The sequence below is a fragment of the Humulus lupulus genome, chromosome 6 (genome assembly GCF_963169125.1).
Source record: "Humulus lupulus chromosome 6, drHumLupu1.1, whole genome shotgun sequence".
In the NCBI taxonomy this organism is placed as follows: Eukaryota; Viridiplantae; Streptophyta; class Magnoliopsida; order Rosales; family Cannabaceae; genus Humulus; species Humulus lupulus.
The window spans coordinates 103707121-103779209 of record NC_084798.1 but is presented as its reverse complement, the minus strand read 5'-3'; the positions used below and the strand labels follow the sequence as shown (position 1 = coordinate 103779209).

Below are 72089 nucleotides of genomic sequence, written 5' to 3'. Positions count from 1 at the left end.
CACCCCCACCTATGAAGAAATTCCAGGAGTGCCAGAGGCACCCAATGTAGTGGAAGAACTAGTAGCTATTGTTGCTCGAGAAAATTTGGAAAGAGAAAATGCCTCTCTTAGGGCAGAGCTAAGGAGAAGGGAATAAGAGTTCCAAATAAATTCAGGGCAACAACAACAAGTGGCGCAACAAGTTATTCCTCTAGCACAATTATTACAGTTGGCAGAACCTTGCTATGAGGTAGTGTATGAACGCTTTAGGAAGCAGCTACCACTGAACTTTGATGGCGGGTCAGACCCAATAAAAGCAGAAGAATGGCTTCGATCAGTGGAGTCCATTCTAGAACATATGAGGCTGGGAAACGAAGATCGAGTCTCATGTGCTTCAAGCTTGCTAAAGAAGGGTGCCCGCATCTGGTGGGATATAGTGAAGCAGACTAGAGGTGTGAACATTATTACTTGGGATGAGTTTATCCAAGTATTCAATAAGAAGTACTACAGTCCTGCGATTCTAGCCACAAGGGTGGACGAATTCATAGCGCTTACTTAAGGGAATTCGTTTGTGAAAGAGTATGCCAAGAAGTTTGATAGGCTGGCTAAGTTCGCAGCGGACATGGTACCCACTGAGACACTAAGAATTCAAAGATTCGTGATGGGACTGAAACCTATGATAGACCGTGATGTAAAACTGATTCGGGGGATAACCACTTATGCGAAAACAATAGAGGAAGCCTTGGAAGTTGAGCAGGCAGAAGAAAGGATTTGGAAGGAAGGCGCAACTAGAAGGGACGCGAAAAGGAATAACAATGAATAGAATGACCACATACGAAAGCATGACGGTGGTCAAAATCAAAAGGCCAATAAGAAGAATAAGACTGCGTCAGAAAGTAATGGGAATAAGAAGCCACACGTGGAATATCCCCAGTGCCCTATCTGCAAGAGGAAGCATTAAGGAGAATGCAGATATAAGACGAAAGGCTGTTTCAACTGCGGAGAAAAAGGACACATTAAAAAGGATTGGCCAAAGTTGAAGGATCAAAAGAAAGATGACAAGCTTGTGCCAGCCAGAGTTTTTGCTCTTACTAGAGGTGAAGCAGAAACTAGTAATACTGTGGTAACAGGTCAGGTCACTATCTCTGGTAAACTATGCAATGTATTATTCGATTCAGGAGCCACACATTCTTTTGTCTCTATAAATATGATTGATAGCTTAGATAGACCTTGCGAACTTTTTAGAGATAAGTTTGTCACGGAGTTACCCTCGGGGGAAAGAATGCTATCTAGTCGAGGAGTGCGTAACGTTGTAGTTAGAATCAAAGGAAAAGAATTACCAATAGATTTGATCGAGTTAGACCTTAAGGATTATGATGTAATTTTAGGCATGGATTGGTTAGCACAACATGGGGCAATGATAGACTGTAAGGGTAAGACAGTCGACTTTCAACCAGAAGGCGGAGAGCAGTTCAATTTCAAAGGAGGAGTTTCTCAAACTCGCATACCGATAGTCTCTGCTCTCAAAGCTCAAAGATTAATCAATAGTAGTTGCCAAGCGTTTCCAGCCAGTGTGGTGGACAAAACACGAGAGACGCAACTCGAACCAAAGGATGTACATATAGTATGCGAATTTCTCGAGGTGTTTCCAGAAGATCTACTGGGATTACCTCCAATTGGGGAAATTGAGTTTGAAATAGAATTGGCACCTGAGACAGCACCAATCTTGAAAGCTCCCTATAGAATGGCGCCTACTAAGCTAAAGGAGTTAAAGATCCAACTGCAGGAGCTTTTAGAGAAAGGTTTCATCCGAACAAGCTATTCGCCTTGGGGAGCACCAGTGCTGTTTGCCAAATAAAAGGATGGGAGTATGAGGATGTGCATTGACTATCGAGAACTCAATAAAGTGATGATAAAGAACAAATACCCTTTACCTTGAATAGACGATCTTTTTGATCAATTACAAGGATCTACGATATTCTCGAAAATAGATTTGCGGTTGGAGTATCATCAACTAAGAGTACGAGAAGAAAATATCCCAAAGACGGCTTTTCAGACTAGATATGGACACTACGAGTTTCTAATGATGTCTTTTGGATTAACAAACGCACCAGCAATGTTCATGGATCTTATGAATCGAGTATTTATGGGCTACCTGGATAAGTTTGTTGTGGTGTTTATAGATGATATATTGATCTACTCAAGGGTGAAAGCCGAGCATGAAGAGCACCCGTGAGTGACGTTGGGACGACTCAAAAGTCATTAGTTATACGCTAAGTTTAAGAAATGTGAATTATGGTTAAAGAAGGTGGCATTTCTAGGACACATTGTGTTTAAAAATGACGTGGAAGTAGATCCAGCCAAGATCAAAGCAGTGAAGGACTAGCCCAAACCCAAGGCTGCCACGGAGGTGAGATGTTTTCTGGGATTGGCAGAATACTATAGACAATTTGTTGAAGGGTTCTCCAGAATAGCTACACCCTTAACAAATTTGACGCGAAAGCAACATAAATTTGTATGGACGGAGAAATGCGAAGAAAGCTTCCAAAGGTTAAAAGACAAGCTCATATCAGCCCCAGTTCTATGCGTTCCAAACGATAAGGGCAAGTTTGTAGTGTATTGCGAAGTGTCGAAGCAAGGACTTGGATGCGTTTTGATGCAAGACGAAAGAGTGGTCGCATATACCTCGAGACAGCTAAAGGAGTACGAACAGCGGTATCCGACCCATGACTTAGAATTGGCAGTGGTGGTTTTTGCTCTAAAGATTTGGAGGCACTATCTGTATGGAGAAAAGTACGAAATCTATATGGACCACAAAAGTCTAAAGTACTTCTTTATGTAGAAGGAGCTCAATATGAGGCAACAGAGGTGGCTGGAGTTCGTAAAGGACTGTGATTGTGAGATCTTATATCATCCGGGAAAGGCTAACATTGTGGTAAACACACTTAGTAGGCGAAGTTACGGAAGCTTGTTATCACTTAAGGGGATAGCTCAACACTTACAAGATGATATTAAGAGGTCCGGAATAGAGCTAATAACTAGACAACTAGCGGACCTCACGATAAAGTCAACTCTAATGGAGGAAATAAAGGAGAAACAACAAGAGGACGAGTTTCTTCTTAAGATGAAGGCAACACTACAAAGCTCAGAGAATGTTGACTTCTCCTTGACAAAATAAGGCATGCTACGATATAGAAACCGAGTATGTGTGCTCAAAAGTGGAGGATTAAGAGAAAGTATTATGAAGGAAGCGCACATTACTCCATATTCACTTCACCCAGGATCAACCAAGATGTATAACAATTTCAAGGCTATGCACTGGTGGCCGGGAATGAAGAAGGACATTGCAGAATTTGTAGCAAAATGCCTTACATGTCAACAAGTTAAGGCTGAACATCAACGACCCGCTAGAACCTTGCAACAATTGGAGATTCCCGAATGGAAATGGGAAGATATAGCTGTGGACTTTGTGATGGGATTACCAAGGACCACAAACCAGCATGACTTTGTTTGGGTGATAGTAGATAGACTCACAAAATCTGTTCACTTCTTGCCAGTAAAAACAGTTTATAGTGCTGAGCAGTACGCAGAGCTTTATGTGGTGGAGATAGTGATATTACAAGGAGTTCCAAAGACAATAGTTTCTGATAGAGGATTGGTTTTCACATCAAAATTCTGGGAAGGTCTACAGCGTGCAATGGGCACTAAGTTAAAACTAAGTACGACATTTTGCCCTCGAACTGATGGTCAGTCAGAGCGCACCATACAAATATTAGAAGATATGTTGAGGGCATGTGCATTAGACTTCTCAGGATCATCGAGCAAGTATATTCCATTGATAGAATTCTCTTACAACAATAGTTATCAAGCGACGATAGGTATGGAACCTTATGAGATGCTCTTGGAAGGAAGTGTCGATCACCACTTCATTAGGATGAGGTTGGTGAAAGATGATATTTAGGACCTGAGGCTGTAAGAGAAGCAACTGAGCTAGTATCAAAGATAAGAGAATGAATGATTGCCGCTCAAAGTCGCCAGAAGAGCTATGCCGACACTAAGAGACGGACTGTTGAGTTTTCAGTAGGCGATCAAGTCTTTCTCAAAGTTTCTCCGATGAAGGGGATTGCGCGTTTCGGGAAGAAAGGAAAGTTAAGCCCGAGGTTTATAGGTCCTTTTGAGATATTGGAAAAAGTAAGGCATGTAGCATATCGGTTGGCTTTACTGCCATCATTAGCTGAAACGCATAACGTTTTTCATGTACTGATGTTGAGAAAGTATATATCAGATCCATCCCATGTGCTCGATTACCAGGCTCTAGAGTTAAAACAAGATTTCAGTTACGAAGAATGACCCGTACGCGTTCTAGAATGGGGAACTAAGGAGTTACGATCCAAAAGTGTCCCTATGGTAAAAATCTTGTGGAGCAATAGCACTGAAAGAGAGGCCACATGGGAATTGGAGGAATATATAAGGGAGCGGTATCCCGAGATGTTTGGTAAGTAAATTTTGAGGATGAAATTCTTTTAAGTAGGGGAGAATTGTAGCATCTTAGAATTTTACTTAATTAGATAGTAGTAGTAGTAGTAGATAGTAATAGCGTATAGTATGTTAGATTTAGCGGATATTGGTTCAAAGCCGGGACTTAGTTGGATACTCATTGCAATAGTTATGAATTTTATAAGTTTAACCTATAGTTTAGAAATATTAATTATAACATAAGGTTTGATTAATATTATTGGACATAGAATATTATTTATTATAACCTAAGGTTTATATAGAATTATTAAGAGCATGACACTTGTCACAATCTTGTTTATTTGAGGATTTAAGCATTTTAAATGAATAGTTTAATAATAGAATAATCTAGAAGCTCTAGAACCGTACAGAAATTGCTAGAATCACGTATTACTCAGTGAAAGCTGTTTAATCAATTTGAATTATGCTAAATTAGTGCAAAAACGCATTTAAAATATCTACATATGCATACATATCGCAGCTATAGGGGCGATATATCGCCTACGGGAGATACAAAAAAACGTCGACTTTGCGCGAACGAAACCACGAACCTTTGATATGCTGGTAGGGGCGATATATCGCCTACCCTAGGTGATATATCGGCTCCAGTGGCCTATTTTGAATCTTCGTAGAATCCGAGCTTGAAACGACCCTTAGCCTCTTGACTTGCATCTGAACGTTTTTGACCGAGTTTTAAGCATCTGTTGAACAGATAATTCAAATATATTCAATTTTAAATCATTTATTTATTCAATCTAAAAGGAGATAGTTTCACTCTTTGAACTCTATAAATAGGACCCTTCACTGAGCCATTTTATTCATTCTTCAAGCACAGTTCAAAGCCTCCAAGCTGCTTAGATTATTCTTGAGAGAAACACTAGGGTTTTGGGATAAAAACTTTATCATCTTAAGCTTTATAAACACTTGGGTAGTGAGATATAGTGTATCAAGGTGTAGAACGGTTTTAGTTTATCCAAGGTAATACTATTCATAAGTTCTATTCTTTATGATTCCTTAGTTTTCCTTAAGTTTCTTTCAGATCCTAATTTCTGTTTATGGTTTTGATGGTTAGGTGTTTAAATTCTTTAATTTAAGGTTTTTCTCGGTAAGTTTCTTCTTTGATGGTTTAGTTTTCTTTTCATCTCTTTTCTTTAGAAACTCACCATTCTTTATGTTTGGTTTAGGAGTTCCAATCTCGCTCTTGTCTCCAATATTCTCATTTTTGGTAAGGAAAATTAGGTAGTTTAGTATTATGATATAGTTTATGTAGTTTATGATATAGTTTATGTTTGTATGATCTAACATTTCAGGTACAATAAAGGGGTAAGTGTGTCTGGACCTATGGTGTCCAATGATGTATGACAGACTATGTCCGGTAGGCTCGGTTGCCAAAACTTTATGACGGACCTATGTCCGGTGTATGACGGACTTTTGTCCGGGGCTTAATTGCCACCCCTGTATAAACATTTGTCTTTTTATTATATTTGACTTGTTACTATAGTTATGATTATGATTTATGACCTATGATTTATGATCTATGACCTATGACTTATGACTTAGAGTATGACCTATGATTTATGACTTAGATTATGATTTAGAATTATGACTTAAGCTATGATATGACCTAGAGTTTTGTGTTTGTATAACTCTTGTGAATTTATGTAATGTTTGATTATATGGCTAACTTTTGTATGTATTTTCCTTACTGGGCTTAGAAGCTCACTCCTTATGATGTTGTTATTTCAGGTTATTAAGGATAGAAAGGCCAGTGGCGAGTGGAACCTAAGAGCTTCGTGATGTACTCATGGGGACCATATATTCGAGGAAGATCATGAGGGCCTATTTTTATTAAAGAATGTTTTTTTTATTTAAATGTTGCTCATTTTTTTATGTTAATGACAATTATTTTATTTTTATAAAACTATGGATCCATCTATTTATTTTCAAGTTTTTATTCAATAAAAGAGCAATATTTATGATTATGACCCAATGTTGTGTTCTTGGTAATCTATGAGAAATTAGGGCGTTACAAAATAGAACGGTGAGGGCGACCAGAAAGACATAAAGAAAAACAAGTCTGGGGAAAAATTCAATCCCATTTATGCCACCTACACTTACCTGACGGATACACGGGAACATATTTTCTTGGCAAACTCTAATCGCCTTCCGTGGAAGAAACCACAACCATTAAGGCATCAGAGGGTGAAGAGAGATCCCTCAAAGTTTTGCCGATACCACAATGAAAATGGTCATAATACCGATGATTGTTGACAATTGAAGGATGAGACTGAAACTATCATTCGCGTTGGATCGTTAGCCCAGTACGCCCGAAATTGAATTGCTTCCAATCAATATACTGGGCAGAGTTCTCATCTATCTCCAGAAACTTAGACATGTCAGCTTAGAACTCAGATGGATCAGATGGATGAAAACCGAGTTGACCCTCCCCCAATAGTAGGAGGAGATATAACTACTATTGCTGAAGGACCTCATTTGGTGGGAATGAGCAATGGAGCCCAAAAGAGGTATATATAGGAGCTGAAAACTCATAATGGTATTGTATTTTTCTTAGAGCAAGGGTTATCAAAACAACAGTGGTTGGAAAAACAACCAATCAATTTCACGGAGGAGGATGCTAGACACGTCCAGTTCCCACATAATGACCTGCTGATGGTAATCGTTCAACTTGCTAATCAAAGGGTACGAAGGATTTTGGTAGATAATGGAAGCTTAGTAAATGTGCTTTTCAGGTCCACCCTAGATTAGATGGGATTATCCGTAACCGATCTAAAGGTGACCTCAATGACACTATACAAATTTTTAGGTGAAGGGATGGTGGACACAGGGACAATCAGACTGGTGGTTACGCTAGGGGATGATGCACCAACTGTTACTAAAATACTTGAGTTCGTGGTAATCAATTTTCCGACTACTATAATGCAATTTTGGAACGACCAACACTGATGGTTTTTAAAGCCATTACCTCGATCCAACACCTAGAAATGAAGTTCCCCTCAGCTTTGGGGATATGCACAGTAAGAGGAGACCAACTTGCCGCCCGAGAATTCTACAACATAGCCATGAAGGGAAAATCACAACCTGGGCAACAGGCAATGTTCATAGCCGAAGAAGGTGAGGAGTCCCGGATAATGGAAATTACCCATGGCATGGAAGAACCTTGAGAAGGAGATAATCAGGTCACCTAACAGAACGACATTGACTCGCGGATCGGAAAAGATAGATTTGAGCTCAAATCTATGGAGGAGCTCGAGGAAATCAGTATCGACCCAGAAACACCTTCAAGAGTTGTAAAAGTTGGGAAACATCTTGGAGCTGAAAGGAAGAAGGAGCTAGTCGAATTCTTGAGGAATAACTTGGACGTTTTCACCTGGTCGCATGAATATATGGTGGGAATTAATCTGAGTATAATAATGCATACTTTGAACTTGGACAAGAATGTGCCTACAAAGCCCCAAAAACGAAGGCTTTTGGGGAGAGTACAGTCGAAAGCATTTGAAGAGGAAGTAGCTCGCCTACTTAAATGCGGATTTATCAGGGAGACAAAATAACCGATATAGGTTGCTTACCCCGTTCTGGTCCCAAAGCCAAACAGGAAGTGAAGAACTTGCATTGATTTCTCTGATCTCAACAAGGTCTGTCCTAAGAACTATTTCCCATTACCTAGAATTGAGTAGTTGGTAGACGTCACTGTCGGTCACAAGCTCATATCTTTCATGGACGCGTATTCTGGATATAAACAGATCGTGATAAACCCTGCAGACCAACAACGTACCTGCTTCATGACTGAGCATAATGTATATTGCTACAAAGTTATGCCATTCGGGCTAAAGAATGTCGGTGCTACGTACCAACGATTAGTCAACAAAATGTTTGCTAACCAGATCGGGAAAAACATGGAGGTGTATGTGGATGATATCTCATTAAATCAAACACTGACAGTAACTATGTATCCGACCTGAAAGAGTGTTTTAGCATACTAAGGAGGTACAACATAAAGTTAAATCCTCAGAAGTGCACTTTCAAAGTTTCGTTGCAAAAGTTTCTGGGGTTTATAATTAACACAAGGGGGATAGAGGCAAATAAAGAGAAAATAAGATTTTTGTTAGAAATTCCTTCGCCTAGGTTGCGCAAGGAAGTACAAAGTTTAACTAGAATGGTGGCAGCTCTAAACCTCTTCGTTTCAAAATCCACTGACAAGTGTCTCCTATTTTACAACTTGCTCAGAGAAAACAAGAAGTTTTAGTGGACTGAAGAATGCGAACAGGCATTTCATGATCTGTAATCTCACCTGGCTGAACCTCCTGTACTATCAAAACCAACATCTGGAGAATTTTTGTTTCTGTATCTGGCCGTAACGAAAAATACGGTCAGCACTGGTTAGTTTGAGAGGAAAATTGGGCGCAGAAACCAGTCTATTATGTAAGTAAAAGACTTCTCGGAGCTGGGTCCCGATATACATTAATAGAAAAGCTCACGTTCTATCTTATTTTGGCTTCAAGGAAGCTCAGACCATGTTTTCAGCCCCACACTATCTACGTCTTAACCAACCAACCTTTAAGGCAGATTTTGCAAAAACCTTAAACATCGGGACGTCTACTAAAGGGGGCCATCGAACTCAGCCAGTTTGAGATATTATATATGCCATGCACAACAATGAAGAGTCAAGCCCTCGCTGACTTTGTGGCAGCGTGCACAGGTTTTCAGGATGAGCTGATTAGAGAATCGGTGCAGCAGTTGTGGAAAATCTTTGTTGACGGATCCTCTAATGAAAACAGATCAGGAGCTGGGATAATTTTAATCTCACTTGAAGGGCATCAATTCCATGCAGCTCTCAGGTTTGGATTCGAAGCATCCAACAATGATGCCGAATATGAGGCCTTATTGGCAGGGCTAAGGATGTCAAAAGAGCTAAAAGCAAAGTCGATCCAATGTTATAGTGATTCCCAACTCGTATTCAATTAGATATTGGGAGAATATGGAACTCGCAGTATCAAGATTGTAGCCAACTTAGCTAAGGTTAAAGGAGAGTTGTCTGAATTTGAGTTTAGCTCCATTGAACAAGTACCCCGTGAGCATAATTCTAATGCTGATGCTTTGGCTCGACTTTCTACCACTAAAGAGGCAGATACACAGAACATAGTTCTGGTGGAGTTCTTGGAATGCCCGAGCATAATAGCAGAAACAGTTGACGTCAAAATCATTGACATAAAACTTTCCTGGATGACACCCATAGTGGAGTATCTCACAAACAGAAAGTTACATGATGATCGAAAGGGCACAATAAAGCTGCTATATCAAGCTCTGCCATATGTTATGGTTGAAGGGATTCTATATCGACAAGGGCATTCAGTTCCCTCCTACGGTGTGTTCTGCTTGAGGAAGCACAGACTATCTTGCAAGAAATACATGAAGGCTTCTGCGGAGACCATACTAGGGGCAAAAAACCTTGCTCTAAAGGTACTGAGACAAGGCTATTTTTGGCCTATGCTGACAAAGGACTCGATCTCGTACCTGCAGAAATGTGAAAAATGCCAACGCTTCGCTATAATTTCCCAAGCAACTCCCTTTGAGCTAACTGTGATCTCATCCCCTTGGCTGTTTGCAGTTTGGGGAATTGACTTGATTGGTTCTTTGCCAACGGGAAAAGAAGGAGTTCGTCATGCTGTTGTCGTCATCGATTACTTCACGAAGTGGGTGGAGGCCAAATCTCTGGCAACCATCACCTCAAAGAGAGTCCTAGATTTTGTCGTAAGAGATACTGTATGTCGATTTGGGCTCCCAAAAAGATCGTGTCTGACAACGGAACTCAGTTCGATAGCGATCTCTTCACAAACTATTGTGAAAAATATGGTATAACCAAGAGTTTTTCATCGGTAGCATACCCAGAGGCTAATGGGAAAGTGAGACCATAAACAAGACCCAAAAGGTGAGTTTAAAGAAGCGATTAGATGAAGCCAAGGGACTATGGCCTGAGCAGCTCGTGCAAGTAATCTAGGCCTATAGAACCTCACATCGAACCTCCACAAGACATATCCCTCTTTCTGTGACCTTTGGAAGTGAGGCTGTGCTCCCGATTGAGGTGCTGGTGACGACCCATAGATAAAAAACCATTGATCTAGATTAGAACCATGAGTTGCTTTGTGCGTCCCTTGGTCTAATCGATGAAAAAGGAGAAAAGTCACAATTGCTGTTCACCCATTATCAGCATAAAATCACTCGTTACTTCAACTCAAAGGTAAAATGACGCAGACTAGGACTAGGTGATTTGGTTCTCTGGAGGGTGTTTTTGGAAAGTAAAGATCCCAAGGACGGTGTGTTAGGGATGAACTGGGAAGGACCATACCAGATCGTGGAGATCCTATGCGAAGGGACCTTTAAGCTAGCCCGGTTAAGTGGAGAAATAGTTCCACAGAGCTGGAACGCCCTGCACCTCAAAAAGTTCTATCAATAATTTTGTTATCTTCAATGTTTTTGCTGTTCACATAAGGCTTATCTATAAATGCAATTTCATTTTAATAACAATTGGATTATTACGTAATCAATTTCATCGTTTATTATCACATGCTCCTTATGTAAAAGCAACCTAGAACATTTTTGGTCGCTTGGGGGGCACATAACCGAAGAGATCTTTTAAAAGAGTTCAATGTATATGGAAAAAGCTTGAAAAGAGTTCAACATATTTGGGTAAAGATTTAAACTTAGAGTTTGAAAAAATTAATTATTCATCGGCTTTTTAAAGCTCTAATTCTCAAAATAATTCTGAATACGAACTAAGTTGAGGAGTTTCTAAAGAAAAACCCCTGGATATAACCAAGTTTGAGGCCTGATTCTTAACAGGAACAATGTTATTAAGCAGACTAAAAAATCCTGGATACGACCAAGTTTGAGGCCTGGTTCCTAAACTTAGGTAGAAAAAATCTTGAACATAACTAAGATATTGACTAAAATTAACTAGTCAAGCTATAAAAAACTTATTGCGATCAAAAGACAACCCCTAAGATTTCAAGTGTACAAGAATTCAGAATTCACAAACATGAGAAAAAAATAGACTAAGGTCAACATGAATAGATCACAAATTAAATATGTATTAAAAAACATATAGTTATCTCAAGGAGAAAAAAAAAACCTCGATCTGAGCCCGAAGGTGATTATTTTAATCCTTAGGGACTTAGTTACAAAATACAAAATAAAGAAAAGGAATCATTGAGCTTCGTCGACTTGCTCGGAAGATGTCCCTTCCTCACCATCCCTTTCAACAACATCGGAAGCCTCGATAGTCTCAGAGGGTTCCTGTGAGAATCGAATCTTGAATTTGGCAAGATAAGGTTCCCAAAACCCTAACTGCATGAAAGTGAAATTCCCATCCCGGTTGAAAGCCCAGCATCGGTAAAGAATCTACTCCATTGAGTTCGATGACTCAGCAATCTACAACCTTGCCCTCTAGGCCTCCTCCTTGGCCTTGGCCTTGACCTCACCAAGCTTCTGTTTGGGGCTATCATTCTCGACTTGCAGCTGGTCTAGTCGATGACTCACTTCCATGACCTGATTCTTTGCAATCCACTAGCTCTCCTGGGAGGAAACCAGGGCAGTTTTTGGAACGCCCTGGTTACACCAAGACCGTTACTGTGAACTTTAAACCATGCTTAACTTTCTAAACGAGTCATTTGGTTATAAACATGCATCCAGGTGTCATTAATAGGCTAAGGTAAAAATCTCGATCAAAAGGAAAGGATATATTTTATTTAAACATAAAACTGTACATGGGCCAATAAAAGCGTTTACAAGTTATTTACAATCCAAAATGGTCATTACAGTGTAAAAATTACAACCCTCCGACCTACGCGGAAAAATATAGGGTTAACCCCTAGTTCCTCTGAGAAACACCTTGGCCGTGGTGGTCAAGCAGCCGTATATGTACACATCGCCACCTAAGCTCTCCACTCACGCCTGGGTGAGCTTTTATTTCCCTTTACCTGCACCACATAGCACCCGTGAGCCGAGGCTCAACAAGAAAACTCATTACTGCATGTATACAATATCAATTGATGATCATGATAATCATACAGGGCTTGTAGCCTAATAAAATAATATCGAGATTCTAATAATCATGCTGGGGCGTGTAGCCCTAATAAGATGGTATCGAGATTCTAATAATCATGCTGGGGCGTATAGCCTTAATTAGAAAGTATCGAGATTCTAATAATCATGCCGGGGTGTGTAGCCCTAATCAGATAAATGACTGATGAGTAAGTCACAAACTTAAACCAGATGAGTGACTATGGAGTCACAAACTTGAATTAGATAAGTGAATGATGAGTAAGTCACAAACTTGGGCTCCACACCCTTAGCCATGTGACGATGCAGTCATCTGAGCCTTCTAGCCCTGGCTCTAAGTAACTAGCCTTTAGACTAGACAAGCGCTTTTGTTTTCATCAAACTTAAGGTCGGTCAAGCATTTCATGCTTATGACAATAATGCCTTTGTCGATTAGATCTAATATTTTCGGCTTGCGTTAAACATGCTAATACCGTTCTTGACTCATAAGCCAATACCATACGACCAATGCTTAGTACTACTGCTGAACTTGACTAATGAGTCATAGCTTCACAGTCAATACTGACACCATTGCCAATTCTGACTAATAGGTCAGTGCCACTCACAAGTAAGAAAGATTGCTAAGCGTTTAATATGCAATCAATGTCAACATTTAGAGCACTTAACATGCTTCATTAATAACCATGCATGTCACATACTAGGTGCAATATTCTTACCTCTGGTTCGAGCGGGAAATATTAAAAGAACAACCCTTTAGAACGATCAATCCTTAGATCCCTTAGCAGTCACCTAGTCATAAACAAATATGGAACTCCATCAATAAAATCAACAATAAAAAGTTCTTGACCTAAACCTCACTCCTGCGACCTCGAATCGTACTCAAACAGTTAGTATATTCAATCTCGAGCCTTAGGAATTGAACCCCCGAGCCCAAAACCCTCAAAAGTACCCAAAATAGGACCCTGGAAAAATAGGGCAGCGCTACAACACTGCCCCCCTGGTGCCTAGGCGCTACAAGCAAGGCTGACTTGCCCTGGATAGCGCTGTAGCGCCCTCCCTTGGGCGCTATAGCGCTAGAACCAAGGTGATTCAGCCCTGGTATTTCCCCTTCAACTTCTCCACTTTCCAAGCTTCATGAACTGAGTCCAAACCTCAATCAAACTCACAAATGAACCCAAATTCCCATTCTACAAGTCCTAGGCATCAAAACCCTATCAATCTTTACCAAAAACTCCCTTAAATTCTCAACTATCAACTTCAAAATTCCAACTGAAAATCAAAAGAAAAACAGAGCATAACTAGCGTTTTCATGGATAGACTCTTACATCAAGCTCAAGATGGAACCCTCTTCAATGGTTGAACACAATCCTAGACCCTCAAGGCTTACTTCCCTAGCTTGAATCCTCAATTGGAGCTTCATAAATTCAAAGGAAGAAGAAGGAGAAATGATGATCGATAAGAAGAAGAAGATGCTCTGTTTTGGTTTATTTCTCTACAACCTTCTATGGTTGATATATAACCCTAGGTCAAAAGACTGAAATTCCCCTAGGTCATTAAATTCCCTCTTAAGGCTAACAAGGGTAAAACGGTCATTTCCCGCCTATCTCGTTAATTATAATTAACATCCTCCGGTTCCTGTTTGTTCCAATATTCTCAAATGCTAATAAATCATATCCCACTACCCTTTAATTCCTGATAATGTACTAACCCTCAAATTACCCCGACACTCACCCCAAGCCCAAAAATTAACCCCATTATGACCAAACTGCTAATTTGCATTCAAAGATCGTCTCATGCCGAATAGCTTGAAAAAATCCACATTATAATGTGGCCTCATCAATAATTCACCAACATGCATGAAAATATACAAATATGCCCTCAACGGGCCAAATTACCAAAATACCTTTATAATAAAAAGTGGACCCACATCAATGTATTTATCATCATATAATAATATAATTCACATAAACATGCATATAATCATTTAATGGCATAATAAATCAATTATGGCCTTCCCGACCTTCTAATCCAACCATTAAACCTCATTAGGGATGGGGCATTACAACTATCCCCTCCTTGCAAAAATTTCGTCCTCAAAATTTACCTAAATAGCTTGGGATACTGATTCTGCATATCTGACTCTAGCTCCCAGGTCACTTCCTCGACCTTGCTGTTCCTCCATAATACCTTAACCAAAGGTATCATTTTATTCCCGAGGACCTTGTCCTTTCTGTCAAGTATCTAGACTGGCTGTTCCTTATAGGAGAGATCTGCCTCAAGCTCTGGATCTTCATAACTTAAGACATGAGTCACATCAGATACATACCTCCGAAGAGCTAAAACATGAAAAACGTTATGTACGACCAAAAATGCCGGTGGTAAGGCCAACTGTAGGCCACCTAACCAATCCTCTCCAGGATCTCAAATGGACCGACATATCTAGGGCTTAACTTGCCCTTCTTCCCAAATCTTCTCACCCCTTTTCATGGCGAGACTCTAAGGAAGACATAATCTCCCACTTGAAACTCCACGTTCCTGCGTTTGGGATTTGCATAATTTTTCTGTCTGCTTTGAGAAGCGAGCATCCGAGCTCTAATCTTCTCAATAGCCTCACTGGTCCTCTGAACTGCATCAGGATTCAAGTATCTCCTTTCTCCTGTCTCATCCTAATGAATGGGAGATCTGCATTTCCTACCATACAACATCTCATAAGGTGCCACCCTAATGGTAGACTGATAATTGTTGTTGTAGAAAAACTCTATCAAAGGTAGATACTTACTCCAGGATCCACCAACGTCCAGCACACATGCTCATAGCATGTCCTCTAATATCTGAATTGTCCTCTTAGATTTTCCATCTGTCTGAGGTTGATAAGAAGTATTGAACTTTAATTGTGTTCCCATGGCCTTTTGTAAACTCCCCCAGAACTTGGAAGTGAAAGTGGGGTCCCAATCTAACATGTTCGACCTCGGTGCTCCATGGAGGCGCACGATCTCTCTCACATGGAGATCTGCATACTGATCAACTGTATATGTAGTCCTCACTGGTAATAAGTGAGCTGACTTGGTGTAGCGATCCATAATAACCCATACTGAATCATGTTGACCAACAGTCCTGGGTAACCCCACAATGAAATCCATCGTGATGTCTTCCCATTTCCACTCTGGGATATCTATAGGCTGCAATAACCTTGCTGGCCTCTGATGCTCAGCCTTGACCTGTTGACATGTTAAGCACTTAGCCACATACTCCACTACATCCTTCTTCACCCCAGGCCACCAATACAATTATCTCACATCCTGGTACATCTTCATGGTGCCTGGATGCAAAGAATAAGGAGTGGTATGAGATTCATCCAGAATCTCCCGTCTCAAAGCAGTGTCTAAGGGAACACATATCCGACCCTTGTATGTCAACAAACCCATCTCAGACACTGTATAATCTCTGGATACTCCAGCCAAAACATCCTCTCTGATCTTGATTAGCTGAGGATCACCCAACTGACCTTCCTTTATTTTCTCCAACAGTGTAGACTGTAGCATAATATTGGCCAACTGGCCCAGCAGTAACTCTATACCAACTCTGGTCATATCTTCTGCCAACTCTCTGGCTATCAACCTCGCACTATAAATCTATCCCGGACCCTTCTAGCTTAAAGCATCAACTACCACGTTGGCTCTTTTCCTAGATGATACAAGATCTCACAATCATAATCGTTTACTAACTCCAACCAACGCCTTTGTCTCATTTTCAAGTCTTTCTGTGTGAAGAAGTACTTCAGGCTCTTATGGTCAATGTAGATCTCACACTTTTCCCCATAAAGGTAATGCCTCCATACCTTTAAAGAAAATACCACAACCGCCAACTCTAAATCATGAATGGGATATCTCTGCTCATACTCCTTCAGCTGACGTGAGTCATAAGTAATCACCTTTCCTACCTGCATCAAAACACAACCCAAACCTTGATGTGAGGCATCGCAGTATATCACAAACTTCTCTTGATATGTTGGAAGACTCAGACCTGGAGCTGTAATCAATCTCTGTTTCAGTTCTTGGAAGCTGTTCTCACACTTGTCTGACCACACAAACTTCTGATTCTTGCGTGTCAACTCAGTCAACGAAGTAGCAATCTTAGAAAACCCTTCCACGAAATGTCTGTAATAACCTACCAATCCAAGGAAACTTCTAACTTCAGAACAATTCTTTGGCCTTGGCCAATCTTTGATTGCCTCAATCTTGGTTGGATCTACTTTAATCCCCTCCTTACTGACAATGTGCCCAAGGAAAGATACCTGAGATAACCATAACTCACATTTATTGAACTTTGCAAACAATCTGTGCTCCCTCAGTCTCTGTAGAACCAACCTCAAATGTTGCTCATGTTCTGACAGAATAAACCAGAATATCATCGATGAAGACGATCAGAAACTGGTCCAAATAATCCTTGAACACTCTGTTCATCAAATCCATAAAAGCAGCTGGGGCATTAGTCAATCCAAAGGACATGACTAAGAACTCAAAATTCCTATATCTAGTATGAAAAGCAGTCTTTGGTATGTCTCCCTCCTTGATCCTCAACTAATGATAACCAGAACGAAGGTCTATCTTTGAGAATACCCTTTTACCTTGCAACTGATCAAACAAATTATCTATCCTTGGAAGAGGATACTTGTTCTTAATTTTTAACTTATTTAGTTCTTTGTAATCAATACACATCCTCAAAGAACCATCTTTCTTTTTCATAAACAGAACTGGCGCACCCCAAGGTGAGAAACCAGGTCTGATAAAACCCAAATCCAATAGCTCTTGCAACTGTACTTTCAATACTTTTAACTCAGCTGGGGTCATTCTACAAGGTGATCTAGACACTGGCTCTGTCCCTGGTGCCAGTTTTATCGCAAACTCAATCTTTTTGTGTGGTTGCAACCCTGGTCTGGAAACACATCCAGAAACTCACAGACTAGTTTGGTCTCTTCTGGTCTCACTGGCATGCCTTGAGTGGTGTCCACAACACTGGCTAAGAATCCAATGAAACCTCCTTGCAATAGATCTCTAGCCCTCAAAATAGAAATCATAGGTAAGCGAGGTCCATGCACCATACCAACAAACACAAAAAGATCCTCACCTTTAGGCTCAAAGGTGACCATTTTCCTTCTGCAATCTATGGTTACCCCATACTTCGCTAACCAATTCATACCCAGAATCATATCAAAGTCAGTCATAACTAACCCTATCAAATCCACTTACAACTCTCTGCCCTCCACTGTCACTAGCAAAGATTTGACCCATCTCCTAGATACTACTAACTCCTTAGTAGGTAATAAGGTCCCGAACCCCACAGCAGAATAATCACATGGTCTACATAGTCTATCAATAATTCTAATAGCAACAAAATAATATGTAGCACTAGAATCAATCAAAATAGTATAAGGGGTTCCAGCACTAAGAAGCTAACCTGTAACTACTGAGGATGAAGCCTCAGCTTCTACTTGAGTCAATGCAAACACTCGAGCTGGGGCCGAGCGGTCTTCCTTTCTAGGTTCTTCCTTTCTTGCTTTAGGGAAATCTTTCTTGAAATGACCCATTGCTCCACATAAGAAGTAGGCCTTTGCCCTACACTCTCCCAAATGGCGCCTCTTTCACCTGGGGCACTCAGGATAAGTCCTCCACGCCTCACTGCCACCCTGGCGGCCCATTGTAATACCACGTGGTTGCTTGTCAGGACTTGGAGTTGGGAAGGTGTCAGGAACCTTCCTCTTCTGATCACTGGGGCTTCCACCCCTACTTGAACCCACAAATGGAGGACCTGTCCTCCTCAACTCTCTTCTGGCTACATTGTCCCACCAGATCTTGTTTTCTGTGCTCTCAGCTGTGAGCGCCTTCTCCACCACCTATGCATAAGTAGTAACTCCAGCCACATTGGTGATATGAACATCCCGGGCTAATCTAGGCTATAGCCCCTGGAGAAACCTCTCCCTTCTAGTCCCATCAGTGGGCACCAGCTCTATGGAAAACTTTGCCAATCTATCAAACTTCAGAGCATATTCAGTCACTAATAGACTCCCCTGAAGTAATCTGATAAACTCTTAAGATTTTGTAGCCCTGATGGCATCATTATAGTACTTCTCATTAAACAGAGTTTGAAACTCTTCCCAACTCATGGCATTGATATTTTTGGTCTAGGATATAACTTCCCACCAAATTCGAGCATCCTCCCAAAACATGTATGTGGCACAAGCCACCCTCTCATTACTAGACACCCTCATGAAGTCAAGGATGGTGGTAATCATACTCATCCATTACTCAGCCTTAGCAGGATCTGCACTACCCTCAAATACTGGAGGTTGCTGTTTCTTGAACCTTTCATAAAGAGGTTCCCATTTGCTTCCAACCTCTGGCCATTGCTCAATTGTTGGCACCGATACAGGTAGTGCCTCTGGAAAAACGTTCCCTGCAGGAGCTTATTGTTGTCTCAGGAGGCAAATTTCTTCTTCCTGCCTCAATACTCTAGCCTGTATATCATTAAACAACTACTGCGAGTTATCAGGAGCTGGCTGTGGAATCTGACTCTAGTCATTCTCTTGACCCTTTCTGTTATTCTGGCCTTGATCTTCCTGGCCAGCTGATGAATCTGTCTGTCTTGGAATCATTTTTATAACTAAAACCTTCCTGAAACAATCAATACGGCCAGTTAGGGAGTGATAACTAAACCTCTTGCTGCCTCATGGTCCAAGATCAACAGATATTCACCCATATTCCACAATTATATAGATATACAAATGGATACATGATAATAGCATCTATCATTTAACACGTCTCAATTAATAATTCACAATGAACGATACTAATAAGTATGTTCTAGCAATATTAGTACTATTAAGCACGTTCTTGCTCATGATGCAGTAGTCAAGGCCCAGCCTTATCAATATATTACATGTAGACAAGTAAAGCATTTATACTTTATTTAAGCAGTTAAATATATAACCACATAAATAGTTACCAAACCATGAGTCGAGCTTGTCTTCAGTGGTGAGTGTACATGCCCAGCCAGTACAGGAACCCTAAACCTTGGCACGCTTTGATACCAAGTTGTAACGCCTTGGTTACTCCAAGACCGTTAATGTGAACTTTAAACCATGCTTAACTCGCTAAACGAGTCATTTGGTTATAAACGTGCATCTAGGTGTCATTCATAGACTAAGGTGAAAATCCCGATCAAAAGGAAAGGATATATTTTATATCAAAAGGAAATGATATATTTTATTTAAAAGATACAACTGTACATGGGCCCATAAAAGCATTTACAAGTTATTTACAATCCAAAATGGTCATTACAGTGTAAAAATTATAACCCGTCGACCTAAGCGGCAAAATATAGGGTTAACCCCTAGTTCCTCTGAGAAACACCTTGGCCGTGGTGGTCAAGCGGCCGCATATGTACACATCGCCACCTAAGCTCTCCACTCATGGCTGGGTGAGCTTTTATTTCCCTTTACCTGCACCATATAGCACCCGTGAGCCAAGGCTCAATAAGAAAACTCATTACTGCATGTATACAATATCAATTGATGATCATGATAATCATACTGGGCTTGTAGCCCTAATCAGATAATATCGAGATTCTAATAATCATGCTGGGGCGTGTAGCCCTAATAAGATGGTATCAAGATTCTAATAATCATGCGGGGGCGTATAACCCTAATAAGATGGTATTGAGATTTTAATAATCATGCTGGGGTGTGTAGCCCTAATTAGATAAGTGACTGATGAGTAAGTCACAAACGTAAACCAGATGAGTGACTATGGAGTCAAAAAATTGAATGAGATAAGTGACTAATGAGTGAGTCACGATCTTGGGATCCGCACCCTTAGCCATGTGACGATGCAGACTTGGGCCTTCTGACCCTAGCTCTAAGTAACTAGACTTTAGATTAGATAAGCGCTTTTGTTTTCATCGAATTTAAGGTTGGTCAAGCATTTCATGCTTGTGACAATAATGCTTATTTCGATTAGATCTAATCTTTTCGGCTTGCGTTAAACAACTAATGATGTTCTTGACTCATAAGCCAATACCATACGACCAATGCTTAGTACTACTACTGAACTTGACTAATGAGTAACAACTTCACAGTCAATACTGACACCATTGTTGATTCTGAATAATAAGTTAGTGCCACTCACAAGTAAGCAAGATTTCCAAGCATTTAATATGCAATCAATGTCCACATTTAGAGCACTCAACCTGCCTCATTAATAACCATGCATGTCACATATTGGGTGTAGTTTTCTTACCACTAGTTCAAGCGTGAAATATTAAAAGAGCGACACTTGAGAATGACCGATCCTTAGATCCCTTAGTAGTCACCTAGTCATAACCAAATATGGAACTCCATCTATAAAATCAACAATAAAAGGTTCTTGACCTAAGCATCACTCCTGGGACCTCGAATTGTACTCAAACAGTTAGTAGATTCGATTCTGAGCCTTAGGAATTGAACCCCGAGCCAAAAACCCTCAAAAGTACCCAAAATAGGACCCTGGGAAAATAGGGTAGTGCTACAGCACTGCCCCCTGGCACCTAGGTGCTACAAGCAGGGTTGACTTGCCCTGGACAGTGTTGTAGCGCTAGAACCAAGGTGATTCAGCCCTGGTTTTTCCCCTTCGACTTCTCCACTTTCGAAACTTCATGAACTGACTCCAAACCTTAATCAAACTCACAAATGAACCCAAATACCCATTCTACAAGTCCTAGGCATCAAGACCCTATCAATCTTTGCTAAAATATCCCTTGAATTCTCAACTATCAACTTCAAAATTCCAGTTGAAAATCAAAAGAAAAATAGAGCATTACCAGAGTTTTCATGGATAGAATCTTACCTCAAGCTCAATATGGGACCCTCTTCAATGGTAGAACATAATCCTAGACCCTTAAGACTTACTTCCCTAGCTTGAATCCTCAATTGGAACTTCAAAAATTCAAAGGAAGAGGATGGAGAAATGATGATCGGGAGAAGAAGAAGAAGCTCTGTTTTGGTTTAATTCTCTAGAACCTTCTATGGTTGATATATAACCTTAGGTCAAAATACCAAAATGCCCCTAGGTCATTAAATTCCCTCTTAAGGCTAACAAGGGTAAAACCATCATTTCCTGCCTACCTCGTTAAAATAATTAACGTCCTCCAATTCCCATTATTCCCAATATTCTCAAATGCTAATAAATCATATCCCATTACCCTTTAATTACCGATAAAGTACTAACCCTTAAATTACCACGAGACTCACCCCGAGCTCGGAAATTAACCCCATTATGACCAAACCGCTAATTTGCATTCAAAGATCGTCTCATGCCGAATAACTCAAAAAAATCTACATTATAATGTGGCCTCATTAATAATTCACCAACATGCATGAAAATATACAAATATGCCCTCAACGGTCCAAATTACCAAAATACCCTTATAATAAAAAGTGGACCCGCATGCATGCATTTATCATCATATAATAATATAATTCACATAAACATGCATATAATAATTTAATGGCATAATAAATCAATTATGGACTTCTCGGTCTTCTAATCCAACCATTAAACCACATTAGGGATTTTGGGGCATTACAGCTTTGGTGGACCACTCGCTCTCTTGGGTGGCAATCAGGGTGGTTTGGAGCTTATCTCTCCTAGCCCGAAATTGAGAAATACCACGGAGTTGTACCAGGACAGACTGCGAAAGGAAAAGGCAAGTCAAGGTTAGTAAAAAAAAAAAAAGAATAGAAAAAGAAATGTTAGAGGAATGAAAGGGGCTCATAGTGAGGTTCATTCCCATAGCGGACTCAAGAACGTCTTCAGGAGTATGCTCCTCCATGGCCCTTAGAACCTTGACATTGGCTCTATATGCATGGCCCACCATATGGCTTGCCATCTCATATACAATCCCTCGAAACGCTTCGGGGATCCTTACCAACTCGAGTGGCTTCACTGGGATCTGAAAACTTGGGACCTGGGTGGAGGGAGCATCGCTTTGGATCACTTGAGGAACTGAAGGAGGTACATGTCGAGGGAGAGGAGGAACCTCAAGATCTGTTACCACTATTATCGGGTCTGAGGGTTGAGTCTGATGTTTCTGCCACAAGGTGGAGCTGACACCTTTGTCTTTGATAGGAGACACGGTGGAAGTTTCAGTCTTGGAAACATGTTTCTTTGGCACCCTCGATCTTTTCACCACGGGCCCAGCTCTAGCTCCGCCAGCCTTGAAGGTACCCCTTAAACCCGAGGCATCTGGCAAATCCATCTCTTCACCTTAATCTAACTAGGATTCATCAACAATTAACCAAAATTAATTTAAATCTCATTTATTAAAAAAATATTTTATTAATCGGTTTGCAAAACGTGATATTTTTAAAAATTTAACCAGTTTTAAATTTTTTAAAACAAATATCATTAGTTGTTTTTGAAAAAAAAAATATCTTAAACAGTTAAACAAATTCAAATATCCATAAAATATGTGATAACTTAATTCTAATATTCTAATATATTAAAATATTGAAATTAATTAGTTAACCTATTTTTAAATTTGAATTTGAATCTTTGTAGAAAATATCTATTTTCTAAAAGATCAAACAACAAAAATATCGTATTTCAAAAAATATATGTTTAAATGATAGAAAAAATATGATATTTTTGTATTAACCCATTAAAAAATACATTCAAAATTCAAAATTTAAGAAAAAATTTATTGCTGGCCAAGACCAGTGAATGTTGGTGGCCGCGGCAACGGGACCTTTCTGGGAAAAATTTACGTTTTGGCCGCGGCTAGAGGTTAATGGTGGTCGTAGCCACTAGTTGATAATACCAAGGCTACGACCACAACCCGATTTTTTTTAAAAAAAAGTTGTGTAATTTTTCAACCCAAAAATGTTTTCTAAATAATTTATACCATGTTTTACATCCAATAAAGAATTTATAAAAATTAATTGCATAAAAAACACAACAAAATAACAAAAATTTGCTAATAATCACATAAAAATCAGTATGCTTCATAAAAAATATGAAATTCATCCAATTACTCAACACATAAAATAATTCAATTTTACCATGTTCATGCATGAAAATAAAGATTACCAAAGGTTGTGAGGCCAGTTGTTGGGAAAACTTATACAGGATCTTATTTATTTTCATGTCACTACAAGAAAAAATACTTTCAATAAGACCGAAAAAGTATTATCAATTATATACCATAACACTTTTTGATGTGTTAAGGAAAGAGGTGTTATAGTAGGTCAGAGCACTTTGCATAACACTTTTCCATAGTTATAGACATGTGTTATGGTATAGTCTACGATAACACTTTTGTTGTGTTATTTTAATAATTAGATAAGTATTTCATTATGCTATTTATAAATAGATTATATAACTTTTTTTTGTACTTATAAAGTAGTGTTATGATACACTTTATAATAACACGCTTTCTGCATTATAGAAAATAGTTTGCATAACATAATTTTATGCTTATAAACCATTGTTATTGTAAAAGATAGAATAACACATTTTTGTATTATTCTAATATTTGGATAAGCTTGAATTATTATTATATGAACATGTACATTATAATAATTTCTTATTGCTTTAATTCAAACCCACTTCATTTAATATACTTAAGACACCCTTAACATTGTACAAATATATTTTTGAGTACCAATTATATGGTTTGATAATACATATAACCAAATAATTGTGTCAAAATACATTCAAGATTATCTTAAAAACAATCCAAAAGTCTTGAGATATTCACCACTGCCTAATTAACATAAACAAAATATTCTCACAATAGTCAACAAAATAGTCTTAAGCAGTTGCATATTCAAAAGTAAAGGTAGGAATTAATGATCTTCCAAATGTCAGCACACCAAAGCCTTCCAAATAAGATTTTCTTTTGCACTTCACTTGTTGAATCTGGTAAATAAAACATAAAAGAAAAACTAATGAGATCATGAAATATCATATCATTCATCTAAAATAGTCAATAATATCATGACACATAACCAAATTTACAATAATTGAGTTTGAATAATAAACAACATATTATATTACACACATTACTACAACTATCTATACTCAAGTGACCTTAGAACTTTAATTAAATGGTGCATAATATTATTGGTTCTAGAACTATTGATGATGTTTTGATTATGATATTATTGAAGTAAGTTTTGTTGTGTGATTAAATGTAAAATAATTTTTGTTTTCAATTAAGTTGATAAATTTTGGATTTGAAAAATTTAATTTTCCAGTGTTTCTTGAGTGATTAAATGTCAATTAGATATGCACTTAATTTGATATTTTTGATCTGTTGACTACATGATAAAACACATAATATATATTGAGTAAATGACATATTTTTTGTATTCAATCTGATTTTTTTTTTTCAGTTCAGGTCTCCAATAATTTTCCAAATGGGGTATCTCTAGAAGAACTTGAATATGATATATTTTGGGTTTGAAGAAGTTGATTTTCAAGTGTTTTAGTCATAACCTCTTGTTGTTATAAAACAAGGGAAGATAATAGATTTTTGGCCTTTGAAGTTAAATGTTGGGAATTCGAATGATGCATATGATAATCCTTTCTTGGTTGCACATAATATGTTTGTTGAATACTCATGAATATTCTCTTCTTCTATATGATTTTCTCACTTTCATTTTGGAATTTAATTGTTTGTTTTGTGGAAAAATATTACTACTTATCTTTTTTTTTTTTAATATACAGGCTGATAGGACCTAGATTGTTCTTGCATTGGAATATCTAATGGCAGCCATAAAACAAAGGTTTTGGCCAAACTTCTATCCTTGTTTAATTACTATTGATGTGGGTTCCCTTCTCAAATTATTTTTTAAAAGAAAGGAAATGATAAAAGAGTTTCTAATTGTTGTTTATTCTGTAGTGGGCATGTGGAAGCAGCTGTTAAGAACTATAGACAGGTTCTGGTTCTTCAATCTTACTTTCTGGAGACAACTTGTAACCTGCTCCATACATTACAGATTGGTAGTTTTTAATTTATTTATAATTTGACTCTATTTAATTACTTGTTAATTTGTAATGTTATGTTAGTTATATTTCTCCACTGAAATCTATGCAATTTTTGGTTTAGAAATAATGTACTTTTGAGTTCATCTGCACTTCTTAGCTCTATAATTTATTTTATTACAAATTTAATTTGTTTGATATTCTCCCAATCCAAACTTTTTTTAACTCCCAATCCAACATTGAATGCACTTTAATTTTGAAGAACATATCCAATATTCTTATTATTTTATGTTATGTATGTTATTGCTTCACACCTTCGCATTTACTCTAAATGATGCTAATTATGACGTGATTTTGGATTCACTGTTAGAAGAAAGTGAGCTGTAAATCAAGTAAAGAGATCTCAAACTGTATAGAATTAAGGAGAATAGATTGTTGGTACACAGTCAAATAGTCAACGTTTTGAAGTGAGGGTCAGATGAAGCTATGTAATAATAAATATCATTATTACAGCAACACCAATAAAATAATGTTAATTATAATGTTAATGTCGTAATAATTGTTATTATCATATTAAAGAAAAGAAATGGAGGCAGAAACATGTTTCTAAGCACATTCATTTTTCCAATTTTTCCTCCCTCTTTTCAGTGCCCAACTTTCCCATCCATAATGCAATGGGATTTGGGATTTGATTCATTGAGATGGAGATTGGGTTTTCTTGCTCATCCACATTAGAAAGCTTTATATTGAAACTTGTTTGTTTATTGTCATATATATATATGTGTGTTTTATATATAAATGTGTATATTTGTTTCTCAATATGGGTTAAGTAAGAGGTGCATTAAATGGTCAAAACGCACATTATGATCATCAACATAAACTAGCCTATCGATATACTCAACCATTATATCCACACAACATGCAAACTTCTGTACAAATAAAAATTATAATACTAATTTTGTGAATTAAATTTATTATTATTTGTTTTTTCCAAGTCAGCTTAGACTTGGAAGTTGGAACTAATACATGAACACCATAAGTTCATTTAAGAACCCTAGTAGCTAGTGAAGAAGCCATGATTTACAAATAGGGGGAGCCAAAAAAAAATTCAATAAAAATGATATAATATAATCTATGTTTTCATACTCTATAATTTATAGTTTTTCATCTTGAAAATTCAAGTACACATAATCTAATATATATGTTGGGGTTTTAGACACTTAACGAACTCTTTTATCTAGTACTAACAGAATCAACAGACAACTCAGCAGATACTTATGTTTTATAAATAGATGAAGTTAGTGAAGGCTAATGCATGAGATGTTTTAGAAGAGTTTTAGTTTTACTGTCTGTAAAGAAGAGAGTCTAGAAGTCAAATTTTTCTCTCTGTATTTTTGTTTGAGTTCTGGAGCAAGACTCCTGTGAAGAGTGTGTAATCATTTGTGATGTATTGATGTAATAGTTCAGAATCAATAAAAAGAAGCTAAGCCTATTGGGGCTGTTCTCTCCCGTGGAGTAGGTATCTTTGTGATACTGAACCACGTAAATCATTGTCTCTCCTCTACTCACTGTTTGTATAATTCTTCTCATATATATCTTGTGTTTATCTTGTGTTTGTTTTTTGTTACATATTCTTGAATATATTAGCTGTTACATATATATTACTAATTGTTTCTTGTCTAGACCGTTTTACAACAATATATTTGTACGAAAGTAAAATGTAAAAATATAATGAACATAAATTCATATACCTCGAAATATCAATTTTTTTTCATAAATGTAAGAAATGTATCTTACAACAACTTAGCATGTCTCATGTATGTTATTAGGATTTTCTTTGTTTATTTCACAAATTTTTCTTACCATTAATTGATATTACTTGTACTTTTTTTTTTATTTAACTCATCTTTACAAACTGGGGTTGCAGATTATATAATTGGGCAAGCCAAAGCCATAATAGAAAGAAGAGTATAATGAATCATGGAATAGATGGGAGCTATCTTCAAACTTTTACATGTTTTGATTATGTTTTGTTGTTCACTTTTTAAGTAAAATATGTGGAGGATTAGTAGTTTGATGTGACTTATGTTAATTGTAAAACTTCACCTAATAATTTTATTTAGTGGTGATAGTTATGGTTTAAATTGAATATTATATTAGATTTGAATTAGTAGATGTTCAATGTTATAATTTTCATAGTTTTCCAAGTATGATTAATTTTACATTTGTTGATCAATTAATATAAAGGTTACCTAACCATCTAAAGGTTACCTAATCATCTATCAATACCAAGTAAAAAAATTCAAACACACAATAAGTTTTCTTCCTTATATCACCGCAACACACAAACATATTTTCCAGAACCTACTTCTCTAAGACACACAAGTTTTCAACCTTCCGTTATCACCGCAGCACACAATTTTAATCTCAGAACCTACTTCTCTACGAATGAATATTTAAGATATTAAAACTCCTCTAACATTTGTATGATATTAATAAAAGAGTTAAGAGAACATATTTCCGTACCTCTTGCAATTAATAATCAAGTTAATTAACTTTGCAATCCTCCTTGCCAATTCTATCCACAACCTAAAGAATATAATCAATACCTAAAAGATTAATACAAAATTAAAATTAAATGACACATTAAGTAAAAAAATTATTTATATATTAAATCTTGAGTATATATGGTCAAGATTGAAGGTGGGAAAATACGTCAAAAATTCATTTAATTATTTAAGTAAAAATAAATATCATGTTAGTAGTATAGTGTTTGTTTCAATTTTAACTAGAGTTGATTTTGTATGAGAATATACTTATTTTCTATCATGTGCCTTAAAAAAATATAACTCTAATACTTATGTTCTCGATAATAATTCCGGATGCCAATCAAATTATATTCTCTATCAATTTTATACGTACATTAATTTTATTAATCTCTTGAGTACTTAACCAAGGATCTGTGTGAAGCCTATTAGGGGACAAAAATCAATGGCTAAGTCTCATTTGCTTGTCAAGCACTATATAAAATGACTTTGTTACCTAACACCAAACCAAACCTTCATGTTTGCAGGATATAATCACAGGAAATTTGAACACAAATTAGATTAGAATCAACAATGAACTGTTTTCAGTTATGTTATTGACAAACAAGCGGGCTAGGCGCATACCCTCTATATAGCTTACTAACCGTTCAAGTAAGCTATCCTTTATTAGAATTGGCTCTCTCTCTATAGCCTCGTACTAATATTTACAAGCATTGATTATGCTGCTATAAAAGCTACCAAAGGTGCAATCAGTGAGTCAGGTTCTCATGTCAATGAACTATATAATTTGATTTTGATTTTCTATTATTATTATTATTGGGAATTTCTTAATTATTAATATTATGTCAAAAGAATTTCTAATGAACATACTATAAGAGGCCCATGTACCTTGGTAATATGTTAATTTATATATGACTTAGACTTGAACACAAAACAATCCAAAACTAAGCAAAAATCAAACTTTGTTGGACCCTCTCTGTTTGTGTCTGGGGTGCCAAAAAAAAAAAAAAGAAAGAAAGCAATTTTATTTACCTCACTGCATCTAGCAACTGAGTGGCTATTCGTTTTCTTCTGTTGACAGGAGACGCCCAAATTGCTCTAATGCCACAGACAGCAGGCACTGCTAGCTCCTCACAAACAACTGCGCTACCAAGGTCTCAATCCAACAGGTTAGTATTTCCAGCAGAATGAGATCTTTTCACTGTCTCCCTCTGAAAAACTAATATCCCCAAATTGGAGGATGGTTGGTTTGGTTCTTTGTTCTTTTGTGTTAATAGCATCATTGTCTGCTGAATTTGAGATGACTTTGAATGCCTTCTCTATTGGTTCGGAAATTAGGCATCCAGCTACCCTATTGGATAGATAGAACAGTAAGACCTGCAAGAACAGTAAAACAAGTCTAATTTCATGTTTAAACAAAACAACTCTAATTGCACATATCCCTGACATTGAAGATTTCTTTTTAAAAAATCAGAGAGAATCCGAGTGCATTATCATGAACTTCATGAAATAACTTCTAGACATCTTTATGATTTATGGATAAGGAGTGAAAAGTGCAAATTAGAAGCAGTTTGATAAAACATAGAGGAGAACTGTAACTAAGGGCATCTCCAATGGTAGCAACACCATTGGTTACCAAAAGTAGACAATTTATTTTAAAATATTAGCTTTTTTAAAAAATAAAAAATAAATAAAGGGTTGGCAAGGTTGCCCAGCAGAGGCGATGTTGGTAGGAAATCTTCATATAAATATTATTTATGGACCCACTTAAACCTTACAACTGCAGTGGTTCTAGCTCTGCATTTGTTCTAAGAATCCAAGTGCATTTGACATAAAAATAAAGTAAAAAGACTATTCTAAACAAATAGTAAAAGTGGGAGGATATCACCTTACAAAACTTAAGAAAAATAAATTACTTCCAAGCTCAATCCCCATCATATTCATAGCTTCCACAACCTACAAGCCATAATGTTTCATTCAGAAAATGTCACTTTTTATTAAACGAATTAAATACCCCTTAAACTCACTATTCCCTATAATTACATAAACATTTATTTGACCTGAATGAAAAAATAGATATTCAATCTAGACCTTCTTCTTTTGGGCAGTAGAATCACTATCCAACACCATAACAATCCGACCACCTTCAATGGTAGGCATCTGAATAACCCTTTCACTAAACCAACCCTGCAAAATTAAATATCAATAATATTGATATAAGCAATAATCAAATCACCACAACAAGCGCATTTCAAAATAAATTTCAAAGATTTATACCTTAAACTAAATTCCATGGGTATAGTTCTTATGAAATTCCTTATGAGCCTTCTCATCACTTTCATCCCCAGTTGAATACTTAAAACCACAAGTGGAACAACTATGAAAGTTAAATCAGACTGACCCAAATCTAAATAGTTTTCTTGTTTTTCACCATTGTTTTCCTTGATGTAAACTATTCAGACTTCGAAGTGATACTACCAGAAACAGTTTTTTCCAGCCATTGGCCATCTTTGGCTTTTTCCTTTTCCCCACTTCATATCAATGAAAAAAAAATGTCAGTGGTGAAACACCAATGTTTAACTTACAGAATTCCCAAAAGCTCAAACCTAAAATGCAAATCAACAATTCCAATTTCACTTTCTGCAGCTTTACCTATATATACATCCATATATATATATATAAACACAAAACAATGCCTGTTTGGGTCACAACTTCTACTAACAATGCAGCACCCCTGATATGAAATAAGAGAGAGAAGATAAATAATCAAAAGCATATAGTGATTTAGAGAAAATAATAACAACCGCCAATTAATTCAAATATAAAGAAAAAATTATGAGCATATACAATTAATCAACAATTGAGAGAGAGAGAGTAATAAATTGGTGGCCATATCAACTTGAATTTTTGAAAATTTTCTTTCTTGATCATTTTACATTCTAGAGAAAAAGAAACCATTTCTGTAACTATTTCCAAAATTTTCTATTTTTTAATAACATAGAGAGGGCTGCTTCACCAAAATATTGAATTTTATCTTAAACAGATTTAACATCTCTAGTCAAGAAATTAACATGGCCATATCCTTACATACCCAAAACTAGACTATCATATTTTTACCCTTTTATTGATAGAGAGTCCATATATTTTTCTTCTCCAAAGTTGAATTTTGAAACATTAAAATAGTGATGATATCTCTTAAATTGAGTACAGATCATCACCAACATCAGAAAAGGTATGCTGATAAACAAAATGGCCAATTATAAAATTCTCCTTACACTGCTTTACATGCTCCAGGAACATGATATTTCATATGCAATCTGGACAACCAATATCTGGCATGGGTGTTTGAGTTGTCTGCCTCTAGAGCCAACTCAAAATTTTCCTTTGCTGTCTGATACTCATAAAATTTAAAACATGCATATTGTTAGATAAAGCAAAAAAAAGGAAGCTAAATTAACAAGAAAACGATACATTTAAGATTGATTCCAAAATAAAAGAAGAGATAACTAATCAATTACTTCAAAAATAAAATAAAATTGACAGCAAAATCATACCCTGAGGAGAGGAATAAGATGTTTATCATGGAGAATCAACAGAGCATTGTCTATCAAAGATAGTTAGAGTACATGTTTAGACTCTTCATAAGAAATATCACAACTGAAATTGAAGATGTTTGTAATTTTTGTACATTAAAGCTGAAATCTATTATCAAGTATATTGATTCAAGGCAAGAGATTCGAGAGAGAGAGGAACCTGTTCCTTTGAAACATCCTTTTTCCACTGACTCCGATACTTCTAGAATAAAAGCAAAAGCATTTGCTGAAGATCAATGGACAAATCAGGCGGAACAAGCTTAAGAAGATCATCGCCACTGAAGTTTTCATAGGCGCATTTTCTAATCATCGAACGAAGGCATGCCAAAACCTGTTTAAGCACCACAAAAATCAAAACTTTCTTCACAAGAACACTAAGCAACAAAAACCCACCAAGAAAAAAACTCCATTTAAGAAGAAAAGAGAAGTTGTTCTATACAGGGTCGAGGTCGGAGAGAGAAGGGAGATTGAGGAGGGTCTGGAATGGGACTTGTCATGGTGACCACGGAGACCAGTCATCCTGGTTTGCCAGAGAGCAGAAATCAATTGGTCAAGAGCTTCTTCGGACTTCACCCCTGATAGCTTATGAAGTTGCTGGTACAGTGTGTTTTCTCCAACCTCCATTTTGGAGTAGCTCTTGTGGCAGAACAGAGAGGAATCAGATGGAAATAATGACATTGCCTTTTACATTTGCTAAAAAAAAGTGTTTTACATTAATTAAGCGGGCTACCCAAAAGTACCCAGCCATTTTCCCCTCAATTTTAAAATTTAGTTTACCGCTTTCTAATTTTTAGCTTACCTATTATAATACTTTTCCAATTAGCTTATAATTATGTATTATAAAAAGAGGTATTTGGTGTAGTGTGTAAATCATATATTAAACAAATCAATATAAGAAAACCTAGAACATGTTTCTATAATTGAATTTAAATAGAGATAGCGATAAGTGCACTTACATTATACACAACGGAATATATTAGTCCTTCCTTCAGTTTCTGTAACCCTTGAATCATTTCTATCGCAGGGTATCACCAAGAAACTGATCTTCAAATTTCTTCACAATCTTCCAAAGTATCCTTAGAATCACCTACACTAGAGTGGGGAATTCTCAACACATGAGATAAATACATAGAGAAGAACAGAAGAGAATATTGAGGCTTAGAAAATGACTTTTGTTGTAGAGAGAGTTTAAAACCCTAAAGAATTAAAACTGGATCTTCTGATCTTTTGTTATTCTCCAGATCTTCTCAATAATATCTTTTCAACTCTCACTTAGCATTCCTTTTATTGGTTCAATTTGGTCATTTATTTTAATTAAAAAATCAATAAAATAATAGATAATATCATCCATTAGGTCAAAATTATCATGGGATTTAGGCCCATGAAATTTCTCATTTAATTATTAGTCAGTTGGACTTAAAATCAAGGCATGTATTATTTTCTATTGATTAATTAATTAAATAATTATTTAAATCCTTTATCAAATTAATTATTTATAATTTTAACCTTGATTTAAACTTATTCATTAATCTAGACACCAATTTGTCTCAATTAATAAATATGCACTAATATCAAAAATTGACCTGGTCACCTTTGATAATTCTAATTGATAATTAAATAAATTAATTGAGACTATCTAGATGATGTTATCCAAGGTATAGTGGGGACCATATGCCTATGAATCAACCTCCAAAAAGTTATCATAAATTTAACAAATAAATTTACTAACTTATTAATTCCTCGTGACTTCACAAAAGACTCAGAATTGTACTCTTGAATTCATAGAATGCTCTATAAGAAATATAGATACATTATCAGTTATCCATTCTTACAACCATAATTATCACTCAATCCTCTATAGACAGCCTACAATGAGATGGGACCAAAATATCATTTTACCTCTCATTGTATTTTATCTTCAAAACTCTTAGTACTGTGAAAATGATATTTCAGTAAACTATTGTTAATTATTGAAATGAGATCTCCATCATTTAGCACCTTGAACTAAACTAAAAAGAAACCATCATTTTACTTCTATGATTAACACTCCTACTCAATTATACTACCGGGTTCCCAAGATTTAAGTATGGGCTAGTCCGTAGGGTAATCTTGTAACGAACAAGCAAAGAGCTCAAATAATATAATTAGTTAGAATACTAACCACTCATGATTGAGATTGAATTGACCTGTGGTCAACTATATGATATGACTAAAATAGATAATAACTGTATGTTTACTTATCTACTATCAATATCAGTCCATTCCGATGTAACAAATACATCTGATCTTATGTACTTTGCTAATGTTCTAGAAAGAACATAAAATTGCAATGTGTAAGTAGATCATATCGTAGATTGGCAAGTCAGTGTAAATCCTGTGCACTGACTAATCTTAGGACTAACTTATGTTTGAACATATAATCATATTTATATTCCATTGTGATTACGTCACTACAAATATGATTAGCTTTATGCTCGGGATTTAATAGAAGTTTATATTAAACAAATAATCATGAAAATAAAACATGTGAGCAAAGTGTTTGACCAAGTCAAAAATTTATTTCTATTATTTTATTGATAATAAAATGAGATTACAAAGAAATTGGGTTTTAATTAGGGCATAAAACCCCAACAATTACGACTTATGCTCAGGTAGTGGAGAAGTCCCTTACTGTTGAGGGCCTAAAGGACAAGATTTGGCATGAGAGCGCTGCTAGGTGAGATACAAGGAGGGTGGTTGTAACGCCCTGGATAGCCAAGACCATTACACTGTGTGTTTACAAATGTGCGAGACTTGCTAATCAAGTCATTAAGTTGAAAACGTGTTATAATAATTAAAGTTGTACTAGGGTTAAAAGATTTCGGTCTCAAAAGTTTCATTTCTTATGATCAAACATTTTTACATGGGATCCCAAAAGTAGTAAAGATAAAAGACAGTTTACAAAATTAAGAACAAATATACTGCTACTAGCCACTCTAAGGGAAAAATAGACATTTAGGTTCTCCCCGTCCTATATCACTCCTCGGCCGTGGCGACCAATCAGCTGACTATGTATATTTAACCCCAAAACTCTCCAACTCAGGACTGGTCCACTTTGCTCTTGCTTTTACCTGCACCACGTAGCACCCGTGAGCCAAGGCCCAGCAAGAAAACACAAAAACAGAGCGTAATCATCAAATAAACAACCAGATAACTCATACAATATACTCATTGTTTACCGAGTTTTTCGAAAACGAATACAAACAGAATAATAAAAAGATAAGAACTGTAGAAGTGCTGAAATGTAGCTAAACAAACAGTGTTTTTACGTGGTTCAGGCGTTAACAAGCCCTAGTCCACGAGTCGATGTTATTATACTTGGAAAGGATTACAGTAAGATGGATGGTGTACAAGAACTTCACACACTCACAGTGTTTCTCTCGGGTTCTCTTGAAGAAGATGAAGCTAGAGAGATTTTTGTAGAGTTCTTGCTATGTGATCTGTTGGTTGTCCCCCTTATTGTAAAATGAGGGGGTCTTTATAGCTAGGGTTTTGGATTAGGGTTTTTCTCTACGTCCATGAGTCTTAATTACACCAGCCATAAATAGGGGATACAATTACTGTAGTAGCATGGCCACAAGACTCTATGTGGGTATATTTACGTGAAAGTATGGGGAATACACAAAGTCAGTTGTCTTTTCCAAGTTGTCAGCGGAACAGTAGGCGAAAAGGTACCCTTAGGCGTGCTGGGATGTGTGCGGCTTTGACCTGTCGGGCGTGTCAGGCGGGATCCTGTGTCAGATGGATATCATTCCAAATATGCCTCCTCCATGACTCGACCGCTTGGTCTTGTTCCGTGCGAGGCACGGAACTGTTTCCGCGAAGACCACTTGAAGAGCTTCTCCTGGAAGGAGCTTCCCCGAAGGATACCCCTTCGGAAGTCCGAGAGAGTTGACGAGTTTCCGTGTCGTGTTTTCTTTGAAAGAGTAATCCGGACACTAAACGGGAGAGGCGAAGCCTTTCTGTCCATCCGCGAGCTCTGGTCACCTACCGTGAGAGACATTGGTAATTCTGCTTCCCCGAGGATATCGATCTAAACGCTATCCGGAAATCTGGATAACATTTACCCCCCAAGGTCACGGAGCTTTGAGAGATCCGGGAGCTTGTACAGTCCTCCGGGTATTTCGGTTTCTTAGATTAGGCGAGGGGCCACCTTCTGTGTTCCCGGATGGGTTCCTTTTTCCCGCCTGAGTGTTAGTATGAAAAAGAAAGGGAATTTCTTCTGTTTGAACTCAAGTACTCAAGTGCGGCAAGGACCACGCGTCATGCTGGGAATGGTTCTGCGACCAAGACGTGTGCGTGAGGCGACTGGTTGAGTATGCGTGCGTTAGTCATCTGAGTAATGATTTGACGGTTTTTAATGGTACTCCGGGCCCGAGGTGGTATAATGATGGGAAATAAATACTTTATTCCCATCCGAGGAGTCATAAATAGGATCGTCGCTTCATCTCCAGCCGTTGGATCTGATGCACACGGAATGGGAAGATCGGGACCGTCTATTTGAGGAATTCGAAACGACTTCTTCCCTGCTATAAAAACGAGGGAACGGACCTTTCTTCCTCTTTACGCTTTCAAATTCTCTATCTTTCGGATTTTCATATTTCCAAACCTTCGAACTCTCAGGCTTCCAAGCTTTCATTCCTTCGAACTTGCCACTTCTTTTGGTAAGGGATCTAGAAACTTTTCTTTTGGTTTGGCAGTGGGCTTATTCGCCGAAGTTCAGGGTTTGAATTGCCGTTCGTCTTTGCAGCTTTTACTTCTCGCGATCGTGCTGTGCAGTGATCCGGTTACTCCTTCAACCTCCAACTACCCGAATACCAGTAAGTATTTCTACTTTGCTCTTTCCTCCCAAACCTTAGGTTGTTGGTAATTGTTAGAGTTGAGGTTTCTGCCATTATCGCCTATGTGCATGCATGAATAGGGCTTTGGTAGGCATGTGATTGATGTGAGTCGATAAGTAGTCTCTTTTGCATGCTTTGACGATTTGCGTTTGGAAAGTCGTTCCTTGTTTTGCTTGCGTTGTTCTGGTTTGCTGTTTTAGGGCATAAGCATGAACGCCTTTAGGGTGTCTTTCTCTGGAAAAACACTTCTTTTGGTGGGCTTAGGCTCGGAGTCTGAGTCTGGTTCCTTGCTGCCCTTCAGGTGGCATGGTGCCAACCCCTCGGCAAGCTCGGTGGGAGCCTCTCCAAGCAGTTTTCGGGGAGGGTCTCCCCGACGCCTTTGATACCACTAGGGTATGACAAGGGTGCTGACTGCTTAGAGTGTTTTCTTCTTTCTTTCTTTTGTTCAGTGATGAACATCTCAAAGGAACAACTCCTTGCTGTGGTGGAGGCTGATTTTGCCCAAGAGAAGGGTTCCCCTGTCGCTGGTGCAAAGGGGAAAGGAAAGGCAAAAGTGGTCGCGGCTAGCCCGCCGACTTCCAACAGTTCAATCTGGGAGATGGACCAGAAGCCGAACCTGTTTAGGAATTACGGCATGCTGGAGCTGTACTCCTCCGAGGCAGGCCTGAAGAACATCCCAGGTCTGATGTGGCACCATCTGTCGGTGCTGGGCGAGTCGGCTAGCCAGAGTCACGAGGGCTTTGGTGCCTGGAGCTGGGCACACATAGTGTGTGGGGCGCACTTGCCCCTAAGAAGTTACTTTGCCAATTTCTGTGTGAAGGCGGGGATTGCCCCCTTCCAGTTGATTCCCCCCAGCTACAAGCTCCTAGCGGGGTGGTTCATCTTTTGCAAGTCCCGGAAACTGGAAGCTCCTACCCCGGAGGAAGTGCTGTACTTCTACGGGTTGAAGTCTCAGCCTATGAGGGGTCATTCAGACAAGGTGGGATTTTACAGGCTGGAAAGGCACCCGGACGTGATGTGTCCCACTTGTCATACCGCGAGGGTTCCAGACCTCCGGGAGTACTGGTTCCTGACGACTGGCTTCCCACTGAAGAGGGTGCCAGCTCTATCTTTGGACTTCAAAATCCCTGGTAAGTGCTCCTTCCTCTCCTTTTCAACATTGTTTCTTTGCGTTTGATTTGCCTTTCGGGAGGATCTCTAATGCTTGTATTTGAATTTTGCAGAAGTCGCTCCGCGGACACCTCGCTGTGCGGAGATGATAAGGAGGTCCAAGTTCTACGAAGGGCTTTCGGAGGAAGAGTTGAAAGTGGAGGGACTTGTGACCTCCGAATCTTTGAGGGAGTATGGGCTACTGGCCTCTTTCCAAAACATTGAGCCAGTGAGTGGCAGGGGGCAAAGTCAGGTGTCAGCTGACATCCGGGAGCAAATTGCCCTGGAGCTGTCCAAGGTGATCACCCAAGCAGCCCGGGACGAGAATACTTTATCTCCTAGTTGGGCGGAGAGGTTCCCCGACCCCCAACTGGAGGAAGAGGAGATCGAGGCTCGCCACGCCGCGGCTTACCCTAACGAAGGGGCTCCGGGGGCTATTACCTCCGGGAGAGGTAAGACTAGTTTTCGATTGATCCATACCCCCAGCCTGTTTGAGGTTTCCCGGACCTCTCAGATGGGGTTCGATCCCCGCTTTCTTAGGCTAGATCCGCGTAGGATACCCTTTGACAGATATTGCGATAGGGTAGATGAGCTCCTCGGGTGTCTGAGTGACGGTAGTCTGCCAGAAGGCGTCATCATGGTTGACCCTTCTTCCCTCAGCATGTCATTCCCGGACTTCAAGGAGTACGGGAGCTTCCTGGAGCAGGAAGCGGTGTTTTGTTTTGTTCGGGGAAGGCCATCCACGTTTCTCGTGCATGGTTGTCCCTTTCAAACTTTTCTTTTTCTTGTTTCTTGTTCCCTGCTGGCGAACTTGCTTGTGCTTTTATGTTGTTGATTGTCTTGTCTTCTGCTTATCTTCTTTCTCATTGCTTGTTGGTTCGTTAACCTTGCTTCGTATGTTTCTTGCAGAGTACCCAGAAGCCAAGATGTTGGGGAGAGTTACCTTGCTCATTAAGAAGGCTGCCACCAGCCAAGACCCGTCCAAGGGGAAAGGACGGAAGGCCAAGGATGGTAGGGGAGGTAAAGTTGCCACCCCCAAGAGGACAAGTGGCGAGGCGCAAGCGTCTCCGGGGGTAGAGAAGTCTCCTGCCGACGGGCCTTCCGAGGCTATGATGGTCTCGAGTAGCAGTAGCGATGGGGAAGGCCTTGTGTTCCCCGTGAAAACAACTGGGGTGAGCAAGCGTCCCAGAGAAGATGCTGAGGGCGCGAAGAAGAAACGCCTTAGACACTCTTCTCCTGGTCGAAGGCAACAACAACAGCAACGACAGCAACCACAACTACAACAACAGCAGCAACAAGAACAACAGAGACAATCACCAATGCCACAGCGGCAGCAACAACAACATCCAAACCAGCAGCAACAACAAGGGCAATTACTTCCGCTGCCACAGCAGCAAAAGCAACAACAACAACAAAGGCAGTCACCTCCGCCACCGCAGCAGCAGAAACAACAGACCGGGGCCTTAATACCCCGTCTGCCTCCTCCTCCAGCCCAAAGGGAGTCCACCCTTTCGGGGTCTCCTTCTCAGCAAACAAACCTTCCTCTGCCTGGCCTGAAGTTCCACTTCCCGCAGAAACCAACCCGTTTCCCCGCTGCCCTCTTGGAGGGTGTAAGACGGGCCGATAGTTTTTTGAAGAGACGGTTGGAGGCTGAGAAGGCCATTACTCAGGGAAGGACAGACAACTTGTCTGCCGTGAAGAGAGCTGAGCTGGCCAAGGGGGTGAGGTCTCTTCACCCGGCTGGAGCGGTTTTGGATGGCCCAGCCTTGGAGAAGAGGCTGGTGCCTAGGCTTGGACGTGCATTGGCGCCGTTCGGAGCGGAGATGATGGAGGACATGGCCCTGAGCTTGTGCAAGCTCAATTCTGAGAAATGGGCCATCAGTAGCAGTAAGGATCCGCTGTTGCTGACACATGCCGTGAAGCAGCAATTGTCCGGGGTAAGCTGTCAGTTGTTGTGTTTTTGGGATCATCTGTCTTTTGGTCCGGCTTAACTCATTCTGTTCTCTTTCCTTGCAGGCCTCTATGATCGCGGAACGATCGTTCCGGGAGGTGGGTGCAGTTCTTGTTCAACTGGAGGAGAGCCAGCTGGCTCGCCAGGCCTTGGAGGCGGAGAAGCAGAAACTGACCCAACAGGCCTTGGAGGCTTCGGAGAAGATTGATCAGGCCCGGCGCACGGCTGAGGAAGAGGCGGACAAGAAATATCTTGCCAAATATCGAGAGTACCAGGCCAACGCGGAGAATGAGTTCAGACAGCGGTCGGATGAGATGAAGGCCAAAAACTCCCAGCTCCGGGAAGAGCTGTCCCAATCCAGGGTGGAGAAGGAAACCTTGGAAGCCCGCTTGCAATCAAAAAATGATCTCCTCCTTAAACAGCAAGGGGAATATTCCATTCTTCAGAGTAAGCTGCACGAGGAGGAGCAATTTCATAAGAGGAGCAAGGATCTCGTGTCTATGCTGGAGTTGGGGCTCGCCGAGAAGGATAAAGAGATCGGAGCCTTGCAATTCACTACCAGGGGGCATGTGACCGAGAAGCAATCCGTGCTGAGCCAAAATAGGGAGCAGCGCAAGGAGATTGATTCTCTTAAGGGAGAGCGGGATGCCTCCAAGGCTGAGATGGAAAAACTAAGGGCTCAATTAGCTGTCGCGGAGGCACAGCTGGCAACCTCCGAGGCGGGGCGCTTGAAGGAGAGGGAGGATGCCGAGGTGGTTCTGAACAGGACGATTAATATATCGCACGTGGCCCTCATGCATCAACTCTGGAAAATGAACCCGGAGGTACTAGGCTATCTGGGAGAGGATGCTGACGCCATGAGGGAGAAGTTACAGGTGTGGGATCAAGGCCCAGAGGTGTACGTCCAAACTTACAACGTTGACGAGCGTGCTGGAGCCCCTGAAGCAGGAGATCCCGGAGAGGCGGGGACCTCTGAACCTGCATGTGATGAAGTTCCACCTCCCAATGAGCCGACTCCGCCTGCCCCAGTTGGAACTGCCGACCTCGAGGCCTTGGACGCGGACACTACTGCCACCCCCAATGCTTGAAGGGGCATTATCTTTAATAATTTTTCATTTGAGTTTTTCTTTGGGGCGAAGCTCCTTGTACTCTTTTCTCATTGCCGACATATTTGCCATAATTATAGCATTCTCCTTTCTTTTCTGCCGAGTTCTTTATTTATCTTTGCGTTTAGGGTAGACTTTTATACAGTAGAAACTGTTGTAGGGGCTCATGAGGTTTTGGTTCCAACGGCCAGAACCTATGCACTTCCCACTTGAAGCTCTAACGGCTGATGTCTTTTCCCACGTAGTTTCTAGGTTACGAATGTTTCCTGGTTCCAACGGCCAGACTCCTTTCACCGTATTTTAGCTTTCCTAAGGCAAATAGCCAATCCCGGGACTTGTAGTTATACTGTTCGCTGGGATTGCTAAGGTGAGCCGTTCCATGGCTCGGAACGGGAGTTCTTTTGGTGAGCGTCGCTAGACTTAAGGTTAGATCTTTGCGAAGAAAAACTAACTGTTGTTGCGAACCTCATGGTGGCTGACTTCAGGGACCTGGCATGGAGCCCTGCGAGGCAAGGCTCGTTGCTGTCGGGGAAATTGCCACGCCCACCAGGTGTGATCCCGGAGCAGGGGCTTTGCGAAGCAAGGCCTGCTGTGAGTGGGGGATCGACCATGTCTGCTCCTGGAGCTAAAACTTGCAATGGTCGAGGAGCTCGCCATGCATTATTTTGTGAGATCCGGAGCTGGAGCCTCCGAAGCAAGGCTTACAACGGTCGCGGATCTTGCCATCTTTCGCCTTGCGGGACCCGGAGCTGGAGCTTGCGAAGCAAAGCTCTACAGCGATCGCGGAGTATTCTGTAAAGGACTTGTCAGGGAGTTGGGGGTGTTTCGGCGTAGCTCTCTGAACGTGCCCTAACCCCCAGTCCTGTTCATCGCTGGGCTACACAGGAGATAATTTTCATGATACATAATGGCAGGCATTTCAATGGAAATTTTCATATAAGCACATAATGCACATATGACACGTAATGCAAGCATGTTCATGGCAACAAATTAACCTAAGCTTAACAATTTAAAAATTTCAAACACAATGCTAGCACATAAGTGGTGTTCTGTGTATGTTTTGTTCAAGGGGCGTATGGCTATGCCTTAGCCATGTATACCCCCCCAGGTGAGCGTGGGGTCCGGACGTCTCCGGACCGCGTGGTCACTTGTTAAAATGCAGCTTTGAACACAGGGATAAAAAGTGCAGTAAAGGCGGAGTGAATCTCTCCGTGTTTCATTAAATTAGCCTGCTAGGCGCGTGTTTTACAACAGGGAGGATTATTTCCACATTTTTCACTTTTGCTAATTTCACCAAGGACTTCCGACTAGATAGTCCGGGGCCTACTGGTAGTAACGGCGGAGGTGCTCCGCGTTCCAGGCACGTGGGACTTTAGATCCGTCGAGTCTCTTTAAGTGATACGTCCCATGGCCCACTTTTTCGTGTACTTCATAGGGACCTTCCCAGTTGGGTCCGAGGACTCCCACTCCTGGATCCTGCGTAGCAGGAAATATTCTCCGGAGGACAAGATCCCCAACTTCGAATGTACGGCTCTTGACTCTTGTGTTAAAGTGTCGGGCTATCTTGCCTTGGTACATTTTTAGTTGGACCTGCGACTGCTCCCGGAGCTCTTCGATCATGTCCAAGGACTCCTGGAGAAGGGCGTGGTTCCGGGTAGGGTCGTAGGTGTCCTGCCTGTGAGAGGGGATCATAGTTTCTACTGGGATGACGACCTCACAACCGAAGGTCATGGAATAAGGTGTGTGCCCCGTCGAAGTTCTCTCTGTTGTGCGATAGGCCCAAAGTACTCGTGGAAGTTCTTCCGGCCAGTGAGCCTTGCAGGCTTGGAGTTTTTTCTTCAACGTGGTCTTTAATATTTTGTTTACAGCCTCCACTTGCCCATTTGCCTGGGGTCTGGCGACTGCGGAAAAGCTTTTGATAATTCCATGCGAAGCACAGAAGTTCGTGAAGTGTTCACTGTCAAATTGCTTCCTGTTGTCGGACACAATTTTTCGTGGAAGCCCAAAACGACACACTATATTCCTGATGACAAAGTCCAGTGCTTTTTTAGATGTGACCGTGTTCATAGGTTCAGCTTCAGCCCATTTGGTGAAGTAGTCTACCGCGACTATGGCATACTTCCCTCCACCCTTTCCAGTTGGAAGGGAACCTACTAGGTCAATGCCCCAAACGGCGAACGGCCAGGGGCTGGTCATTAAGGTAATTTCTGTAGGCGGCGCTCGCGGAACCTTGGCGTACCTCTGGCACTGCTCACATTTTTTGACATAATCCACACAATCCTTCTTCATGGTGGGCCAGAAGTATCCTTGTCGAAGGATCTTTTTGGAGAGGCTCAGCCCGGAGGTATGGTCGCCACAGAAGCCTCCGTGAACCTCATGGATGATGGCGCTGACTTCGGTTCTGGCAACACACCTAAGGAAGGGTATGGACAACCCCCTGCGGTAAAGCTTTCCATCCATAACCACGTATCGGGGAGCTCGATATTGGAGCTTCCTTGCGTCAGCTTTATCAGTGGGGAGCTCTCCGGTGGTGAGAAATCTGAGGATGGGTCCTATCCAGGAGTGGGAATGGTCGATGATGGCGTTTATCCTTCGTGTCTCAGTACTGGGGGCTTCTAAGTGCCCGATGGGGACTAGGCCATACTGTTCAATCTCCGGGTCCGTTGCAAGCTTGGCCAGCGTGTCCGCGAGTGAGTTCTGGTCCCGGGGGACCTGGCGGATTTGGTAGCCTTTGAAATGCTGCAGTAGGCCGCGGGAGAGAGACACGTAGGCAGCCATTTTTTCGCCTTTCGTTTGGTATTCCCCAGATATTTGGTTTACCACAAGTAGGGAGTCGCTGTATACTTCGATTTTTTGGGCTCCGACTTCTCTGGCCAGTCGTAATCCAGCTAACATGGCTTCATGTTCTGCCTCGTTGTTGGATGCTGGGAACGCGAAACGGATGGCGCTCTGGAGTTGATGCCCTTGGGGAGATATTAGGATGACCCCTGCTCCAGCTCCTTTTTCATTTGAGGCTCCGTCTACATAGACCTTCCATGTGGGAAGTTCCGGGACAGGATCTTCCGGGAGGTCATTCATTCCCGAGCATTCCACAATAAAGTCCGCGAGAGCTTGACCTTTTATGGAAACACGTGGTTGGTAGTGGACGTCGAACTGGCTCAGTTCCATGGCCCACTTAAGCAATCTGCCAGAAGACTCGGGTTTCTGCAAGACTTGTCGGAGAGGGTGGTTGGTGAGTACTTTGATGGTGTGCGCCTGGAAATATGGCCTTAGCTTCCGCGAAGCAATTAGCAAGCAGAGGGAGAGTTTTTCGATCATTGAATATCTGGACTTGGCGTCCACTAACCTCTTGCTTATGTAATACACAGGGAGCTGGATATGGCCATCTTCCCGGACGAGAGCGGCACTCACTGCGTGCTCTGTCACAGCTAAGTATAAGAACAACGCCTCTCCTTCGATAGGTTTGGACAGAATGGGAGCTCGGGTTAAATGTTCCTTGAGGTGTTGGAAGGCTGCTTCGCATTTGGGGGTCCACTCGAACTTCTTGTTTCCTCGCAACACATTGAAGAAGGGAATACACTTGTCAGTGGCCTTGGATACGAAGCGGCTGAGAGCAGCTATCCTTCCGGTAACGCTTTGGACATCCTTATGATTTCGGGGGGAAGGCATATCTATGAACGCCTTAATTTTCTCAGGGTTGGCTTCCACTCCGCGGGAGCTGACAATGAAACCGAGGAACTTCCCAGACGAGACCCCGAAAGTACATTTCTTTGGATTCAGTTTCATTCCATACTTTCGGATCACGGCGAAAGCTTCCTCAAGGTCGTCACTGTGGTCCCCGGAGGTCTTGGATTTTACCAACATGTCGTCCACGTATACCTCCATGTTCTTCCCCAGTTGGTCCTTGAACATCCTGTTTACTAGACGCTGGTACGTCGCCCCAGCATTCTTCAAACCGAAAGGCATGACCACGTAACAGTAGACACCCTTGTCCGTGAGGAAGCTGGTGTGTTCCTGGTCCGCGACATGCATCTTGGTCTGGTTGTATCTGGAGTACGCATCCATGAAGGATAAGAGTTCGTACCCGGAAGTAGCGTCTACCATCTGATCGATTCGCGGAAGAGGGAAACAATCTTTCGGGCAGGCTTTGTTTAGGTCCGTGAAGTCAATGCACATTCTCCAGGACCCATCGGGTTTCGGGACCAGAACTGGGTTGGCCAACCACACGGGATAGTGTGACTCCTGGAGAAAGCCTATGGACATCAACTTGTCCACTTCGGCTTTAACGGCTTCGGCCCTCACTGGGTCTAACGGCCTCCTCTTTTGGCGAACTGGAGTTGCAGATGGGTCTATGTTGAGTGCGTGGCACGCAACATTAGGATTAATCCCCGTCATATCAGCGTGGCACCACGCCAGGATATCCTGATTATTCTTCACAGTGGCCACGATCTTATCTCGAATGGCCGACGGCAGGTTTTTCCCCACCTGAATGACTTTGGTGGGATCTCCCGGGTTGAGGATCACCTCTTCGACTTCCTCCATCGGCTCTATCGCTTTCTCGATTCCCACTCTTGGGTCGAGTTCATCAAAGTATGCCTCTTGAGCACCCCTAGTTTCTGGTAATTCTTCCGCCAAAGGAATGGCAGCAACCGTCTCCTGGACCGTGTAGACGGATCGGACGGAGACGTTATAACAGCTTCGTGCACTTCGTTGGTCTCCTCGGAGGGTGCCGATACACCCATCGTCGCATGGAAACTTCAAGCATAAGTGGCGTATCGAGGTTATGGACCCACAATCTATTAGGACCGGTCGGCCTAGGATGGCATTATACGCCGTGGGGCAGTCGACCACCACGAATGTGCTGTGCTTGAAGGCACAAGCGTCGCTTTCTCCCCTGAGGGTGACTGGAAGTTGAATTTTGCCTAATGGCATGAGTGCATCCCCATTGAACCCTTGAAGCTGGATGGGGCATGGGGTCAGGTCTGTCTTGGTTAAATCGATCGCGTGGAAGGCCGCTTTGAAGAGGATGTTTACGGAGCTTCCGTTATCGACCAAGATCCGTGAGACCTTCTTATTGGCAATCTGGGCTTCCACCACGAGGGGATCGTTGCGGGGGAAGTGCACATGTCGAGCATCGTCCTCCGTGAAGGTGATGGGAAGGTCCATCATTCGGGGATGTTGAGCAGGTGATTGAACCAAGGCGCACATCTCCCCGGTGTGTTCTAACTCCCTCAAGTACCTCTTCTGGGAGTTGCGGGTGCTTCCGGCAAGGTGCGGTCCTCCGGAAATGGTGGCTACGTTTCCGTCAACGGGTGGCGGAGCAAGGCCGGGCGGATATGGGTTGCCAGGTCCTGGAGCCAACAAGGCAATGGGTGCCGGAGCGGTTGGAGCAGGAAGCGCTGGGAACTGAGACCCGGGAGCTTGGGGGCGACCGGCTCCAGGAGCGCTAGCGGTCCCCCTCTGTCCCGGGGAATATGCAGCTCCGTTAACTACCCCCTGTCTGGGATAGATAATGGGTATCCTCACCCACTGACCGAGGTGTCCCGCTCTTGCCAGGGACTCGATCTCATCCTTCAGCTGAAGGCACTCGTTCGTGGTGTGCCCCACGTCTCCGTGGAACTCACACCTCTTATTGGAGTCTCGCGGACGCCTTCCACCGTGAGACACTTTCGGGGGCTTCCTGTAGTTGACCATATTACAGGTCGCCCGATAGACATTCTCTCGCGAGTCTATCAAACTGGTATACTCCGTGAACTTCGGCTCATAGTCCTTCCGGGGTTTCTTTGAATGGTCTCCCCGGTTGGAGTTTCTTCCGCTTCGTTTGCTCCGCGATTGGCTCAAATTTCGTTCTGGGCCTTCCGCTTGCGGCTGCGGCATGCTAGGAGCGATACTACATCCGGTTTGTACAGCTCTGCACCCAGAGAAATGGGTTTGACTCGGCGTCTGAGCAGACGCGGAAGGCCCATACACACTTGGAGTGAATTGGGCTCCTGGAAGCGTGAGGGCTGGTGCGGGAGCTTACGAAGCAAAGCTCGGCGCAGTCACGGAAGGCATTGGAGTCGGGGGAACTCCAAAGGCCTGCTGGTAGGCATCCTCAAGGTTGATGATTCCCTGAGCTTTTGACATGAATTCGGACAGCGTTTCTGCCCGTCTCCTTTGCATTTCCCCCCATAGCAGGGAGCCGACAGTAAGGCCCGATTGAAGGGCGATCAGCTTCATGTCATCGCTGACCTTGGTCTTTGCAGCAGCTTCCATCATTCTCTGAATGAAAGCTTTGAGGTTCTCATGGGGTAGCTGCTTGATGTTGGTTAAGGAACCAACCTCCATGTCGTGGTCGCGGGCAGCAATGAACTGCCTCCTGAATGCGGACTGTAGCTCCTTCCAACTGTGGATTGATCCGGGAGCTAATCTTTTCCACCAATCCTCCGCGGACTTGGTAAGGGTGAGTGAGAAGCACATGCATTTGGCGTCCTCACTGACGCGCGCCACTTGCATCATTTTGTTTTATTTAGCTAGGTGGGTACGCGGGTCTGTCCTCCCCTCATATAATTCTATGTGAGGCATTTTGAAGTTATCCGGGAGGGACGTTTCCGCGATCCTGCGAATACATGGTTCCGGGTCTTCGTCCTCAGAGTCTGACAGGGCCCCACTTTGCTTCCGGACCAGCTTGGTCAAGACAGCAATCTGTTCCTCGAGCCTCTTTGTATCACTCTCCGGGAGGTCACATCCCCGGAGCTTGTCATTAATATGATTTCGGAGGTCATCTCCGCGAGGCCGGGCCTTTTCTCCTTTGGCCTTTTCATACTTGGCCTCCAACCTTCTTCTTAGGTCCATCGTGGACCAGCTATCTTCAGAGTGCGAGTTCGAAGCCCGACCGTCCTGGTTGACGGAATCACTGGGGCGGTTGTTCCTTCCCCTAGGCCTGGGTGCCTTAGCACCGGGCCCTTTAGGCACAGAGTGCCCCCTTGGGGCTGAAGGTCGTCTGGGCTTAGGAGCGCCAGAGACCTTCTGCGCGCGGGGGGGGGGGGCAGTTTGCCTGGTGATTCATGCCTTTAGGAGGTGCAGGGGCGTCAGTGCGCACAGGCTCCCCAACTTTTTCTTTGCCCTTGTTAGGGGCGGCTTTGGATGGTTCAGCAGCGGCTGGATCCGGCATGGGGGCATCAGCACCACCTAAAACAGAGGCATCCTCGTCCGAGTCGCCTAGATCTCCGAACTTGCTTTGGAGGCGCTCCATCATGCGTCGCATTTTTTCGGAGACGCGCTCCTGCTCAGCAAGCTTGGCCTTAGTGACCACCAGCTCTTCGGCTACTTGGACCAGTTCTGGGTCCTTCTCATAGTAGCAGCCGTCTTTGTAGTAACCGTCTTGGACATACTCTTCTTCGTCTTCTAAGTATGTCGTATATTCAGTACTGACCCGATCCTGGCGGGATGTCGGGTCTTCACCTTGGTAGTCCAAGGGTTCGTTTTGTACCGCATCTTCCATCATAGTATCGGGGTTGACCCTAGCATTTTTGTCAACCGCGGATTTTCTCGTAGTCACCATCTCTTTAGCACGAAGTGAATACAAAAAATGTACACAGAAAGAGAGCTGACTAACGACTTCCTACAGCTCTCAATGAAAGCACCAAAATGTTTACCGAGTTTTTCGGAAACTAATACAAACAGAATAATAAAAAGATAAGAACTGTAGAAGTGCTGAAATGTAGCTAAACAAACAGTGTTTTTACCTTTGATTCCGCTAGCTTTATTCATTGAGAACAACCCTCAAGCACGATCCCTTCCGAGCCCTAGCATTCACCTAGTCACAGCCACAAATTAGAATAATCACCAAACCTCAATTTCAAAACCCAACCTCGGGACCCATCCCGAGCCCTCGGGAAGCCCTAATTCCACCAAATGGGGTGGTGCAATCAAACCCCGAGCCCCCGGGAGAAAACCCTAAGAAATAACCCAAAAACCCTCTTCTAGAAACAGGGTAGCGCTACAGCGCTACAAAGAGGGCACTATAGCGCTACAAACAGAACCAAAAGCACCAGGAAACCCAAGCCTAGCATTGTAGCACCCAAAGGCTAGCGCTACAGCGCTAGTCACAGACCAGCAACACCCTGTTTTTCTTCCTTCGATTTTCCTTAATCCAAAACCCCTTGGAACCCTTCCAAACCTCAACTACACACCACATTGAGTCTACCATCACCTATATCTCACCCCACACAACCCAATAGTACAAGACTTAGCCACATGCATTATCAAACTAAGGAAACAAACATTGAACCCAAGAACTCAAAGATTCAACCAGAAAACCAGACAGCCCAGAAATTCAAGTGTTCAAGCTCAGAATTTCTTACCTGAAATGGGGAATTCGATCTTGGGTTACCCTTAGCATCCCTCCAGCCTTTAGATCCTCAATTCTTCCAGCTTAACTCCCTAGAATTCCCATTCAAAACCCAATTCAAATACAACTCATCAAAACCAGCAAAAACTCAGACTAAACTCTTTAAGCCTTACCTTAATTTGATGGTTAATCCCAGCTAACCCTCTAAAAATTCTTCAAGGATCAAGGTTCCAAAGCTTAGATGTGGCTCCATCAGAATTTACAGCTTCAAATTCCTCTAGAAATGGTGAAGAGGTGACCCAACCAAGAGAGAGAAAGTGATAGCTCCAAGTGTTCTGTTTTTCTTTCCTTCCTTCCTTCTTCTTTTCTTTTCCTTTAGCTTCTGAGTCTATCTATAACTTCCACTAAAGCCATAAAGCAGAATATAACCTATCCTTTAGTAATCCAAATGACCACCTTGCCCTCCCAATAATAACTAAACCTTTAAATCACTCTAAGGGCATTTTGGTCATTACTCCCAATTCTCGCTAATTCCTCGAGTGTCTTTAATATTTATTGCTTACTTCCCGATACCTAACTAATCACCAATTATATTTCTCAATATCAAATAGTCTCCAATATATTCTCCAAATTCTCAAATATGTCCCCAAGCTCACCTCGAGCCGGGTATAAATCCCCACTTTGACTTTCCCGCTAAACCACTTGCTAGGATCGCCTCGAGTCATAAGCTACAAATATATCCACATAATAATGTGGTCTCAACATTTTATCACAAATATTTACATTTATGCCCTCAACGGGCCAAAATTACGAATATGCCCTTATAACCTAATCAGGGCCTACATGCATACTAATACACATAGTCACGCATCACATTAATCCAAATAATCATATAAGCATGCGTTGCACCATAGATTCACATAACCTCCAATTGTGCCCTCCCGGCACACTAATCAAGGCCCTTAAGCCTTATTAGAAATTTTTGGGTCGTTACAGTGGTACCTCCATTTGCAAAATCTGGTAGGGGCGGAGGCCCTAGTGACAAGAAGTGGAAGACCCCATACAATTCTTTAATTTCAGGCCCAGACAGAAGGGCTCGGGGATTTAGGTTGGCCGCCAGGGCGGCATTGAGATTTGGAAGACTTATTTGGAGTGTGCCAGATGCAGGAGACGTTATCTGGGAGAATGCCGATCGAAGGCATGCTTTTTATGTGGAGTAGTTGGGCACCTGAGGAAGGAAGAACCAAGGAAGGCAGACAACTTGAATTCAACTCTAGTGTTTACCTTGATGCATTCAGAGGCTGAGGCTATTTCCTTAGTAGTGACAGGTCAGATTTCTAGTGCTAGTTCTCCTTACACTGTGCTGATTGATTATGGTGCTATGCATTATTTTGTATCTAGTAGAGTGATAAAAATATTGTGTAGACCATGTGACTTCCATGCTGTGGGGTTTGGGAATTTGTTGCATGCTGGGAAATTGGTGGTCTCTAGGAGATGGTTAGAATCCTTACCAGTAGAGGTTGATAAGAGGTTGATAGTAGAGAGTTGTCAATAGACCTGATTGAGCTAGTTATGGAGGATTTCGATATGAGTTGTCAGTAGAGTCTGGGCATGGATTGAGTTGTCAGTAGAGTCTGGGCATAGATTAGTTAGCCAAATATGGGGCAATAATAGATTGTAAAAGGAGGATGGTGACCTTTGAGCCCATGGGAGAGGACTCATTTGTGTTTGTGGGTGCTGTGAATGGGCCTCACATTCCTACGATCTCGACACCGAAGGCTAGAGACCTATTGCAAGGAGGTTGCATAGGATTCCTAGCGAGGATAGTGGATACCACCAAGGATGTGCCAGTTGGCCCGGGAGAGACTAGATTGGTTTGTGATTTTTAGATATGTTCCGAGATGACCTACTGGGGTTACCGCTGTAGCGAGAGATGGTTTTGTCATACAGTTGGCACCGGGGACTGAACTTGTATCCAGGGCACCATACAAAATGGCTCCGACAGAATTGAAGGCACAATTGTAGGAGCTACTTGATTTTGGATTCATCAGGCCTAGCTTCTCACCTTAGGGTTTGTGAAGAAGAAGGATGGATCATTAAGGATGTGTATCAATTAGAGGGAGTTGATTAAGTTGACCATTAAGAATAAGTAACCACTGTTGAGGATTGATGATTTATTCGACTAGCTGCAAAGTAGGATGGTGTTATCAAATATTTATCTTTGTTCTGGTTATCACCAGCTGAGGATCAAGGATGAGGATATCTAGAAGACAACCTTTCGCACGAGGTATGGGCATTATGAGTTTTTGGTTTTGCCCTTTGGATTGACCAATGCCCCAATAACGTTCATGGATTTAATGAACACCGTGTTCATGTATTTTCTGGAAAAATTTGTTATTGTCTTCATAGATGACATTCTGAGTTACTCTTAGTCAGAGACAGATCATGAGCAGCATCTTCCATTGGTATTGCAGGGATTGAGGGAACACATGTTGTATGCTAAGTTCAAGAAATGTGAGTTCTTGTTAACTCAGATGACATTTCTTACTCACATTGTTAGTAAGGACATGCTTATGCTGGATTTGACAAAGATAAAAGCGGTGAGAGATGGGCCAAGAACAAAGAATGTCTTAGAGATCAGGAGTTTTCTTGGTTTGGCTGGGTATTATCGAAATTTTGTGGAATGGTTCTCACGGATTGCAACACCATTGATTGAGCAAACACATAAGAATTCGAATTTTTTTTGGTCTGATAGATGTGAGAACAGTTTTCAGGAGTTGAAGGGACGACTGATTACCGCTCCAGTGCTCAATCTTCCACCCGATCGGGAAAAGTTTGTAGTTTATTGCGATGCTTCGAGGCTATGATTAGGTTGTATTCTAATGCACATCCGTAAAGTTATTGCTTATGCCTCGAGACAGATAAAGGAGTTTGAGCAGTAGTACCCCACTCATGTCATAGAGTTGGTGAACCTAGTGTTTGTCTTGAAGATATGACGACATTATCTATATGGGGAGAAGTGTGAGATCTACACTGATATCAAGACAGTGTAGTAGCAGATGCTCTAAGTCGGAGAGGCCCAAGACAATTGTACAACCTAAAGCATATATCAAGACAGTTAGTAGAAGATATGACCAGAGCCGTAATAAAGTTGGTGGTGGGCCATTTAGCCAACATTATCTTATAGTCTGCACTCCTTGAGAGGATAAAGGAGGGCCAAATGAGTGACTCTCAAGTTGTGAAGCATTGAGAGGACGTCCTAGCTGGAGTGGCTAAAGGATTTTACTATTTCAGAGACAAGTATACTGAGCTATAAGGATCAGATTTGTGTTCCGATGAAGGTTGGTATCAGGGGGGAGATTCTGGAAGAGTCTCATACTACTTCATACTCACTAGATCCGGGTACCACAAAGAAGTATTAGGATCCAAAATCTTTGTATTGGTGGCCTGGAATGAAGAAGGACGTTATTGAATACGTGGCTAAGTGCCTGACTTGCCAGTAAGAAAAAACTGAACACTGGAGGTTGTCAAGGCTATTGCAACTTTTGGGTTTCCCTGAGTGGAAATGGGTGGACATCACCATGGATTTTTTTGTTGGGTTGCCTAGGACGGTGGGCCAGCATGACTTGGTTTGGGTGATAGTTGACCGATATACCAAGTCATCAAACTTCTTACTTGTGAGAACGAATTTCATTGTGGATCAGTATGTTGAGTTGTATGTTACAGAGATTGTACTTCTCCATGGGGCTCTAAAGTCTATAGTATCCATTTGAGACCCCATTTTTACTTCCGATTCCTTGGGAAGCCTACAGAAGGCCATGGGTACTCGGTTAAAGTTTAGCACTACATATCATCCTTAGATAGGTAGACAATATGAAAGGATAATTAAGATACTGGAGGATATGCTTTGGGCATGTGTATTGGACTTTGAAGGGTCCCGGAGTAAATATTTACCTTTTATAGAATTTTCATACAACAACAGCTATCAACCAATGATCGGAGTGGATTCATATGAGATGTTGTATGGTAGGAAGTGTAGATCACCAATTCATTTGGATGAAATGAGTGAGAGGAAGTATTTGGGTCCTGAAGCAGTCCAGAGGACAAATGAGGCTATTGAAAAGATTAGAGATCGAATACTTGCCTCCCAGAGTAGACAGAAGAACTACGCTGATCGTAAGCGTAGAAACATGGAGTTCTAAGTTAGGGACTGCGTTTTTCTCCGAGTGTCACTATTGAGTGGAGTAAAATGGTTTGGGAAGAAGGTGGGGCCCTTTGAGATCCTGGAGAGGATTGGACAGCTGGCTTATAGGTTGGCCTTACCCCCATCACTATCCAAAGTTCATAATGTATTCCATGTCTCGATGCTTCAAAAGTATGTATCAGATACGACTCATGTGTTGATTTATGAAGATCTGGAGCTACGGACATATTTGTCCTATGAAGAGCAGCCAATCTAGATCTTGGATAGGAAGGACAAGGTCTTGAGGAACAAGACTATACCTTAGGTTAAAGTATTATGGAGGAACAACATGGTCGAGGAAGCGACTTGGGAGTTAGATTAAGATATGCGGGATTAGTATGCTGAGCTATTCTAGTAAATTTCGAGGATGAAATTTCTATTAGGAGGGGATAGTTGTAATGCCCCAAAATTCCTAATAGAATTAAGTGCATGGATTAGCATGCCAGGAGGGCACGTGGAGTAATTATGTGTTAATTAATTGAATTATGTGATTTATATGGTATATAATTTAGTATGCATGGTTATGTGTATTAAATATCTTTAAAGGCCCGCTTTCTTTAAAAAGGGGCATTTTCATAATTTTTGGCCTGTTGAGGGTATATGTGTAATTTTATATGCTATATGTTTGACACCACATTATTATGTGGATATATTTGCGATATTCAGCAGGGGTCAACCCTTTTGAGCAACTTAGCAGAAAAGTTACACTAGAGATTTATACCTGCCTCGAGGCGAGCCAAGGGGGGTATTTTAGTAATTTTGCGTATTTTTGGGAAGCTATGGAATATGAGGTAAAGTTGGAGAAAATATTTATATTTGGAAGATTAGTGAAGTTAATTGGAATTTTAAGCATAACTTGAGGTTTAGTGGGAATTGGTGATAAATGAAAATTTGACCAAGGAATTAGACAATATGCAGCTAATGTAACATCTTGGTTAATACACTGTGTGTTTAAAATAGTGGTTAACTCCTAAAAATACCCCTAGGCTCTCCTCGAGCTGGGTATTGGACCATATTGTGACTATTCCGCTAATCCGCACACTAGGATCGCCTGCAAATATATCCTCATAATAATGTGGTATCAACCATTACACACATATAATCGCATATATGCTTGCAACGAGCAAATACTACAAATATTCCCTTTTTATCAAGAATGGGTCCCCGTGCATATTTAATACACATAAACATGCATTTAAATCCATATTATCATATAAATCATGTATGCCATGTAGTCACAAATTTATTCAATTAATTCAACATGTATATCCTATTATGCCCTCCATGCATTGTAGTCTAGGCACTAAGCCTTAACAGTAAATTTGGGATGTTACAACTATCTCCTCCTTATTGAAATTTTGTCATCGAAATTTATTCAAACACCTTCAGATACAAATCCCGTGAATCTGACTATAATTTCAAAGTCTAGTCCTTTACCTTTTTATTCCTTAGTAGCACTCTCACTAGAGTGACAGTCTTATTCTATAAGACTTTATCTTATTTATCATAATCCCATTATCTTTTCCTTTCGCAATAACTCCCACTGAAATTGTAGGGTCTCCTCACCCCATCAATGGTAATATTTTACACCTCTTTCCTTGACATTGGCACTAGTAACACCTTATGAGCCACCACGCATGCTAGGGTAAGGCTAATTGGTAGGCCCCTGGCCTAGTCCTTGGTAAGATCTCGGAAGTCTATTAAATTGGGAGTCAAAACTCCTCTTTCTTTCCCAAAATATCCTATCCTTTCTAGTCCTCAATACTCGGAGAGATACAAATTCTCCCATCCTGGAACTCCGTGTTGCCATACTTGAAATTTGCGAACTGTTATGTCCTTTTAAATAGGCAGTCACTTCTGCCCTAACAATCCTAATAACTTCATTGGTCCCCTAGACCAATTCTGAACCACCATATTTCCTGTCTCTCACTTCATTACTTGGAACAAGTGCTTCTTGCTCCCTATCTCACTGTATCTTATTCAGAATCACCCTAGCTATTGATTGACTTCATCACCATGATTATTCAATCAAGGGACCATACTTATCTCAATGCCCCAAATACTTACACATTCAATGTACAATTCTTAAAGTCTGAGACATTCCTTCATATTGTCGGTCTATGTAAAGGTAACTAATAATTCTAAGTCTCATTCTTATACTCTTTGTCAACTACAAAATTTTCTAGAACTTGGGAAATAAAGGGTCTCAGTCCGAAACCATCGACTTCGGTGTCCCACAGAGACATACGGTCTCCCTTTTCCCATACGCATCCTTGTGATACCCGTTCACACAAACCGAGGTGTGTTAACTCAATCTGTTGAGTCACAACTTTTCATATCCAATCATCTTACTTACAGTCTAATGTAGTCCACCCTTACGGTCCACCACTATACCCTTTTGCCTTCCAATACTCAAATTTTTTATCCTAAAATCCATTCAAATTCTTGGATACAATATTCATAAGGAGGTAGTACAATAGTCCTCTAGAATCTACACCTCAACACCAAGTTCCATCGGATCACTCATCCGATCTTCATATCTTAACCTAATCATACTAAAATAGTAGAATTCTTAACCATTCCCACAAGGTCTCCTCCCCGAACTTCATTGTCCATAGAGATATATCTACCAACTATCAACTGCATATACTATACCAATCTTGGTCGTTACCTCGTCTGACTTTACTGTAATCCGTGGCTTCTTATCCAACTGGTGAAGACCTTTCTAGCTCAAGATGTTAGCTTCCATGTTAACTTTCTCTATGCAATCAAGGATTTCCAATGTGGATCACCCATTAGTTCCCACTAGGGCCTTGGTCTTAAGGTTATTCTTATATGGGTGACCAAACACTTTAACTCTTTATACTAGTGCACGCACTACTATTCCATAGGTGTCGTCACCGCACCCTAACCGTGGCTATCTAGCATTACCATCAACCTAACGCCCCATGCATAACGTTTATGTTCTTATCCCTTCATCTAATGTGAAGCACAAACAACCATTCTTTTCAGTCTGTACACGGGCACACCCTAGTCTTTGAAGCAGCACCCTATAGTTTCATGTCTTAAGCAAGGACAATATCCATCATGCCATCGTCCTGTATCAGTCCACCACTTACACATTCTGATACCATAATGTTCTAACCAATCCTTATTCTATTTTCTGAAAAATCCAGTATGAAACTATCCATTCAGACAAACTTAAGGTTCTTGTGTTACCTTAATCTTGGGTATGTCTGTCTTCGAAGATGGTTCAAGTAGTAGCCGATGTGTCTTACAGATCTCACTATACCTTTCACCCCTCAGGTGTTCCTTTAGTAATTTCTTTGTGTATTCTAATTGAATTACTTTATATATGATCCCATTAGCTCCCATAACGTGACCTGGAATACCCTTGAAGAAATCGAAGCTTACACTTTCTGGAGCCTTACTTGTAACCCTGCTTCATTATTGTTAGTATTATAAATAAAGTGGTCATTCGGGTTCTGCTTCTAACTGGAAGTAGACCAAAACATCCCTAATCAATCTTAATATGGCTTGTCCATGTCATTCCTGTACTCTCTCTACTTGTTGAACTTACCTGTGTCATTGGAGCATTAGTCAGTTAAGAATTTTCACTGATAATCCATCACATCCTACTTGGTGCAAGAAGTAATTCCTAAAATGTCTATTTCCTTGATCCTCAGCTTGTAATAACTAGATTGAAGGTCAATTCCTGAGAAGATTGTCTTGTCTTACAACTGAGAAATTGAACCCTTCATTCTTAACAAGCGGTGTTGACGTGTCCCATGATGAGATGCTCTGTCTGATCAATCCTCAAATCAAATACTTCAACAAAACCATTAATTCTTTTTTTTTTTGAGCTAATATTGTTCTTCATGATGTCCCTAATACCGATTCTATCCATGCCTTAATCCCGTAATGTACTCAACGATTCTTTCTGCACCCATCAGAAACCTTACTGGCTCATCCAGTTTTCATTCAATCTAAGTGATATATTCCAAGTGGTACCTACCACAATATCTAGGCATCCCGTAGAAGAACCTGAGTCCTTTCCTCTTACAATCCATGGTTGTCCCTTATTTGACAGATAAATCCATACTCAGGATCATATCAAAATCCTCATATGATGATGTCAATAAATTCTACTGTTAACCTTTTACCAATAGTATTATAACCCTTCTCTAGGAAGTGACAAATTTTTTGGCAAGCACTAAAATCTCATGCCCCATGGCATGGCAACCATAAAGTATGTGCCTCAATCTATGTCTCTTCTAGGAGATACGTGGTACCGAACTCAATCAACCTAATGTACAACAAGGAATGAGAACTAGAGAGCCAACCGGTCACCTCCGAGGGACTAGCCTCAGGCTTTGACTATATCAAGGCGGACCCTCGAATTGGGGTCGAGTAATCTGTACTCCTGGGTTCTCCCTTCTTTAATCTCGGGAAATCCTTCTTGAAGTTTCCAACCGTTCCACATAGAATACATGTTTTTACTCAGTGTCCTCCCACACGTGGCGCATACTAGATAATTTCACCAGGCCTCAATGCCGCCCTGGTTGCCATCCTGTAAACTATAACCCCTCCTATCAAGACCAGAAGTAGTAGAACTATTAGGGGTCCTATTTTTCTCGCCACTGGGCATCTGCCTCTACCTGATCCCTCGAATGGGAATACCATTGGATGAGCTTCCTGCCGTATGACACCCTCACTCCATATCTCATCTCTTTCCCCTTCTATAGCGAGGCTCTCCCTACTGCCCCAACATAGATAGAAATCTCTTGAACTGGAGCGATCTTATCGCTCTGGGCCATCCTAGAACTCAGTCCTCATCAAACTAAAAGCGGATTTGGCAAACCCATCAAGTTCATTGACATATTCATTCACTGTCTTACCATCCTAAATCATGTTTGTAAACTCATTGGTCTGTGTAGTTCAGACTGAGTCACAGTAGTCTCTTTCGTCGAACCACTGTCTGAATTTCTCCCAACCCATCATAACAACATTCTGGGTTTGGGGTACTACTTCCCATCACGTCCGGGCATCTTCCTACAGCATATGCGTGGCGCAACCACTCTATCATGGACTACCACTCTCATATCATCAAGGATGGAGCTAATCATGCCCATCTATTCATCACTTCTGAACAGACCCAAACCTCCCTTAGAGACTGAAGGATAATGCTTCTAGAGTCTTTCATACAATAACTCTCATATGTTTCCACCCTCAGGTTAAATGTATAATTTAAGACTAAATCAAGGTCAAGTATTAAAATATTTGGTCAACGAAATGATTATTTTTTATTAAAATATTAAGTTTACACACAGGATCCCAAAATCAGTTTACAGGCTTGTAAAAGAAAAATAGAATACAACCTAGCCGTCCTAAGAGACAAAACAAGGTTTAACCCTAGTTCCTCCCAATCTATCCTGACCATGGCGATCGAGCTGGCTGCATATGTACACATCGCCCCTAAAATTCTCCAACTTATGGCTGGTCCTGCTATCTCTTTCCCTTACCTGCACCACGAAGCACCTGTGAATCAAGGCTCAACAAGAAAACATAAACCAACATGCACAACTACGCAACAATATAAAGGCAGTAAACATAAATAACTAGATTCAGTTAACAATAAGATATAAGTAACTAACCAACAATGATACTCATCTTAGTCAAATACATAAACCAAACTCACAGTCAATAGAAATAATAAATTGTGAAACACACTTCTATTTATGGTATAATATCCAGGCTCTACGCCCTTAGGCCGAGTCCCCTGGTCCCTTAGCCGACCTCGACACCCTTAGGTCGGGCTGTATTCCGCACGCTGGCTATCATCCCCCGACACCATTAGGTCGGCCTTCAAACAAATATATTCACAAATGCACAATGCATAGCAAGTAATCAATGGCAGCGTATACAAGTGTGCCCATCTAGATATTCTCAGCTACAGATATGCTCATATTAATAATATATTCATTAGCAGGGGCTTAAGCCCCATTCACAACTCGAGTGAAATTTTCTTACCTCAAGTCTCGAGTAGCTAACGTATGGCAGCCCCGAGCATGATCCTTAATCTTGAGCTTTTGTGGTATAACTTAGTCACAATGCGATAGTGGATAACCATTAAAATCCTAAACCAATTAAAAGCTTTGGAATAATATACAAGTCTATGGGACCTTGAATTCTACTAAACCGGCTAGTAGAATTCATCCTGAGTGCTTCGATTTAGGTTCCCTAGCTAACAAAACTGTTATGGCAAAGTCTGCTTATACGGGCCGCAACCTGGCCCTGAGGGTCGCGGCGAGCCCCCTAGTCAGAGGAACCAACCCCAACCCCTACAAGCATGCAGGGCACGGCCTGCCCCCTTAGGGTAGCGGCACACCTATGACACAGAAAGACCCCAAGCTCCTGGGGTCACGCGAGCCGCAGCGCCCATGAACAGGGCCGAGGCGCGCCCTCACGAACCCAGAAAACCCAATTTCTTTCTACATTTTCTCCAAGATAAACCCTCCAAAATTCATCCTCGACCAAACCTAAAACTAGAATTAAGCCTCTCAAACATTTCCAAACACCATAAACAACATAACCACACTAATAGCTAAGTCAAAGCTCCATCACAGTCCAAAATCCAAACCTAGAGTTTAGAACTCAAGAACACCAAAACCATGCTTAGAATTCATTCAAGAACAGAGAAATTCATATACCCCTACTGCAAATTATGCGGCTGAGTTAATCCTTCAGTGATCCTAGCTCAAATTCCCACTTGATTCAACAAACTCCCAAGTTTTTTCCCTTTCCAAATGGTCAAACCATCAAGGCACCAAGGAGAGGGGAGGAATTGACCAGGGAGAAAGAGAGAGAGAGAGTTCTGCCTTGTTTCCTTATGTCTAGAGGCCTCTAGTGCCTAAGTTATCCTCGGGTAAGTCTATCTTCATACCAAAAAGACCATAATGTCCCTTAGTACACCCTTTATCTAATGCCCCTGAGGGCAAAAACGTCATTAGGCATCCTCCCTGCTAATCCTCGAATTGTCTTATAAATTCCCAATTAAGCGCGACATGCCCATTTAATCACTAAATTATTGCACGTTAACCAATAAATCCTAAATTTGCACTAAGTCCCCAAAATACCCTTATGCTCGCCCCAAGCCAGGTATTGGACCCCGTTGTAACTATTCCGCTAATCCACTCACTATGATCGCCTTGAGTCGAATATTGCAAATATATCCTCATAATAATGTGGTCTCAACCATTACACACATATAATCGCATTTATGCTTGCAACGAGCTAATACTACAAATATTCCCTTATTATCAAGAACGGGCCCACGTGCATATTTAATACACATAAACATGCGTTTAAATCCATATCATCATATAATTCATGTATGCCACGTAGTCAGACATTTATTCACTTAATTAAACATGTATATCCTATTATGCCCTCCAGGTACTGTAGTCTAGGCACTAAGCCTTAACAGTGAATTCGAGACGTTACAGCTAAGGAGTTGGAAGCAAAGGGTCACGTTTTCCTTAGGCTCTTTCCTTCTCTCTTGGTCTTTCTCAACTCACTATAAGGAGGAGACACTAGAATTTCGAGGAAATCTTTGGGAAATGGAGGGAAATTGGAAGAAATTAAGCATCAAGGGAAGTGATTGGGGTTGCAAAAATCTCCAATAACGGTAGGAATTCAGATTAAGGGTGGTAAAATTCTCTTATGTTTTCATGTTTTTAGTTTTGTTCTTGGTTTTGGAGTTTTGGACTTAATTTTTGCAACTGAAGATGTTGAGTTATTTTGGATCTTAGATAAGGGTTAGAATTAAGTTTTAGAATATCTTTAGGCTGTGGTTTGCTGCTGAATTAGTGTAGTGGAGTATGAATTTTCAGATTTGAGTGGAAGCTTGGGTTTAAGAGCTCTAAGATATGAATTTTTGTATCTTCGGGTTCTTGATCTTTTAATGGTGTTATGATGGTTTATTGATTATGTTTTGGAGTTGTAGTATTTATTTGTGATTTTTTGTGTCAAAACTTGATAGGAAAACTTATTGAAATTGAGTATTGAGATCTGGTTTCACAGGGAAAATTGCAAGGGAACAATTAGGGAAGAAGACCTTGGTTCTGGGCTCGCTTTGGGTATCCAGAGACCTAGCGCAATTGCGCTAGAGTCCCAGAACTTGAGGATTTTTGTTTCAATTTGGGGTTTCGAGACTTGGGGTGTGATCATGGTCGGTAGGGTGTGTAACGCCCCACTTCCTTAGAGTTGTTACTATGTGAGTTAAAAATGTGCCATTAGCTCGCTAATCGAGGTTTGAGATTCAAAGTGTGACTAAACTAAAATAAAACTCATTTAATAACATTAATTATAAAATTTGGACATTCATTGAAGTCATAGAAAGTTATACAGTTGGGATCCTAAATATATTGTTTAGAAAGTGTACTACAACTCAAAAATAGAAGTATAGTCGACCTAGGTGACAAAACAAACCAATACAGTACATTTCCCAAAACAACCCTGGACGTGGTAGCCAAGCAGGCCGAACATGTACCCGTCGCTCCATGCTCTCCGTACTCATGGTTGGTCGGCCTTCCCTTTCCCTTACCTACACCATAGAGCACCTACGAGTAGAAGCCCAGCAAGAAAACTCAACATATACATATAACATAATAATTCACAGTATACAACAAAACAACCAATGGGCTAAACATATAGCGGCCTACGCCGTCCCAGGTGCTTTACCAGGCCCTGGGTTGGATAAAACACCCTAGGAGGCTCTCGCCCTAACTGTCTGCAGTTAGCATGCTCAATGCCGATCCCAACCCCTTGCCGTACCCAACTTCTTGCCGTTCCTGGCCTTCGCCGTTCCCGGCCTTTGCCTTTCTTGACCTTCGCCATTCACTCACAAACATGCATAACAATCACAGATATTCACAATATATATTAAGCATAAATAATAGGGAACCACCCTAAAACGCAAACAACAGGGTCGTGCCCTGCTCTATGGGTAAAACCGTTTTATTACTTGTGTCCCAAGCTGATCCTGAGCACAGTCCCTTAATCTGAGCCTCGTTGAAAACCTAGTCATAACACATTCATAATAACCATCCATCAAGCCTTAAACCAATAAATAACTTTGGAATATTAATCTAGCCTCTGAGACTTAGGATTCCACTAAACCAGGTAGTAGAATCCTCCCGAGCTAAAATCCTCCATTTCCACTTTCTTTCAATTTAGGGCCGCGACATGCCCTTAAGAGCCGCAACCCGCTACTAGTCAGAGGGCAAGGCCCTCCCGGCTGGAGGACATAGACCGCGACATGCTCCCCTAGGGTCACGGTGCCTAGGCAAACCAGAAGATTCCCCAGCCTCTTCAAACACGCAGGCCATGGCACCTAAAGAACAGGGCCGCGACTCGGGCCTCCGAAACACAGAAACCACGATTTTCTCTCTGTATTACCCTGAACCTAAACCATTAATTCTCACCCCAAACACCAATTAAATCCAAAATTAGGCCTAGAATCATTATTCACATAGCCTAAACATCTTAACAATTCCATAAACAACTCCATACACTCATCAAACACCCAAAACCAATCTTAGAATCCATTTTCACATGCAAACCTATAATTCTAACATAATTTAGCAGAAACTCAGACAATTTAGTGTCGCATTTCTTACCTCAGTTATAAATTCGACCTGAGCTAATAACCCATGTCTTCAAGCTTAAATCCTCACAAGTTCTAGCCTTGAATCCTCAAGTTTCTTCAAAATCCTCAAAGCATCAAAGGGAGAGAGAGAGAGAGTGAGCCGAGAGATAGAGTGAGAGACCTAGAGCTGATGTTTTCTGTATTTTTTCCCTTTATCTTTACCTAACTCAAGAGGTTTCTCAGAGTTACTCAGCCTGCACTAAACCATTCCTTAGTACAAAATGACCGAATTACCCCTACGGTAAATCCTAAATACTTGATACCGCCAAGGGCAATCCCGTCAATTACCATATTCGGCTAATCCCTCAAGTGTTCCTATAAAGAATCCTTTAATCCCGACAAGTCCGAATAATTGCTAAATTACTACCCGTTACCCGATAAATCCCGAACACAAACTGTGTTCCCAAAATACCCCTAGGCTCCTCCGGAGCCGAGTATTCGACCCCATTGTGACTATTTAACTAAACTGCTCCCTGGGATCGTCTCAGATCGAGCATCAAAGATATATCACCACTCACTCATGGTGTCAATCACAATATACACATATATCACATTTATGTCGTCAATGGGCTAAAATTACAAATATGCCCCTAATCACTAGATGGGGCCCACATGCATATTTAATTCACCTAAACATGTATTTCTAATAAAAAAATCATTAAATTCACATATTAGCATAATTAAATCAATTATTGCCCTCCCAGCATGCTAATCAAGACCCTAAGCCTTATTAGCAATTTTAGGACACTAAAACTATCCCCTCCTTAAAGAAATTTCGTCCTCGAAATTACTTGAATAACTCGGGATACTGATCCCACATATCAGTTTCAAGTTCCCAAGTCGCCTCTTTTACCTTGCTCTTCCTCCACAACACTTTCACTAAGGCGATGGTCTTGCTACACAAGACTTTATCCTTTCGGTCTAAAATCTGAATCGGCTTCTATTAGTACTATAAATCCTAATCCAGCTCCAAGTTCTCATAACTCAGCACGTGCGTAGAATCTGATATATACTTCTAGAGTATGGATACGTGAAACACATTGTGAACCCCTGATAGGGCTGGAGGCATCACCAATCTGTAAGCTACCTCTCCAACCCATTTCAGAATCTCAAAGGGGCCAAAAAACCTAGGGCTCAGCTTTCCCCTTACTCCAAACTGTTTCACCCCTCTGAAGGGAGAAACTATGAGAAACACATGGTCCCCGACTTGAAACTCTACGCTCCTACGTCTCAAGTCTGAGTAACTATTCTACCGACTTTGGGAGGCGAGCATTCGAGCTCTAATCTTCTCAATTTCCTCACTGGTCCTCTGAACAACCTCAGGACCTAGATACCTCCTCTCACTCCTCTCATCCCAATGGATGGGTGATATTCATTTCCTCCCATATAACATCTCATATGGAGCCACTCCAATAGTCGCCTGATAACTGTCATTGTATGAGAACTCAATCAAAGGGAGATTCTTATTCCAAGATCCCAAAATCAAGTATGCAGACTCACAACATATCCTCTAGTATCTTAATTGACCTCTTAGAATGTCCATCTATCTAAGGATGATAAGCGGTACTAAACCGCAACTGTGTACCCATAGCCTTTTGTAGGCTCTTCCAAAACTTGGAGGTGAAGGTGGGGTCCCTATCAGATACTATCAACCTTGGAGCCCTATGTAGTCGCACAATTTCCTTCACATACAGTTCAACATATTGCTCCACTGTATAAGTTGTCCTAGCAAGAAAAAAGTGGGCTGACTTACCCACACCGAGTCATACTGTCCCATAGTCTTCGGTAATCCAACCATGAAGTCCATGGTGATATCCTCCCATTTCCATTCCGAAATCCCTAGAGGCTACAGCAACCCAGCTGGCCTCTGATGTTCAACCTTTAATTGCTGACAAGTCAAACACTTGGCCACATAATCCACCACATCCCTCTTCATTCCCGACCACCAATACAAAGTTCTCAAATCTTGATACATCTTCGTCGTACCCGGATGTAAAGAATAGGGAGTGGTATGAGACTCATCTAAGATCTCTCACAGGATACCGGAATCCATTGGAGTGCAAATCCGGCCTTTGTACATTAGTAATCCCATCTCCCAAATAGAGAAGTCTTTAGCCGCTCCGGCTAAGACACCCACTTTGTGCTCTCTCAATTGGGGATCCTCCCCCTGTGCCTCCTTTTCCTTTAAAGGTGTGTATACTGAAGAGTGATGTTGGCTAGTTGTCCAACTACCAACTCAAAACTTGCTCTAGTTATCTCTTCAGCTAAATTATCTAATATCTGCCTCGAACTAAAAAACTGTCCTGGGCCCTTCAGACTCAACGTGTCGGCCACCACATTGGCCTTCCCAGGATGGTATAGACCATCACAATCATAATCCTTTAACGATTCCAGACAACGCCTCTGACACATATTCAGATCCTTTTGAGTAAAGAAGTACTTCAAACTCTTATGATCGGTGTATATTTCACACTTCTCGCCATACAAATAATGTCTCTGTTCATGGTAAGAACTCGTCAACTAAGTTAGATCAAGGACTTCGAGGGTTGTAAAAGAAGTAAATTCAAATCAAGTGAACTTCAAGCAAATTTTCTTACAGTTTCAAGAACACAAAATGTAAATGCTTAAATTTTAGAATGAAAAATAGAGAGAATGTATGGTGTCTATTTTCATTAACAATCAGTGGTTACAAAATTCTCCAAAATGTTTCCACTTCCTTCTCTGATGAAGGGAGGTCATATTTATAGTAGAGTACTAATGACTCTTAGTACACTATGGTCCTTGGGGACAAGACTCTGCATATGCAGTTTACAAGTGGTAGTGGTGCCAGGAGTGTGGTGGTCAGTTTTAGTACATGCCAAGGGTTTTTTGGAGCACCTCACTTCTGTACTTGGATGAACTTCCACCACTCGTTTAGTACGAGTGTCAGAGATTGGCTGATGAGGACCACACCAGGTACCTTACTCGTACGACCACTACTTGTCTGGTGTGGACATTCGGTTCGTATTCTGTGCTCTTCTAGACACGTATGTACCTGGCGTGACATACTCTGTGCTCCGGAATCCCCCCCCCCCCCCCCCCCCACCCCCTCTGTTACTTTGGGCTAATTTGGCCTTGTCTTTGTATCTCCTAACACTTGACAAGGCAGGTGTGTAACTTCCTTCTTAGGAGCTCATAGTAAGTAAGTTATCATGCTCTAGCAAGTGGGTAAAGGTGCCTTAATTGAATGATAGGTGAAGGATGCCTCACTGGTGAAACGAGCTCAGGTAATGCGCCATGCGAGATTCCATGGGGCGCGAGGTGCTGGTGCGCAGCGTGGGTTGCCTCGCGAGATGCTAGTGCACAGTGTGGGCTACCTCGCGAGACGGAGACAGGGGCCACGAGTGGGTGCCATGCGAGGTGTGGCACGAGATGCAGGCTTGTGAAGCGGAGGCATGGGCCACATCGTTCATCCCGCAAAGGTACCTAAGCGAGACTTCTGAGTCAAGCATGAGGTGAGCATCTCGAAAAGTTACCTAGTCGAGTCCACATCTCCAGGTGCGGGTTGAGTGTCTCGCGATGCTACCCAGGCAAGATCACTGTCTTAGCGTGAGGAGAGCGCCTCGCGGGACCACTCGTGTGAAACGGCTGTGTTAGGCACGATGCAAGGCCGAAACAGTGGTAATACTGAGACCATGTTTGATGCCTTTTTCACTGAGTCAATGCTCCAAGAGACCAACTGGGCTTTAGTCATGGTAATCAGGACCTTTGAGAGGCCATAAACATGAAGTGTGGGTCTTTCACCGGTGTGGAATTCTTAGCATCCACACTTGCCCCTGAGTCTATGAGAGGGTCTTCAGGCTCTTTGGCAGACTTCAAGGTGCGATGTTTTTGGGATGCCCGCAAGGTATTAACTTGCTTCTTCACATTATAGAAAAACACACTTTAGAGTTTAAGACTATTATGAGATTTTGATAGTGAATGTGAGCCTATAATTGTGCTCTGCAGATCCCAAAGCGAGTGCCAAGCCCCCTTCATGAACATTGATCAAGCATTGGTTCCAACGACTAAGCCTTATTAGCAAATTTGGGACGCTATAGGGTGTGACCACGCCAGTGCTTCGAAGGTATGCATTTCTGAAATTTGGGATTTAGGCTCGGGGCCTTAGGAATATTTTTAGGGGACCATGTGGGTGCTTGGGGGAAATTTCTAGTGCCCTGTTAATTGGGAATAGTGATTCCAAGGGTTAGGGTTTATATTGGAACTCAAGATTTAGATTTGAGTTTTTTTAAGAGCACACTTAAGTTGTGACTAGGGTTTTAGGGAGGCTCTGATCATGGGTCACACTCAAGGTCGTTTGATCTTTCACACATGACCCGATGTAAGAAAATTGCACCTAAACTGAGATTAGTGCATTGGCCTCGGTTATTGAACGTGGTTATAACCACGTTTTGATTGCTTGTTTAAATATGAACGTCTTTGGACTGTATTTAATTGTGTTATACCTAAAATGCATATCTGGTTGTATTTGTCTGGAAAGCTTGGCTTATAAGTCATGGTCGACAATAGCATGTGGAATGTAAGCCTTTATGTCTGGGCCACTCTAGGAGTGCGGTATGCGCTCGTTCGGCATAGAGCCTGCATAAATAAATTATATGCCTACTTATGTTTGATTATAGTTGCAAAGCATGCTGTATACGATTCTTAGTTGCAAAGAGTATCTGTCAAGCGGCGTGCTACCAGCGGACAGAAACAAAGCCAGGACCCTTCAGCGACAAGCTGCTAGGTATATCCTGGTCGATGGAATCCTGTACCAAAGGGGATACTCACTGCCACTTCTCAGATGTATTACCAAGGAGAAAGCCAAAGAATTGATGAAAGAGGTGCACAAAGGTTTTTGCGGGGACCATGCTGGGAGCAAAGTCTGTCAAAAAAGATCCTAAGGCAGAGCTATTTCTGACCGACCATGAATGAAGACTCAATGGAGTTCGTGCGGAGGTGTGACAAGTGTCAGAGATTTTCTAAAATCCCACGAGCACTCCCAACGAGTTAAAGCAGATGCAGAGTCCATGGCCCTTCGCAGTTTGGGGAATAGATCTAATCAGATCTTTGCCTACAGGAAAAGGTTGTGTAAAGTATGCAGTGGTTGCCGTCAACTACTTCACCAAATGGGTCGAGGCTGAGCCACTCGCGAACATAACGACCAAGAAAGTGCTTGACTTCGTAATCAAGAACATCATTTGTCGCAATGGATTACCAAGGAAGATAGTCCCGGATAACGGCACCCAGTTTGACAGTGATCTATTCATGGACTTCTGCAAATGACATGATATTATCAAAAGCTTTTCTTCAGTCGCTCATCCCCAAGCGAATGGGAAAGTCGAAGTAGTTAATAAAATGCTGAAGGATACCCTGAAGAAAAGACTTGAGGAAGCTAAGGGTGCATGGCCAGAGCAGTTTCCTGAAGTTCTTTGGTTGTACAGAACTTCCCACCGAACCGCAACAGGTTATACCCCATTTTCCTTGGTGTACGGGTATGAAGCTATGTTGCTTGTCGAGTTAGATCCACCCTCGCACCGCAGATTGACATACGACCAAGACTCTAACAGCCATCTATTGATGGAATCCCTGGACTCAATTGATAAAAAGCGTGAAAAAGCTCAGCTCCGAGTAGCTGCATACCAGCAAAAGGTCGCCCAGTATTTCAACTTCAGTGTTGGAGACCTCGTACTCCGAAGAGTTTTTCTAAACACCCGCGACCAAGCTGCTGGAGTACTCGGGCCTAATTGGGAAGGGCCATACCAGATTGATGAGGTCCTTCACCCAGGCACTTATAAACTTGCACGCTTAAACAGAGATCTCGTTCCTCGCTATTGGAATGGAGAACACTTGGGCAAGTATTACCAATGAACAATTCTTCTTAAAGAATTGGCTTGTATAAATTTTACTTTTTACAAGTTTTGAAAGTGTAAGATCTTATTGATCACTCGTACATACATCTTTAGTCCATTTCTTACGAGAAATAAAAGGGACTGTGCTCAGCCAGTCATTTCTTGCCAACTATTGTATTTATTACAAGTATTTGCTCATTATGTGTGTTGTTTTGCTGTATTATAATGCTAATCATATTGCTACGAGTAGTAATGTTCGAACAGGTTTTGGTCAAGGCAAGTGACCAAGGACCTAAAGCTCCTCAATCACTTGGGGGGCATATAAGGTACACGTAAGCAAAGCATATCATTAAAAGGTATGTAAACACATGAGCAAAATAAGTGAAAGCATGCTAGGGCACTTAGAGTATTTTTCAAAATGTTGTTATTTTGTTAAATCAAACCAAATTGCTATGCTAAGTTCGGTCATGCGAACAGATGTTATAATAATATGCAAATATATTATAATGTCAAAGCGAATCCTTTTACACCGCGAGCAGTCGCTGCTCGAATGTAATTATTTAAATAAAAGTAAAAGCTGCCCATGCAGCAACAAAAAAATATATTGTCTTTACATCACGACCCGTAGGTCGTGTAGTTAAAAAGATAAAATATAAATAGAAAAGGCTTAAGCAGCCAGAGGGTCCTGAGGAGGGCCTTGATCGATGACGCCTGCAGCCTCGTTGTCTACCCCGTCATCCTAGCGGCCAGTTAGATTTTAGGGGAAGCAGGAACCCTTGACATTTCTTCCTCGGCTAGCTGAGCAGCACAGTGAGCAAGCTCGACATCTCTCGCATTCTCAGGAAGGTAGTCAAAGTTGGCACCCTGGTTATGCTTCCAGAAATTTTAGAAGCATCGAAGAGTGGCATTCTTATACCTTTCCAAGTTGTTGGCGTTGGCTTTCTCCAACTCCTCAATCTGGCCCTCCAGGGTAGTAGTCTCCTGCTTGCTCGCAATCAAGTCCACCTCGAGCTATTGGGCCGCGCGGAAATTAAAGCGGTTGGACTCCTTAAATTGGTCCCTCTGCTCACGAGCTTTGTCCAGAGACCTCTGCATCTCCTCCAACTCCTTAGCCAGTTGAGCCTTTTCCTCAAGCACCACTACCAGCTGTTCATCATATTTTGCCTCGGCAGCTTTAAGTTCATCCTGGTGCCGTTGCTCCAAAGTTCTGGCCTGCTCGGTGACAGCACCCGAGCAGATGCGATCGGCAGTGAGGGTCAGCATGGCCTGCAGCCAGAGTAGAAGGTAGACTAACTATAAGATAAAGAAGACTTGTTTCCGCAGAAAAAGATGACTTACACTGGTGAACTCGTTTAGGGCGCGGTTCAGGACCAGGTCAACATCCATCGCCGCTGTAGTAGCCATTGCCTCTTCGGCACCGGTCGTGATTCACAATATTAGCGACCCTCTCCTTGACCAATTTAAAGGTGCTATCAGTTATGTCGCCCCTGGTTGAAGTAGGATTGGGCTGCTGAGTTTGGTCGGTCGGGGCCGCGGGAGGTGGAGTTGATCCGACTGGAGCAGGAGGAGTTTGCTGCTCGCGGGGAGAGGATGGAGTTGTGGTGGCGGAGGGCCTATCCTCTGAAGGGCCTGCATTTTGATCCTTCTTTGCCTGAGGCACTTTGCTGCTCTCCTCGTGGTGCCTCTTGCTGGTCTTCTTCTTGCTCGAGGGAGCCGCGGCAGCCTCAGGAGTGCTGTAGATGTCGAACACATTGACGAATTCCATGTCTGAAAAAGAAGAAAAATGTTGACAGTGAGATAGCATGAATGACCAAGTATATTACATCAGAAAAAGAAATAAAGAAAGATTGCAAAGTAAAATACCCGAACTATTATTACCGGTCGCTATACTATAGACTCTACTAGTCTTATACTCACTCTCTGACATGAAGAAGTCTGGACCTAAATTTGGAGCATGTTTAAAATTACCGTCCCCGTTGAATAGGTGACAGGGAATTGGCAAGCTATCTAAAAGAAAAATAACTGTACCATTATCATCCGAAGACTCGTTTGAGTGTTCGACAGGCTCAGTGGCCTTCTTCTTTCCCTTCCCCTAGGGGATAGAGGGCCTCTCTGCTGGAGGAGTGCCAGCAGGTTCCCTGATCATGACCCCAGTCAGTCTCCTTCGTGGAGGTGACGCTAGAGGTTGCTGCTCGGGTTCCTCCTCGACAATGGCACTCCCTGCTGTTGGCTCCCTCGTGCCCCGATGAGGGGCCAAGAGGCCAACAAACCTAAGGTTAGCCTCTGTAACCAGATGCTTGACGCTCTTTTGTACGTCATTCATGTTGGCTAGGAGCGCTGATATCAACTCCATGTTCGGAGTTGGGTCTGGTCGCAGCCATGGGCCTGGAAGACATTAAGAGTTTAAGAAAATGTGGAGGAGAACACTAAGTGAAGAAGTAACAGCCAGTGATACGAAAGTTTTACCTCCTTGAGCGGAGGCCAGGTTGTCTGTGATCATGTCAGTTGTGAGGAAGTACTCCTGGTAGTACCTCCCCACATTTGATATATGGGTGGTGTCAGTCAGGAAGGTGTGCCCGGTTTCCTGATGACAGAAGTGAAAAAACCCCATGCCTTCTTGGTTGGGGTTGGACTTGAGGTCGAATAGATAGTTGACCTCATGAGGCGTTGGCACAGGGCATTTCTTGTGGTTGTACAGGATATAGAGTGCAGCGAGCATCCTATATCCATTTGGGGTTATTTGAAAAGGGGAAACTCCAAAATAGTTGGCCACCCCCTGAAAAAATGATTGAAGAGGCAAGGTAGCCCCTGCCTCGATGTGTAACCTCAACCAGGCGCTGAAGGCGCCTCCGGGCAGGTTTGCCCTTTGGACTTGGTTAGGTCTGACTAAGGTCACCCCCATGAGACCGTACTTCCTTATATAATTGGCGATCATCCTGATCCTCACTTTGCTCTCAGGAACTGAATGCCACTCCACATCTGGCTGAATGGCATGTCGGGATCGAGCGTGTCTTTGGTTGTTGTGGTCAGGAGCATTTTCAGCTCGACCACTGGTCGAGGGGCATCAACCCTAGGAGCAGGTTGATGAGAAGGATCGGGGGTTCTCTTTTTCTGGGCTTTG

General features: G+C 41.6%; 1 protein-coding gene and 1 pseudogene across 1 annotated transcript; one reads left to right on the top strand and one right to left on the bottom strand.

Annotated features, from left to right (window-relative positions):
• Window positions 1–28844: 28844 nt before the first annotated feature.
• On the bottom strand, window positions 28845–30803 carry LOC133785366 (protein CHROMOSOME TRANSMISSION FIDELITY 7-like; annotated as a pseudogene).
• Window positions 30804–51680: 20877 nt separating this feature from the next.
• LOC133785365 (uncharacterized mitochondrial protein AtMg00860-like) lies at window positions 51681–53348 on the top strand. The gene is made up of 2 exons (XM_062224613.1): window positions 51681–51979; window positions 53129–53348. Exons 1-2 carry the CDS (start codon window positions 51681–51683, stop codon window positions 53346–53348), a joined length of 519 nt encoding a protein of 172 aa, XP_062080597.1.
• Window positions 53349–72089: the final 18741 nt, after the last annotated feature.

Bases quoted from the DNA above. Each gene is read 5' to 3' on its own strand.
- LOC133785365 (XM_062224613.1), top strand. From the start codon at position 51,681: ATGACATTTCTTACTCACATTGTTAGTAAGGACATGCTTATGCTGGAT. The intron at 51,980-53,128 runs GTTTGTAGTTTA...ATACAACAACAG, and splicing joins CTTCCACCCGATCGGGAAAA to CTATCAACCAATGATCGGAG.